Below are 72,089 nucleotides of genomic sequence, written 5' to 3'. Positions count from 1 at the left end.
GGTTGATATTGTGCCTCCAATTTCGAAAGCGCTATAAGGTTACATTTATTCCTAATGCAAATTTCAAATTGTTATATATGAGTTGTTGCTTATAATTCTATTGCGAGATGAAAGCTTCATTCTGTTTGTGGCTATTTCTCGAGTCCTAATTATGTCGGATATTACAATTCAAATAATGGTTGTGTAAGTTGGGAGTGCATCCACATTGAGACTAATGGAGCACAATTTGAATTACTTATTTGTCATGGTAAGGATAAGGGATTGTTTGTGAGAGCAATTGACATGTAAAATTGGGCTTTATATCGACTTTATTAGTTTTCGAAGATAATTTGTACTTCGTATGAATTTGACAGCTTACGATGTACTGTTTTTTCATTCTAAAAATCCAAGTTGTGAGTGCGACGGTAATTTTGAAAGCCCTATATAACTTGAGGTTGGTATACTCCCTAAACGGAATTGACGTATAGCACTTCGATCTTTTTTGGTACGTAGTGCAAGTTCCAAAAGGGTATATTTTGGTTTGTCCCACGTGGAATTCTTGAATTGCACTTTGATTTTCTTGGTTCACTGTGCAAATTCCATATGGGTATATTTTTAACAGTGCCACCATAAATAGAATTGTCAATGTGAACTTTGACTTTCGCAATAGAAAATTTTGATTTGCCCCTTCTTATTCGATCCCTTGATGAATTACTTATTTGTCTTTTGATGGTATGATGGGTCAAACGAGAAGGACTTCAGATTATAAGTTGAGTTCATATTTATTTGTTTTGAAAATGTGAGATAAGTATGGGTCATGATTTTTATTCTTTTTAAATTTTTCATGCACATGTCGAAATTGTCCCTTTAAAATGTTTCATGAAACTCTTTGTATCGATATTGGGTAACAAATGTGCCTCCAATTTTGAAAATCCTATAAATTGAGTTGATATGGTGCCTGCGATTTTAAAAGTCCTAACTTCGGTTGATATTGTGCCTCCAATTTCGAAAGCGCTATAAGGTTACATTTATTCCTAATGCAAATTTCAAATTGTTATATATGAGTTGTTGCTTATAATTCTATTGTGAGATGAAAGCTTCATTCTGTTTGTGTCTATTTCTCGAGTCCTAATTATGTCGGATATTACAATTCAAATAATGGTTGTGTAAGTTGGGAGTGCATCCACATTGAGACTAATGGAGCACAATTTGAATTACTTATTTGTCATGGTAAGGATAAGGGATTGTTTGTGAGAGCAATTGACATGTAAAATTGGGCTTTATATCGACTTTATTAGTTTTCGAAGATACTTTGTACTTCGTATGAATTTGACAGCCTACGATGTACTGTTTTTTCATTCTAAAAATCCAAGTTGTGAGTGCGACGGTAATTTTGAAAGCCCTATATAACTTGAGGTTGGTATACTCCCTAAACGGAATTGACGTATAGCACTTCGATCTTTTTTGGTACGTAGTGCAAGTTCCAAAAGGGTATATTTTGGTTTGTCCCACGTGGAATTCTTGAATTGCACTTTGATTTTCTTGGTTCACTGTGCAAATTCCATATGGGTATATTTTTAACAGTGCCACCATAAATAGAATTGTCAATGTGAACTTTGACTTTCGCAATAGAAAATTTTGATTTGCCCCTTCTTATTCGATCGCTTGATGAATTACTTATTTGTCTTTTGATGATATGATGGGCCAAACGAGAAGGACTTCAGATTATAAGTTGAGTTCATATTTATTTGTCTTGAAAATGTGAGATAAGTATGGGTCATGATTTTTATTCTTTTTCAAATTTTCATGCACATGTCGAAATTGTCCCTTTAAAATGTTTCATGAAACTCTTTGTATCGATAGTAGGTAACAAATGTGCCTCCAATTTTGAAAATCCTATAAATTGAGTTGATATGGTGCCTGCGATTTTAAAAGTCCTAACTTCGGTTGATATTGTGCCTCCAATTTCGAAAGCGCTATAAGGTTACATTTATTCCTAATGCAAATTTCAAATTGTTATATATGAGTTGTTGCTTATAATTCTATTGTGAGATGAAAGCTTCATTCTGTTTGTGGCTATTTCTCGAGTCCTAATTATGTCGGATATTACAATTCAAATAATGGTTGTGTAACTTGGGAGTGCATCCACATTGAGACTAATGGAGCACAATTTGAATTACTTATTTGTCATGGTAAGGATAAGGGATTGTTTGTGAGAGCAATTGACATGTAAAATTGGGCTTTATATCGACTTTATTAGTTTTCGAAGATACTTTGTACTTCGAATGAATTTGACAGCCTACGATGTACTGTTTTTTCATTCTAAAAATCCAAGTTGTGAGTGCGACGGTAATTTTGAAAGCCCTATATAACTTGAGGTTGGTATACTCCCTAAACGGAATTGACGTATAGCACTTCGATCTTTTTTGGTACGTAGTGCAAGTTCCAAAAGGGTATATTTTGGTTTGTCCCACGTGGAATTCTTGAATTGCACTTTGATTTTCTTGGTTCACTGTGCAAATTCCATATGGGTATATTTTTAACAGTGCCACCATAAATAGAATTGTCAATGTGAACTTTGACTTTCGCAATAGAAAATTTTGATTTGCCCCTTCTTATTCGATCCCTTGATGAATTACTTATTTGTCTTTTGATGGTATGATGCGTCAAACGAGAAGGACTTCAGATTATAAGTTGAGTTCATATTTATTTGTCTTGAAAATGTGAGATAAGTATGGGTCATGATTTTTATTCTTTTTAAATTTTTCATGCACATGTCGAAATTGTCCCTTTAAAATGTTTCATGAAACTCTTTGTATCGATATTGGGTAACAAATGTGCCTCCAATTTTGAAAATCCTATAAATTGAGTTGATATGGTGCCTGCGATTTTAAAAGTCCTAACTTCGGTTGATATTGTGCCTCCAATTTCGAAAGCGCTATAAGGTTACATTTATTCCTAATGCAAATTTCAAATTGTTATATATGAGTTGTTGCTTATAATTCTATTGCGAGATGAAAGCTTCATTCTGTTTGTGGCTATTTCTCGAGTCCTAATTATGTCGGATATTACAATTCAAATAATGGTTGTGTAAGTTGGGAGTGCATCCACATTGAGACTAATGGAGCACAATTTGAATTACTTATTTGTCATGGTAAGGATAAGGGATTGTTTGTGAGAGCAATTGACATGTAAAATTGGGCTTTATATCGACTTTATTAGTTTTCGAAGATAATTTGTACTTCGTATGAATTTGACAGCTTACGATGTACTGTTTTTTCATTCTAAAAATCCAAGTTGTGAGTGCGACGGTAATTTTGAAAGCCCTATATAACTTGAGGTTGGTATACTCCCTAAACGGAATTGACGTATAGCACTTCGATCTTTTTTGGTACGTAGTGCAAGTTCCAAAAGGGTATATTTTGGTTTGTCCCACGTGGAATTCTTGAATTGCACTTTGATTTTCTTGGTTCACTGTGCAAATTCCATATGGGTATATTTTTAACAGTGCCACCATAAATAGAATTGTCAATGTGAACTTTGACTTTCGCAATAGAAAATTTTGATTTGCCCCTTCTTATTCGATCCCTTGATGAATTACTTATTTGTCTTTTGATGATATGATGGGCCAAACGAGAAGGACTTCAGATTATAAGTTGAGTTCATATTTATTTGTCTTGAAAATGTGAGATAAGTATGGGTCATGATTTTTATTCTTTTTCAAATTTTCATGCACATGTCGAAATTGTCCCTTTAAAATGTTTCATGAAACTCTTTGTATCGATAGTAGGTAACAAATGTGCCTCCAATTTTGAAAATCCTATAAATTGAAATGATATGGTGCCTGCGATTTTAAAAGTCCTAACTTCGGTTGATATTGTGCCTCCAATTTCGAAAGCCCTATAAGGTTATTCCTAATGCAAATTTCAAATGGTTATATATGAGTTGTTGCTTATAATTCTATTGCGAGATGAAAGCTTCATTTTGTTTGTGGTTATTTCTCGAGTCCTAATTATGTCGGATATTACAATTCAAATAATGGTTGTGTAACTTGGGTGTGCATTCACATTGAGACTAATGGAGCACAATTTGAATTACTTATTTGTCATAGTAGGGATAGGGGATTGTTTGTGAGAGCAATTGACATGTAAAATTAGGCTTTATATCGACTTTAGTAGTTTTTGAAGATACTTTGTACTTCGTATGAATTTGACAGCCTACAATATACCGTTTTTTCATTCTAAAAATCCAAGTTGTGGGTGCGACGCTAATTTTGAAAGCCCTATATAACTTGAGGTTGGTTTACTTCCTAAACGGAATTAACGTATAGCACTTCGATCTTTTTTGGTACGTAGTGCAAGTTCCAAAAGGGTATATTTTGGTTTGTCCCACATGGAATTCTTGAATTGCACTTTGATTTTCTTGGTTCACTGTGCAAATTCCATATGGGTATATTTTTATCAGTGCCACCATAAATAGAATTGTCAATGTGAACTTTGACTTTCGCAATAGAAAATTTTGATTTGCCCATTCTTATTCGATCCCTTGATGAATTACTTATTTGTCTTTTGATGGTATGATGGGCCAAAGGAGAAGGACTTCGGATTATAAGTTTAGTTCATATTTATTTGTCTTGAAAATGTGAGATAAGTATGGGTCATGATTTTTATTCTTTTTAAATTTTTCATGCACATGTCGAAGTTGTCCCTTTAAAATGTTTCATGAAACTCTTTGTATCGATAGTGGGTAACAAATGTGCCTCCAATTTTGAAAATCCTATAAATTGAGTTGATATGGTGCCTGCGATTTTATAAGTCCTTTAACTTCGGTTGATATTGTGCCTTCAATTTCGAAAGCCCTATAAGGTTACATTTATTCCTAATGCAAATTTCAAATGGTTATATATGAGTTGTTGCTTATAATATTGCGACATGAAAGCTTCATTCTGTTTGTAGCTATTTCTCGAGTCCTAATGATGTCGGATATTACAATTCAAATAATGGTTGTGTAACTTGGGAGTGCATCCACATTGAGACTAATGGAGCACAATTTGAATTACTTATTTGTCATAGTAGGGATAGGGTATTGTTTGTGAGAGCAATTGACATGTAAAATTAGGCTTTATATCGACTTTAGTAGTTTTCGAAGATACTTTGTACTTCGTATGAATTTGACAGCCTACAACATACAGTTTTTTCATTCTAAAAATCCAAGTTGTGGGTGCGACGCTAATTTTGAAGGCCCTATATAACTTGAGGTTGGTGTACTCCCTAAACGGAATTGACGTATAGCACTTCGATCTTTTTTGGTACGTAGTGCAAGTTCCAAAAGGGTATATTTTGGTTTGTCCCATGTGGAATTCTTGAATTGCACTTTGATTTTGTTGGTTCACTGTGCAAATTTCATATGAGTATATTTTTAACAGTGCCACCATAAATAGAATTATCAATGTGAACTTTGACTTTCGCAATAGAAAATTTTGATTTGCCCCTTCTTATTCGATCCCTTGATGAATTACTTATTCATCTTTTGATGGTATGATGGGCCAAACGAGAAGGACTTCAGATTATAAGTTGAGTTCATATTTATTTGTCTTGAAAATGTGAGATAAGTATGGGTCATGATTTTTATTCTTTTTAAATTTTTCATGCACATGTCGAAATTGTCCCTTTAAAATGTTTCATGAAACTCTTTGTATCGATAGTGGGTAACAAATGTGCCTCCAATTTTGAAAATCCTATAAATTGAGTTGACATGGTGCCTGCAATTTTAAAAGTCCTTTAACTTCAGTTGATATTGTGCCTCCAATTTCGAAAGCCCAATAAGGTTATTCCTAATGCAAATTTCAAATGGTTATATATGAGTTGTTGCTTATAATTCTATTGCGAGATGAAAGCTTCATTCTGTTTGTGGTTATTTCTTGAGTCCTAATGATGTCGGATATTACAATTCAAATAATGGTTGTTTAACTTGGGTGTGCATCCACATTGAGACTAATAGAGCACAATTTGAATTACTTATTTGTCATGGTAAGGATAGGGGATTGTTTGAGACCAATTGACATGTAAAATTGGGCTTTATATCGACTTTATTAATTTTCGAAGATACTTTGTACTTTGTATGAATTTGACAGCCTACAATATACTGTTTTTTCATTCTAAAAATCCAAGTTGTGGTTGCGACGCTAATTTTGAAAGCCCTATATAACTTGAGGTTGGTATACTCCCTAAACGGAATTGACGTATAGCACTTCGATCTTTTTTGGTACGTAGTGCAAGTTCCAAAAGGGTATATTTTGGTTTGTCCCACGTGGAATTCTTGAATTGCACTTTGATTTTCTTGGTTCACTGTGCAAATTCCATATGGGTATATTTTTAACAGTGCCACCATAAATAGAATTGTCAATGTGAACTTTGACTTTCGCAATAGAAAATTTTGATTTGCCCCTTCTTATTCGATCCCTTGATGAATTACTTATTTGTCTTTTGATGGTATGATGCGTCAAACGAGAAGGACTTCAGATTATAAGTTGAGTTCATATTTATTTGTCTTGAAAATGTGAGATAAGTATGGGTCATGATTTTTATTCTTTTTAAATTTTTCATGCACATGTCGAAATTGTCCCTTTAAAATGTTTCATGAAACTCTTTGTATCGATATTGGGTAACAAATGTGCCTCCAATTTTGAAAATCCTATAAATTGAGTTGATATGGTGCCTGCGATTTTAAAAGTCCTAACTTCGGTTGATATTGTGCCTCCAATTTCGAAAGCGCTATAAGGTTACATTTATTCCTAATGCAAATTTCAAATTGTTATATATGAGTTGTTGCTTATAATTCTATTGCGAGATGAAAGCTTCATTCTGTTTGTGGCTATTTCTCGAGTCCTAATTATGTCGGATATTACAATTCAAATAATGGTTGTGTAAGTTGGGAGTGCATCCACATTGAGACTAATGGAGCACAATTTGAATTACTTATTTGTCATGGTAAGGATAAGGGATTGTTTGTGAGAGCAATTGACATGTAAAATTGGGCTTTATATCGACTTTATTAGTTTTCGAAGATAATTTGTACTTCGTATGAATTTGACAGCTTACGATGTACTGTTTTTTCATTCTAAAAATCCAAGTTGTGAGTGCGACGGTAATTTTGAAAGCCCTATATAACTTGAGGTTGGTATACTCCCTAAACGGAATTGACGTATAGCACTTCGATCTTTTTTGGTACGTAGTGCAAGTTCCAAAAGGGTATATTTTGGTTTGTCCCACGTGGAATTCTTGAATTGCACTTTGATTTTCTTGGTTCACTGTGCAAATTCCATATGGGTATATTTTTAACAGTGCCACCATAAATAGAATTGTCAATGTGAACTTTGACTTTCGCAATAGAAAATTTTGATTTGCCCCTTCTTATTCGATCCCTTGATGAATTACTTATTTGTCTTTTGATGGTATGATGGGTCAAACGAGAAGGACTTCAGATTATAAGTTGAGTTCATATTTATTTGTTTTGAAAATGTGAGATAAGTATGGGTCATGATTTTTATTCTTTTTCAAATTTTCATGCACATGTCGAAATTGTCCCTTTAAAATGTTTCATGAAACTCTTTGTATCGATAGTAGGTAACAAATGTGCCTCCAATTTTGAAAATCCTATAAATTGAAATGATATGGTGCCTGCGATTTTAAAAGTCCTAACTTCGGTTGATATTGTGCCTCCAATTTCGAAAGCCCTATAAGGTTATTCCTAATGCAAATTTCAAATGGTTATATATGAGTTGTTGCTTATAATTATATTGCGAGATGAAAGCTTCATTTTGTTTGTGGTTATTTCTCGAGTCCTAATTATGTCGGATATTACAATTCAAATAATGGTTGTGTAACTTGGGTGTGCATTCACATTGAGACTAATGGAGCACAATTTGAATTACTTATTTGTCATAGTAGGGATAGGAGATTGTTTGTGAGAGCAATTGACATGTAAAATTAGGCTTTATATCGACTTTAGTAGTTTTTGAAGATACTTTGTACTTCGTATGAATTTGACAGCCTACAATATACCGTTTTTTCATTCTAAAAATCCAAGTTGTGGGTGCGACGCTAATTTTGAAAGCCCTATATAACTTGAGGTTGGTTTACTTCCTAAACGGAATTAACGTATAGCACTTCGATCTTTTTTGGTACGTAGTGCAAGTTCCAAAAGGGTATATTTTGGTTTGTCCCACATGGAATTCTTGAATTGCACTTTGATTTTCTTGGTTCACTGTGCAAATTCCATATGGGTATATTTTTATCAGTGCCACCATAAATAGAATTGTCAATGTGAACTTTGACTTTCGCAATAGAAAATTTTGATTTGCCCATTCTTATTCGATCCCTTGATGAATTACTTATTTGTCTTTTGATGGTATGATGGGCCAAAGGAGAAGGACTTCAGATTATAAGTTTAGTTCATATTTATTTGTCTTGAAAATGTGAGATAAGTATGGGTCATGATTTTTATTCTTTTTAAATTTTTCATGCACATGTCGAAGTTGTCCCTTTAAAATGTTTCATGAAACTCTTTGTATCGATAGTGGGTAACAAATGTGCCTCCAATTTTGAAAATCCTATAAATTGAGTTGATATGGTGCCTGCGATTTTATAAGTCCTTTAACTTCGGTTGATATTGTGCCTTCAATTTCGAAAGCCCTATAAGGTTACATTTATTCCTAATGCAAATTTCAAATGGTTATATATGAGTTGTTGCTTATAATTCTATTGCGACATGAAAGCTTCAATCTGTTTGTAGTTATTTCTCGAGTCCTAATGATGTCGGATATTACAATTCAAATAATGGTTGTGTAACTTGGGAGTGCATCCACATTGAGACTAATGGAGCACAATTTGAATTACTTATTTGTCATAGTAGGGATAGGGTATTGTTTGTGAGAGCAATTGACATGTAAAATTAGGCTTTATATCGACTTTAGTAGTTTTCGAAGATACTTTGTACTTCGTATGAATTTGACAGCCTACAATATACCGTTTTTTCATTCTAAAAATCCAAGTTGTGGGTGCGACGCTAATTTTGAAAGCCCTATATATCTTGAGGTTGGTTTACTTCCTAAACGGAATTAACGTATAGCACTTCGATCTTTTTTGGTACGTAGTGCAAGTTCCAAAAGGGTATATTTTGGTTTGTCCCACATGGAATTCTTGAATTGCACTTTGATTTTCTTGGTTCACTGTGCAAATTCCATATGGGTATATTTTTATCAGTGCCACCATAAATAGAATTGTCAATGTGAACTTTGACTTTCGCAATAGAAAATTTTGATTTGCCCATTCTTATTCGATCCCTTGATGAATTACTTATTTGTCTTTTGATGGTATGATGGGCCAAAGGAGAAGGACTTCAGATTATAAGTTTAGTTCATATTTATTTGTCTTGAAAATGTGAGATAAGTATGGGTCATGATTTTTATTCTTTTTAAATTTTTCATGCACATGTCGAAGTTGTCCCTTTAAAATGTTTCATGAAACTCTTTGTATCGATAGTGGGTAAAAAATGTGCCTCCAATTTTGAAAATCCTATAAATTGAGTTGATATGGTGCCTGCGATTTTATAAGTCCTTTAACTTCGGTTGATATTGTGCCTTCAATTTCGAAAGCCCTATAAGGTTACATTTATTCCTAATGCAAATTTCAAATGGTTATATATGAGTTGTTGCTTATAATTCTATTGCGACATGAAAGCTTCAATCTGTTTGTAGTTATTTCTCGAGTCCTAATGATGTCGGATATTACAATTCAAATAATGGTTGTGTAACTTGGGAGTGCATCCACATTGAGACTAATGGAGCACAATTTGAATTACTTATTTGTCATAGTAGGGATAGGGTATTGTTTGTGAGAGCAATTGACATGTAAAATTAGGCTTTATATCGACTTTAGTAGTTTTCGAAGATACTTTGTACTTCGTATGAATTTGACAGCCTACAACATACAGTTTTTTCATTCTAAAAATCCAAGTTGTGGGTGCGACGCTAATTTTGAAGACCCTATATAACTTGAGGTTGGTGTACTCCCTAAACGGAATTGACGTATAGCACTTCGATCTTTTTTGGTACGTAGTGCAAGTTCCAAAAGGGTATATTTTGGTTTGTCCCACATGGAATTCTTGAATTGCACTTTGATTTTCTTGGTTCACTGTGCAAATTCCATATGGGTATATTTTTATCAGTGCCACCATAAATAGAATTGTCAATGTGAACTTTGACTTTCGCAATAGAAAATTTTGATTTGCCCATTCTTATTCGATCCCTTGATGAATTACTTATTTGTCTTTTGATGGTATGATGGGCCAAAGGAGAAGGACTTCAGATTATAAGTTTAGTTCATATTTATTTGTCTTGAAAATGTGAGATAAGTATGGGTCATGATTTTTATTCTTTTTAAATTTTTCATGCACATGTCGAAGTTGTCCCTTTAAAATGTTTCATGAAACTCTTTGTATCGATAGTGGGTAACAAATGTGCCTCCAATTTTGAAAATCCTATAAATTGAGTTGATATGGTGCCTGCGATTTTATAAGTCCTTTAACTTCGGTTGATATTGTGCCTTCAATTTCGAAAGCCCTATAAGGTTACATTTATTCCTAATGCAAATTTCAAATTGTTATATATGAGTTGTTGCTTATAATTCTATTGTGAGATGAAAGCTTCATTCTGTTTGTAGTTATTTCTCGAGTCCTAATGATGTCGGATATTACAATTCAAATAATGGTTGTGTAACTTGGGAGTGAATCCACATTGAGACTAATGGAGCACAATTTGAATTACTTATTTGTCATAGTAGGGATAGGGTATTGTTTGTGAGAGCAATTGACATGTAAAATTAGGCTTTATATCGACTTTAGTAGTTTTCGAAGATACTTTGTACTTCGTATGAATTTGACAGCCTACAACATACAGTTTTTTCATTCTAAAAATCCAAGTTGTGGGTGCGACGCTAATTTTGAAGGCCCTATATAACTTGAGGTTGGTGTACTCCCTAAACGGAATTGACGTATAGCACTTCGATCTTTTTTGGTACGTAGTGCAAGTTCCAAAAGGGTATATTTTGGTTTGTCCCATGTGGAATTCTTGAATTGCACTTTGATTTTCTTGGTTCACTGTGCAAATTCCATATGAGTATATTTTTAACAGTGCCACAATAAATAGAATTATCAATGTGAACTTTGACTTTCGCAATAGAAAATTTTGATTTGCCCATTCTTATTCGATCCCTTGATGAATTACTTATTTGTCTTTTGATGGTATGATGGGCCAAAGGAGAAGGACTTCAGATTATAAGTTTAGTTCATATTTATTTGTCTTGAAAATGTGAGATAAGTATGGGTCATGATTTTTATTCTTTTTAAATTTTTCATGCACATGTCGAAGTTGTCCCTTTAAAATGTTTCATGAAACTCTTTGTATCGATAGTGGGTAACAAATGTGCCTCCAATTTTGAAAATCCTATAAATTGAGTTGATATGGTGCCTGCGATTTTATAAGTCCTTTAACTTCGGTTGATATTGTGCCTTCAATTTCGAAAGCCCTATAAGGTTACATTTATTCCTAATGCAAATTTCAAATTGTTATATATGAGTTGTTGCTTATAATTCTATTGTGAGATGAAAGCTTCATTCTGTTTGTAGTTATTTCTCGAGTCCTAATGATGTCGGATATTACAATTCAAATAATGGTTGTGTAACTTGGGAGTGAATCCACATTGAGACTAATGGAGCACAATTTGAATTACTTATTTGTCATAGTAGGGATAGGGTATTGTTTGTGAGAGCAATTGACATGTAAAATTAGGCTTTATATCGACTTTAGTAGTTTTCGAAGATACTTTGTACTTCGTATGAATTTGACAGCCTACAACATACAGTTTTTTCATTCTAAAAATCCAAGTTGTGGGTGCGACGCTAATTTTGAAGGCCCTATATAACTTGAGGTTGGTGTACTCCCTAAACGGAATTGACGTATAGCACTTCGATCTTTTTTGGTACGTAGTGCAAGTTCCAAAAGGGTATATTTTGGTTTGTCCCATGTGGAATTCTTGAATTGCACTTTGATTTTCTTGGTTCACTGTGCAAATTCCATATGAGTATATTTTTAACAGTGCCACAATAAATAGAATTATCAATGTGAACTTTGACTTTCGCAATAGAAAATTTTGATTTGCCCATTCTTATTCGATCCCTTGATGAATTACTTATTTGTCTTTTGATGGTATGATGGGCCAAAGGAGAAGGACTTCAGATTATAAGTTTAGTTCATATTTATTTGTCTTGAAAATGTGAGATAAGTATGGGTCATGATTTTTATTCTTTTTAAATTTTTCATGCACATGTCGAAGTTGTCCCTTTAAAATGTTTCATGAAACTCTTTGTATCGATAGTGGGTAACAAATGTGCCTCCAATTTTGAAAATCCTATAAATTGAGTTGATATGGTGCCTGCGATTTTATAAGTCCTTTAACTTCGGTTGATATTGTGCCTTCAATTTCGAAAGCCCTATAAGGTTACATTTATTCCTAATGCAAATTTCAAATTGTTATATATGAGTTGTTGCTTATAATTCTATTGTGAGATGAAAGCTTCATTCTGTTTGTAGTTATTTCTCGAGTCCTAATGATGTCGGATATTACAATTCAAATAATGGTTGTGTAACTTGGGAGTGAATCCACATTGAGACTAATGGAGCACAATTTGAATTACTTATTTGTCATAGTAGGGATAGGGTATTGTTTGTGAGAGCAATTGACATGTAAAATTAGGCTTTATATCGACTTTAGTAGTTTTCGAAGATACTTTGTACTTCGTATGAATTTGACAGCCTACAACATACAGTTTTTTCATTCTAAAAATCCAAGTTGTGGGTGCGACGCTAATTTTGAAGGCCCTATATAACTTGAGGTTGGTGTACTCCCTAAACGGAATTGACGTATAGCACTTCGATCTTTTTTGGTACGTAGTGCAAGTTCCAAAAGGGTATATTTTGGTTTGTCCCATGTGGAATTCTTGAATTGCACTTTGATTTTCTTGGTTCACTGTGCAAATTCCATATGAGTATATTTTTAACAGTGCCACAATAAATAGAATTATCAATGTGAACTTTGACTTTCGCAATAGAAAATTTTGATTTGCCCATTCTTATTCGATCCCTTGATGAATTACTTATTTGTCTTTTGATGGTATGATGGGCCAAACGAGAAGGACTTCAGATTATAAGTTTAGTTCATATTTATTTGTCTTGAAAATGTGAGATAAGTATGGGTCATGATTTTTATTCTTTTTAAATTTTTCATGCACATGTCGAAGTTGTCCCTTTAAAATGTTTCATGAAACTCTTTGTATCGATAGTGGGTAACAAATGTGCCTCCAATTTTGAAAATCCTATAAATTGAGTTGATATGGTGCCTGCGATTTTATAAGTCCTTTAACTTCGGTTGATATTGTGCCTTCAATTTCGAAAGCCCTATAAGGTTACATTTATTCCTAATGCAAATTTCAAATGGTTATATATGAGTTGTTGCTTATAATATTGCGACATGAAAGCTTCATTCTGTTTGTAGCTATTTCTCGAGTCCTAATGATGTCGGATATTACAATTCAAATAATGGTTGTGTAACTTGGGAGTGCATCCACATTGAGACTAATGGAGCACAATTTGAATTACTTATTTGTCATAGTAGGGATAGGGTATTGTTTGTGAGAGCAATTGACATGTAAAATTAGGCTTTATATCGACTTTAGTAGTTTTCGAAGATACTTTGTACTTCGTATGAATTTGACAGCCTACAACATACAGTTTTTTCATTCTAAAAATCCAAGTTGTGGGTGCGACGCTAATTTTGAAGGCCCTATATAACTTGAGGTTGGTGTACTCCCTAAACGGAATTGACGTATAGCACTTCGATCTTTTTTGGTACGTAGTGCAAGTTCCAAAAGGGTATATTTTGGTTTGTCCCATGTGGAATTCTTGAATTGCACTTTGATTTTGTTGGTTCACTGTGCAAATTTCATATGAGTATATTTTTAACAGTGCCACCATAAATAGAATTATCAATGTGAACTTTGACTTTCGCAATAGAAAATTTTGATTTGCCCCTTCTTGTTCGATCCCTTGATGAATTACTTATTCATCTTTTGATGGTATGATGGGCCAAACGAGAAGGACTTCAGATTATAAGTTGAGTTCATATTTATTTGTCTTGAAAATGTGAGATAAGTATGGGTCATGATTTTTATTCTTTTTAAATTTTTCATGCACATGTCGAAATTGTCCCTTTAAAATGTTTCATGAAACTCTTTGTATCGATAGTGGGTAACAAATGTGCCTCCAATTTTGAAAATCCTATAAATTGAGTTGACATGGTGCCTGCAATTTTAAAAGTCCTTTAACTTCAGTTGATATTGTGCCTCCAATTTCGAAAGCCCTATAAGGTTATTCCTAATGCAAATTTCAAATGGTTATATATGAGTTGTTGCTTATAATTCTATTGCGAGATGAAAGCTTCATTCTGTTTGTGGTTATTTCTTGAGTCCTAATGATGTCGGATATTACAATTCAAATAATGGTTGTTTAACTTGGGTGTGCATCCACATTGAGACTAATAGAGCACAATTTGAATTACTTATTTGTCATGGTAAGGATAGGGGATTGTTTGAGACCAATTGACATGTAAAATTGGGCTTTATATCGACTTTATTAATTTTCGAAGATACTTTGTACTTTGTATGAATTTGACAGCCTACAATATACTGTTTTTTCATTCTAAAAATCCAAGTTGTGGTTGCGACGCTAATTTTGAAAGCCCTATATAACTTGAGGTTGGTATACTCCCTAAACGGAATTGACGTATAGCACTTCGATCTTTTGTGGTACGTAGTGCAAGTTACAAAAGGGTATATTTTGGTTTGTCCCACGTGGAATTCTTGAATTGCACTTTGATTTTCTTGGTTCACTGTGCAAATTCCATATGGGTATATTTTTAACAGTGCCACCATAAATAGAATTGTAAATGTGAACTTTGACTTTCACAATAGAAAATTTTGATTTGCCCCTTCTTATTCGATCCCTTGATGAATTACTTATTTGTCTTTTGATGGTATGATGGGTCAAACGAGAAGGACTTCAGATTATAAGTTGAGTTCATATTTATTTGTCTTGAAAATGTGAGATAAGTATGGGTCATGATTTTTATTCTTTTTAAATTTTTCATTCAATGTCGAAATTGTCCCTTTAAAATGTTTCATGAAACTCTTTGTATCGATAGTGGGTAACAAATGTGCCTCCAATTTTGAAAATCCTATAAATTGAGTTGATATGGTGCCTGCGATTTTAAAAGTCCTTTAACTTCAGTTGATATTGTGCCTCCAATTTCGAAAGCCTATAAGGTTACATTTATTCCTAATGCAAATTTCAAATGGTTATATATGAGTTGTTGCTTATAATTCTATTGCGAGATGAAAGCTTCATTCTGTTTGTGGTTATTTCTCGAGTCCTAATGATGTCGGATATTACAATTCAAATAATGGTTGTGTAACTTGGGTGTGCATCCACATTGAGACTAATGGAGCACAATTTGAATTACATATTTGTCATGGTAACGATAGGGGATTGTTTGTGAGAGCAATTGACATGTAAAATTGCGCATTATATCGACTTTATTAGTTTTCGAAGATACTTTGTACTTCGTATGAATTTGACAGCCTACAATATACTGTTTTTTCATTCTAAAACTCCAAGTTGTGCGTGCGACGGTAATTTTGAAAGCCCTATATAACTTGAGGTTGGTATACTCCCTAAACGGAATTGACGTATAACACTTCGATCTTTTTTGGTACGTAGTGCAAGTTCCAAAAGGGTATATTTTGGTTTGTCCCACGTGGAATTCTTGAGTTGCAGTTTGATTTTCTTGGTTCACTGTGCAAATTCCATATGGGTATATTTTTAACAGTGCCACCATAAATAGAATTGTCAGTGTGAACCTTGACTTTCGCAATAGAAAATTTTGATTTGCCCCTTCTTATTCGATCCCTTGATGAATTACTTAATTGTCTTTTGATGGTATAATGGGCCAAACGAGAAGGACTTCAAATTATAAGTTGAGTTCATATTTATTTGTTTTGAAAATGTGAGATAGGTATGGGTCATGATTTTTATTCTTTTTAAATTTTTCATTCACATGTCGAAATTGTCCCTTTAAAATGTTTCATGAAACTCTTTGTATCGATAGTGGGTAACAAATGTGCCTCAAATTTTGAAAATCCTATAAATTGAGTTGATATGGTGCCTGCGATTTTAAAAGTCTTTTAACTTCAGTTGATATTGTGCCTCCAATTTCGAAAGCCCTATAAGGTTACATTTATTCCTAATGCAAATTTCAAATGGTTATATATGAGTTGTTGCTTATAATTCTATTGCGAGATGAAAGCTTCATTCTGTTTGTGGTTATTTCTCGAGTCCTAATGATGTCGGATATTACAATTCAAATAATGGTTGCGTAACTTGGGTGTGCATCCACATTGAGACTAATGGAGCACAATTTGAATTACATATTTGTCATGGTAAGGATAGGGGATTGTTTGTGAGAGCAATTGACATGTAAAATTGGGCTTTATATCGACTTTATTAGTTTTCGAATATAGTTTGTACTTCGTATGAATTTAACAGCCTACAATATACTGTTTTTTCATTCTAAAAGTCCAAGTTGTGGGTGCGACGGTAATTTTGAAAGCCCTATATAACTTGAGGTTGGTATACTCCCTAAACGGAATTGACGTATAACACTTCGATCTTTTTTGGTACGTAGTGCAAGTTCCAAAAGGGTATATTTTGGTTTGTCCCACGTGGAATTCTTGAATTGCAGTTTGATTTTCTTGGTTCACTATGCAAATTCCATATGGGTATATTTTTAACAGCGCCACAATAAATAGAATTGTCAATGTGAACTTTGACTTTCGCAATAGAAAATTTTGATTTGCCCCTTCTTATTCGATCCCTTGATGAATTACTTATTCATCTTTTGATGGTATGATGGGCCAAACGAGAAGGACTTCAGATTATAAGTTGAGTTCATATTTATTTGTTTTGAAAATGTGAGATAGGTATGGGTCATGATTTTTATTCTTTTTAAATTTTTCATGCACATGTCGAAATTGTCCCTTTAAAATGTTTCATGAAACTCTTTGTATCGATAGTGGGTAACAAATGTGCCTCCAATTTTGAAAATCCTATAAATTGAGTTGATATGGTGCCTGCGATTTTAAAAGTCCTTTAACTTCGGTTGATATTGTGCCTCCAATTTCGAAAGCCCTATAAGGTTACATTTATTCCTAATGCAAATTTCAAATGGTTATATATGAGTTGTTGCTTATAATTCTATTGCGAGATGAAAGCTTCATTCTATTTGCGGCTATTTCTCAAGTCATACTGGTGTCGGATATTACAATTCAAATATTGGTTATGTAACTTCGGTGTGCATCCACATTGAGACTAATGGAGCACAATTTGAATTACTTATTTGTCATAGTAAGGATAAGGGATTGTTTGTGAGAGCAATTGACATGTTAAATTTGCAATAGAAAATTTTTATTTGCCCCTTATTTTTTGATCTATTGATGAATTACTTCTTTATCTTTTGATGGTTTGATGGGCCAAAGTAGAAGGATTTCAGATTATAAGTTGAGTTCATATTTATTTGTTTTGAAAATGTGAAATGAGTGTGGGTCATGATTTTTATTCTTTTTAAATTTTTCATGCACATATCAAAATTGTCCCTTTAAAATGTTTCTTGAAACTCTTTGTATTGATAGCGGGTAACAATTGCGCCTCCAATTTTGAAAATCCTATAAATATAGTTTATATATGCCTCCAGTTTTAAAAGTCCTTTAACTTAGGTTGATATTGTTCCTCCAATTTTTTAAAGTTCACTGGTGAACTCATTCTGTACACCCGACCCGTAGAATTGAGTCATAAACACGACCCGTACACTCGACCTGTAAACTCAAATCGTACCCTCGAACAATAAAGACAACCCTCAAACTCAACTTGCTAAATATGACCCCACAATCATGATCTGTAAACTCGACCTATAAACACGATTGTAAACTCGACTCAAAAATTGGACCCAAAAAAATATAACTATTAATCACGTCTCGTAAACTCGACTTGTAAACTCGATCCGTAAACTTGACCCGAAAAATGCGACTGGTAATGATGTCTCGTAAACTCGACCCGTAAACTGGATTTGTACATTGGACTCGTAAATTTTACACATAAACATGTCTTGTAAACTTAGCCTGTAAACTCGGCTGGTAAACTCATCACGAAAAATTGACCCAAAAAGTTAACTCGTAAATTTGACCCAAAAAGTTGACTCGTAAATTCGACCCACAAACTTGACCTGTAAATTCTACTCATTAACTTGACCCGTGAACTCAACTCGTAAACTAGATCTATAAATTTGACTCACAAACTCGACCTGTAAATTCGACACATAAACTTGATCCATAAATATGACTAGTATAAATATGATTCTTAAAGTTGACACGAAAAACACGACCTGTAATCACGTTATGTAAACTTAATCCGTAAACTTGACATGTAAACTAAACACGTAAACTGAACCTATAAACTAGACCCGTAAACTCAACCAATAAACACGATCATGAAACTCAGCTCGTAAACTCCACTCGTAAACTTTGCTTGAAAACTTGACCTGCAAATTTGAACTGTAAAACAAGACCAATAATCTCGACCTATAAGCTTGAACATGTAATCACGACCACCAAATTCGGCTTGTAGACTAGACCGGTAAACTCGACTCGAAAACTTGACTCGTAAACTCAATTCGTAAACACGACTCGTAAATCTAACCTGTAAATTTGACCTGGAAACTCGACCCATAAACTCGACCTCTAAGTTAAAGACGTAAACATGATCCTTAAACATGAATAATAAACTCGACTTCTTCATCGATAAACTTGTTCTGTAAATTCGACCTGTAAACTCGACTAGTAAACATGACCAAAATACTCGACCTGTAAACTCGACACGTAAACTTAACCCGTTAACTCGACGTGTAAACACGATCAACATTCTCGTCCCGTAAACTTGAGCGATAAACTCAGTCTGAAAACTCAACTCGAAAACTTGACCCCTAAACTCCGTTGGTAAACACAACTCATAAATTTGACCTGTAAACTTGGCCTGTGAACTCGACCTGTAATCTAGATCTTTAAACTTGACTCATAACCTTGACCTATAAATTCAAGATGAAAACTTGACCCGTAAATAATAATCGTAAACTCGACACTTAAACACGATCAACAAACTCGACTTGTAAACATAACCCATGAACTTGACCCATAAATTAGATTCGTAAAATTGACTTGAAAACTCGACCTACAAATAAAGACGTAAATTTGACCCTTAAACACGACCAATAAACTTGATCGATAAGCTCGTTCTATAAACTCGACCCGTATACTTCACCAGTAAATTCGACCTGTAAACTCGACCCATAAACTTGAACTATAAACTCGACCTATAAACTCGACCCATAAACTCGACCCATAAACACAACCTTCAAACTCGACCTTGAAATTCAACTAGATGAACATGACCCTCAATCACGACCCGTAAACACAACCTATGAACTTGACCGGTAAACTCATTCTGTAAACTCAACCCATAAACTTAACCAGAAAATTGGGATTGTAAATCGACCCATAAACTTGACCAACAAACTCAACCCATAAACACAACCCGTACAATTGACCTATAAATTCAACTCGTCAACTCGAATAATATACACGATCCTCAAACTTGAAATGTAAATTCGACCAAATGAACACGACTCGCCATCATAACTCGTAAACTTGACCAGTAAACTCGTTTTGCAAACTCAACTCACAAACTTGACCAGTAAATTCAAATTGTAAACTCAATCCATAAACTTGACCAACAAACTCGACCCATAAACACTTGACCTATAAATACTTGACCTACAAATTCAACTTGTAAACTCGAATAATAAACACGACCCTCAAACTCGACCCATAAATTCGACCAGATGAACACGACTTGCCATCACAACTTGTAAACTTGACCAATAAACTCGTTCTATAAACTTGACCCGTAAACTTGACCTATAAACACGAATCGTACACTAGACCCGTAAAATCGAACAATAAACACGACCCATAAACTTGAACAATAAGCACAACCTATAAGTTCTACTTGATAAATACGACCTGTAAACACAATTCGTAAACTCGACCTGTAAACACGATTCGAAAACTCGACCCGTAAACATGAGCTGTAAACTCGAGAAATAAACTTGACTCTTAAAGCTAACCAATAAACCTTACCTGTAAATTGACCCTAAAACATCGACACATAAACATGACCATAAAACTTAGCCTGTAAACTCGAGCAGTAAACTTGACCTGAAAACATGAACCAAAAACTTGACACGTAAACTCGATCCTTAAACATGACTCGTAAATTTGACGAGTAAATTTGACGCGTAAACTAGATCTGTAAACTTGACTCGTAACCTCGACCTATAAATTCAAGACATAAACTTGACCCATAAATTGGACCCATAACGTAAAAACGACCAACAAACTTGGCTTGTAAACTCGACCGGTAAACTCGACTGAAAACTTGACCCTAAACTCGCTCTGTAAACACGACTCGTACATTTGACCTGTAAACTCGTCCCGTGAACTTGAATCGTAAACTTGATCCGCAAAATTGACTCGTAAACTCGACCTGCAAATTCAAAATGTAAATTTGACCCTTAAAGACGAACAATATATTGGACCCTAAAACTCGACATGTAAAGTTCGCCAGTAAACTAGTTTTGTAAACTCGACCTATAAACTTGACCAACAAATTGGACTCGTAAACTCAATCCATAAACCTAACTAGTAAACTCGATCTGTAAATTGGACTCATAGACTCGACAAGTAAATGCGACCAACAAACTTGGTCTGTAAACTAGAACGATAGACTTGACCCAAAAACTCTACTCGAAAACTTGACTTGTAAACTCGGTCGGTAAACACGACTCCTAAATTTGACTTGTAAACTCGACTTAGTAAAACGGACTAGTAAACTCGACCGGTAAACTCGGTCCAAAAATGTGACCTAAAAACTTGACTTATAAACTCGATTTCTAAAGACGATTAGTAAATTTGACCTGGAAACTCAACCCGTAAATGTGACCTATAAACTAGACCCGTAAAATTGACTATTAAACACAACTTATAAATTAAAGATGTAAACTTAACCCTTAAACATGACCAATAAACTCGACCTTTAAACTTGACCAGTAAACTCTATCTGTACACTTGACCGATAAATTCCACATGTAAACCCGACCCATAAATTTGACCTATAAACTAGGGGTGGCAAACGGGCCAACCCGGCCCGTTTTGGCCCGGCCCGTATGTGGCCCGTCAAAAAACGGGCCGGGACGGGCTGGCCCGTCAAACAGAAACGGGCCAATAGTCACAACCCGTCCCGTATAGGACGGGCTAACGGGCCGGGCCGGGCTGGCCCGTTTAGTTTTTTTTTTTTTTAATTAGTTTTCAAATTTTTTAATTTGTTTTATTTTTTAAATTTGTTTATATATACATATAAATTATTGTTAAAGTCATATTTAATCAAATAAAATATTATTTTAACTTTTAATTGATTAGTTAATGTTTTTAATTAGATAAGTTAAAATAATTATTAAATTTACATATTAAATTATTCAATTATAACTAATAATTCAAACTTAATTTGTAGGTGTTAATGATTTAAATTACAATACTATTATATATTTATACATTTAAAATATATAATCTAAAAAATTAATCTTTTTAATTATTTTTATTTTATTTTATTTTTTTAAAACGGGCCAACGGGCCAGGATGGGCTGGCCCGTCAAGTTGACGGGCTGGACGGGACGGGCCAGAACGGGCTGACGGGTTGAAATCTTCAACCCAGCCCGTTCCTTTTAGCACGGGCTGACGGGCTGGCCCGTTGGGCCCAGCCCGTTTTGCCACCCCTACTATAAACTCGACCATTAAACTTGATCCATAAACATGATCACTAAACTCGACCTTTAAATTCAACCCCGTAAACTTGAACAATAAACACGACCCTCAAACTTGACCCACAAATTCGAACTGATGAACATGAATCGCATTCATCACCCGTAAACTTGATTGGTAAACTCGTTCTGTAAACTTGACCCCTAAAGTTGACCAGTAAATTTTAATTGTAAATTAGACCCATAAACTTGACCTACAAACTTGAACAGTAAACTCGACCTATAAACATGACCCGTAAATTAAACCCGTAAACTCCAACAATAAACATGACCCACAAACTCAACCCATAAATTTAACCTGATAACACACGACTCGCAATCACGACTTGTAAACTTGACCCTAAAACACGACCCATAAACTCTACCCCAAAATTGGACTCAAAATAGAGGACTTTCTATGTCTCGTAAACTTCACTTGTTAACTCGACCCGTAAACTTAAATTGTAAACTCAACCAATAAATTGGACCCATGGCTAGACTTGTAAACTCGACCAGTAAACAAGACCAATAAACTTGACCCGTAAATTGACTCGTAAACTTGACTCGTAATCTTAACCTATTAACTAAACTAGTGAACTCACCTCATAAATTGAACATGTTAACTCGATATATAAACACGATCAATAAACTCAACCTTTAAACTTGACTGGTAAACTCCACCCAAACTCGATCGGTAATCACATTTCGTAAACTTTACTGGTAAATTCGACCCGTAAACTCGTCCTATAAACATGACCTATAGACTCGATTAGTAAATTCAACTCGTAAACACGATCCATACACTTGACCCGCAAATTCAACACGTCAACTTGAACAATAAACATGACCTGTAAAGTCGACCCACAAATTTGACCTAATAATCATGATCTGTAATAATGACCTGTAAACTCGATCCGCAAGCACAACCCGAAAACTCGACCTGGAAATTGGACCCAAAAACTCGGCACATAAACACGACTAGTAAACTTGGCTTGCACACTCCAACGGTAAACTCAAGCCGAAAACTTGACTCCTAAACTCGGACTGTAAGAAAAACCGTTAGATTTGACCCGTAAACCTGACCAATAAACTTGATTAGTAAACTCATTATGTAAACTCGACCCTAAATTTCACCAGTAAATTCAAATTATAAACTCAACTAGTAAATTGGACCCAAAACTAGACCTATAAACTCGATCAGTAAAGATGACCAATAAACTTGACCTGTAAACTCAACCCATTAACTCGACACTTAAACATGACCAGTAAACTCGATCGATAAACTTGGTCCGAAAACTTGACTCGTAACCTCGGTCTATAAACACAATGTGTAAACTTGACTGGTAAATTGGACTCATAAAATTGACTCGTAAACTTCACCCATAAGCTTGACCCGTAAACTCAACTAGTAATCTCGACTTGTAAATTTGATACGTAAACTTGATACATAAACACGACCAGTAAACTTAGCCTGTAAACTCGAACCGTAAAGTCGGTATGAAAACTCGACCCGTAAACTTGACCGGTGAACACGATTTGTAAACTTGACTAGTAAGTTCGACCTCTAAACTTGCCTCATAAACTAGAGGTAAAAAGTTGACCAGTAAATTCAACCAGTAAACACGACCCACAAATTCAACCCGTAAACATGAACAATAAACACAACCCATAAAGTCGAACCACAAATTTGACCTGATGATCACGACCCGTAAACTCAATCCGCAAACACGACTCGAAAACTCAACCAAAATTTTGATCCATAAACTCAACACGTAAACACGACCAGTAAACTTGATTTGTAAACTAGACCACTAAACTCAACCTAAAAACTTGAAACACGACCATAAATTCCACCCATAAATTTGACCCATAAACTTGAATTGTAAACTCGAACCGTAAACAAGATACGTAAAATTTAGTCATAAACTCGACCTCTAAATTCAACACGTAAACTTGACCCATAAACATGACCAATAAACGTGACCCAAAATCACGTATCGTAAACTCGACCCGTATATTGGACCTGTAAACTCAACATGTAAACACGACCAACAAACTCGACCTATAAAATTGATCGGTAAACTCGACCCGAAAACTTGACTCATAAACTCAATCCATAAACATGACCCGTAAACTTGATATGTAACTTCGACTCGTTAATTCGACCTCTAGAATCATAAATTTGACCCGTGAACTAAACCCGTAAACTAGATCCATAAACATGACTTGTAAATTTGACACGTAAATTTAACCCATAAACATGACTAGTAAACTCGACCCATATAAACACGACCCCTAACCTCGACTCGAAAAACACGATCTGTAATCACGTCTTGTAAACTTGATCCGTAAACTCAACATGTAAACTGAACCAATAAACTAGACCCATAAACTCGACCAGTAAACACGACCATGAAACTCAGCCTGTAAACTCGGTCTGAAAACTCAACCCGCAAATTTGATCTCAAAACATTACCCTAATCACAACTCATAAACTCGACTTGTAAACCTAACCAATAAACTCAACATGTAAATTGGACCAATAAACTCGACATGTAAACACGACTAACAAACTCAACCTGAAAACTCGATCGGTAAAATCAGCCTGAAAACACTGAAAACACAATAAATAAATGAATCATACTAAAATTGAAATGATTGAACAAAATTGAACTATAGTCATCTAGTTAAAACTAATTTTTTCTGAATTATTTTTGAATTACTATATGAATTGTTTCAACGATAAGATCATGAAATTGAAGTAGTTTTCTTTTATGTACTTTGTTACTAACTAGAAAAAAGGTCGAATCTCATTGAAAAGAGGTAGCTCCGCTGTCCTCCTATTTTGAAAATCACGATGACTAGTTCATTATAAAGTTATATGCAACACAAAAAAGAAGTTTATCACCTTTGCAAAAGTGTATCGTTGTTGTACATATATTGGCTTATGACTAACATATTGATACTGTTGATGAATATATTCGAATTGGTGATAACACTGCAATGGAATACTTAAAGCAATTTATAAGCATCTATGGGGAATACTTATGTTTGGATGGAGCATTTCAATTAGGCTCAAAAATTGAATTGCTTACAATTAAACCCCCTTCATTTTCTAAATAACTTGTTTGGATAAAGGAATTAAAATACCTTATATTTCAATTTCTTGTTTGAAAAAACAATTGAATTTCTTGTGAGATAAAATTTAATTTTTACAATATTTGTTTTAAGCTTAATTATGTTTTGAGTTCATGATAAATTTGGAAATGGGCTCGACGATCCAGATGGGTCGGGCTGACTTGACTACCCAACCGAATTGGTCTGAATCGACGACCTGGACATGCCAGGCCGACCGAAAAACTCAGACAGGCTAGGTCGACCCAATGATCTAGACAAATCCCACTATGTCATCAAACCCACTCGACCCATCCGGGTCGTTGTGCTCGTTTATGTCATTGGGCCTGTCCGACTAGTTTGTGTAGTTCGGTTGGCCAAAACTGGTCGTCTAGGTCGTCGGGCCAATTGGGTTCGTCTTAGTCATTGGGCTCGTCTAGGTTGTCGGGTTGGTCGGGCCCGTATGGATCGTCAGGCCGGTTAGGCCCACCTAGGTCATCGGGTTGGTTAGACCCATCTAGGCCGTCGAGATCGTCCAACCCATCTGGGTTGTCGGATCCGTTTGTGTAATCAAGAAAAGCCGACAAATTTGTGTCGATGGGTCGACTCGACTTGGCAAGGTCATCGGGCCGGTTGGGTCTGACTAGGTCATCGGGTCGGTTAAGCTTGTCAAGTCAACGGGTCGATCAGGTCGTTGGGCTTGCCCGACACCTCTAGGTCATCAGACTCGCCCAACACCTCTAGGTCGTCTGGCCCGTCAAACTCGTGTGAGTCATCGGACCCAATGACTCATCTTAGTTGTTAGGTCAGTTTATTTTGTCTCTGTCTACGAGTCCACCCGACTAGTCTAGGTTGCCAGTCTCGTTTGGTGGTTGTCGGGCTTGACCAACCTATTAGAGATGTCAAGCACGCCCGACCTGTATGTGTCATCAGGTCACCCGGTCCGTCTGGGTCATCGGTCTCGCCCGACCCGTCTGGGTCATTAGGGCTTGCTTGACCTGTTTGTGTCGTTAGGACGGTCTGATCCGTTTGGATCGCCTCGCCAGCCCAACCTATCATGGTTGTCGGGTTTGCTGGGTTCGTTTGGGGTTAAGTCCAGAGTGTAAGGTTGAGTGACAAGAATTTCAAATTCCACCTTTTTTTAGGGTATCTAAATTTCTTCTAATTTAACTAATTGAAATACTTTAAAAAATTGCATGCATTTTAAATATTTTTTAATTTCTCTATCCAAACAAAGTATTTCATTGCAAAGAATTTCAAATACTCCAAATAAATGAATTACCCTCTTGAATTGCCTCATCCAAACACACCATAAAAGTTTCTAAATTTGTTACGGACCTAATTATTGAAAATTTTTAACTGTATCATGGACGTAATTGAAAATTTTTAAATTTATCAGGGATCAACTTTTAAAGTAATGAAATTTATTCAGGACCTAGCAAAGTTTTTAAATTTATGAGAGACCTACCTCTAAAGTTTTTCAATTTACTATGGACATACCTGTAAAGTTTTTAAATTTATCAAGGACCTACCTGCAAAGTTTTTAAATTTAATATGAACTTGCATGAAAACTTTTTAAACTTATTATGGACCTACATACAAAGTTTTTAAATTTATGAGTGACCTACTTGCAAAATTTTTAAATTTATCAGGGATCTATCTGCAAACTATTTAAATTTACCAAGGACCTACCTGCAATATTTTAAAATCTATGACGAATCTATATGTAAAGTTTTTAAATCTATTAAGAACCTACCTGCAAACTTTTCAAATCTATCGGGGATCTTCGTGTAATGTATTTAAATTTATAAAGGACCTACCTGCAAAATTTTTAAATTTATAAGGGACCTACCTACAAATTTTTTCAATTTATTAGGGACCTACCTACAAAGTTTATAAATTTATCAAGGACCTACTTGCAAAATTTTTAAATTTATAAGGGACCTACCTGCAAAGGTTTTAAATTTAACAAGAACCTACATGCAAAATTTTTAAATTTATTAAGGACCTACATGTGCAGCTTTAATATTTATCAAGGACCTACCTACAAAGTTTTTAAATTTATCAGGACCTAAATACAAAGTTTCTAAAATTATCAGCAATCTAACAACAAAGATTTTAAATTAATCAAGGATCTACCTGCAAACTAAATAAATTTATTAAGAATGTACGTGCAAAGTTTTTAAATTTACGAGGGACCTACCTCCAAAGTTTTTCGATTTATTACGGAAATTTATCAAGGATCTACTTGCAATGTTTTTAAATTTATTTGGGACCTAACTACAAATTTTTAAATTTATTAAGGACCTACCTGCAAAATTTTCAAATTTATAAAGGACCTATCTGCAAAGGATTTAAATTTATCAAGGACCTACCAACAAAGTTTTTAAATTTATGAGGGATCTACCTGCAAAGTTTTTTAATTTATCAAGAACCTACCTGCAAACTTTAAAAATTTATCAAGGATCTACTTATAAAGTATTTGAATTTATCAAGAACCTACCTACAAAGCTTTTAAATTTATGTGGGACCTGCTTGCAAATTTTTTCAATTTAGTTGGCCGTACCTACAAAGTTTTTAAATTTATTAAGAACCTACCTGCAAACTTTTAAAATATATCAAAGATCTACCTGCAAAGTATTTGAATTTATCAAGGACATACCTGCAAAGTTTTTTAATTTATGCGGGACCTACTTGCAAACTTTTTCAATTTATTTGGCCCTACCTGCAAAGTTTTTAAATTTATCAAGGACCTACCGACAAAGTCTTTAAATTTATCTGGGTTCTAAATGCAAAGTTTCTAAAATTATCAAGGATCTAACTGCAAAATTTCTAAGTTTATTAGGACCTAATTGAAAATTTTAAACTTTATCATGGACTTAATCGAAAAATTTTAAATTTGCTAGTGATTTATCTGCAAAGTATTTAAATTTATTCAAGACCTACTTGCAAAGTTTTTAAATTTATCAGGGACGTACCTGCAAATTTTCTAAATTTATCGGGGACCTACCTGCAAAGTTTTTAAATTTATCAGGGATCTACCTGCAAAGTATATAAATTGATCAGGAATATACATGCAAAGTTTTTAAATTTATGAGGGGCCTACCTGCAAAGTTTTTCAATTTATTACGGACCTATCTGCAAAGTTTTAAAATATATCAAGACCTACCAGCAAAGTTTATAAATTTATTAGGGACCTGAATGCAAAGTTTTTAAATTTATCAGGAACCTACCTAAAAAGTTTTTAAATTTATGAGGGACATACGTACAAAATTTTTAAATTTATCAGGGATCTATCTGCAAAGTATTTAAATTTATCAAGGATCTACCTGCAAAGTTTTTAAATTTTTTAGGGATCTACCTGCAAAGTTTTTAAATTCATCAGGGACGTACCTGTAAAATTTTTATATTTATCAGGGAACTACCTGCAAAGTATTTACATTTATCAAGGACCTACCTGCAAAGTTTTTAAATTTATAAGGGATCTACCTGCAAAGTTTTTCAATTTATTAACGACCTACCAACAAAGTTTTTGAATTTATTAGAGACGTTCATGCAAAGATTTTAAATTTATGAGGGACCTACCCGCAAATTTTTTTAATTTATTAGGGACCTACTCTCAAAGTTATCAATTTATCAAGTACATAACTGCAAAGTTTTTAAATGTACATAGGACATAACTGCAAAACTTTTAAACTTATCAGAGAAGCATAACTGTGAAGCTTTTAAATTTATCAAGGACCTAACTGTAAAATTTTAATTTAATCGGAAATCTAACTACAAATTTTCTAAATTCATTCAGACCTACCTGCAACATAGCTTCATCTTTTTTAAATTCTTTAGGGACCTACCTACATAGTTTTTAAATCTATCAAGGACTTACCTGCATATCTTTTAATTTATCATGAACATACCCCCAAAGCTTTTAATTTATCACAGATCTACCTACAAAGTTTTTCAACTTATTCAGGACCTACCTGCCAACTTTTTAGATTTATTAGGGACCTACATTCAACGTTTTTAAATTTATCAGGGACCTTCCTGCAAACCTTTAAAATTTATCAAGGACTAACCTACAAACTTTTTAAATTTATCAGGGACCTACCTGCAAAGTTTTTAAATTTATTTAAGACCAACCTTCAAAGTTTTTAAATTTATTATGAACCTACCTGCAAAGTTTTTAAATTTATAAAGGACCTACCTGCAAAGTTTTTAAATTTATCCAAGACCTACCTTCAAAGTTTTTAAATTTATTAAGGACCTACCTGCAAAGTTTTTAAATTTATCAAGGACATACCCGCAAACATTTTAAATTTATAAAGACCTGCATGACTTATTTTTAAATTTATCATGGAAATAAATGCAATGTTTCTAAATTTATCAAGGACCTAATTGAAAATTTTTAAATTTATAAGGGACTTACTTGGAAATTTTTTAAATTTATCACGGACCTACATGCAAGATTTTTAATTTTATCAGGGACCTACCATAAAATTATTTAAATTTATTCGGGACCTACATGCAAAGTTTTAAATTTATTAGGGACATACCTGCAAAGTTTTTAAATTTATCAGGGACATACCTGCAAAGTTTTTAAATTTATCAGGGACCTACCTACAAAATTTTTAAATTTATCAAGGATCTACATGCAAAGTATTCAACTTTACCAAGGATCGGCTTGCAAAGTTTTTAAATTGATGAGGAACCTACCTACAAATTTTTTCAATCTATTAGGGACCTACCTACAAATTTTTTAAATTTATCAAAGACCAACCTGCAAAGTTTTTAAATTTTTTAGGGACCTACTTGCAAAATTTTTAAATTTATCAGGGACTTACCTACAAAGCTTTAAAATTTATCAAGGACCTACCTACAACGTTTTTAAATTTATAAGGACCTAAATACAAAGTTTCTAAAATTATGAGGGATCTATCTACAAAGTTTTTAAATTTATCAAGTATTGACCTGCAAAGCTTTTAAATTTATGAGGGACCTACCTTCAAACTTTTAAAATTTATTAAGGATCTACCTACAAAGTATTTAAATTTATCAAGGACCTACCTGCAAACTTTTTAAATTTATGAGGACTTACCTGCAAAGTATTTATATTTATCAAAGACCTACCTGTAAAATTTTTTAATTTTATCAAGGAGTTACCTGCAAAGTTTTTTAAAATTATTAAGGACCTACCTGCAAAGTTTTCAAATTTATCAGGGACATACCTGTAAAAAATTTTAAATTTATCAAGTTTTACCTTCAAAGTATAGAAATTTATCAAGAATCTAGCTGCAAAGTTTTTAAATTTATGAGAGACCTACCTGCAAATGTTTTCAATTTATTAAGAACCTACCTGCAAAGTTTTTCAATTTATCAAGGACCTATAAAATTTTTGAATTTATTAGGGACCTACCTTCAAAGTTTTTAAATTTATCAATGACCTAAATACAAAGTTTCTGAAATTATCAGAGATCTAACTACAAAGTTTCTAAATTTATTAGGGACCTAATTGAAAATTTTAAACTTTATCATGGACGTAATTGAAAATTTTTAAATTTAGCAGGGATCTACTTGCAAATGTTTTTAAATTTATTGGGGACCTACCTGCAAATTTTTTAAATTTATTAGGGACCTACCAACAAAGTTTTTAAATTTATGAGGGATATACCTGCAAAGTTTTTAAATTTATCAAGAACCTACCTGCAAACTTTTAAAATCTATCAGGGATCTACCTGCAAAGTATTTTTAAATTTATCAAAGACCTACCTACAAAGTCTTTAACTTTATCAGTGACCTACATGCAAAGATTTTAAATTTATCAAGGACTTACCTATAAAGTTTTTAAATTTATCAGTGACCTAAATACAAAGTTTCTAAACTTATCAAGGATCTAACTGCAAAATTTCTAAATTTATTAGAACCTAATTGAAAATTTTTAAATTAGCTAGCGATCTATCTGCAAAGTATTTAAATTTATTCAGGACCTACCTGGAAAGTTTTTAAATTTATTAGGGACCTACTTGCAAAGTTTCTAAATTTATCAGGGACCTTCCTGCAAAATTTTTAAATTTATCAGGGATCAACCTGCAAAGTATATAAATTTATCAAGAATGTACCCACAAAGTTTTTAAATTTATGAGGGACTTACCTGCAAAGTCTTTTAATTTATTACGGACCTACTTGCAAAGTTTTTAAATTTATCAAGATATACCAGCAAAGTTTTTAAATTTATTAGGGACCTGCCTGAATGCAAAGTTTTTAAATTTATCAGAAACTACCTACAGAGTTGTTAAATTTATGAGGGACCTGTTTGTAAAGTATTTAAATTTATCAAGGATTTATCTGCAAAGTTTTTATATTTTTTAGGGATCTACATGCAAAATTTTTAAATTAATCAGGAACGTACCTATAAATTTTTAAATATTTTAAGGACCTACCTACAATGTTTTTAAATTTATGAGAGTCCTACCAGCAAAATTTTTAAATTAGGGAACTACCCGCAAAGTATTTACGTTTCTCAAGAACCTACCTGCAAAGTTTTTAAATTTATAAGAGACCTACCTACAAAGTTTTTCAATTTATTAGCGACCTACCAACAAAGTTTTTCAATTTATTATGGAACTTCATGCAAAGATTTTAAATTTATGAGGGACCTACCTACAAATTATTTAAATTTATCAGGGACCTACTCTCAAAGTTGTCAATTTATCAAGGACATAACTGCAAAGTTTTTTAAATGTATATAGGATATAACTGCAACATTTTTAATTTTATTAGGGACTTACGAGCAAAATATTTAAATTTATTCGGGACCTACATGCGAAGTTTTAAATTTGGTAGGGACATACCTGCAAAGTATTCAAATTTATCAAGAACCTACTTGCAAAGTTTTTAAATTTATGAGAGACCTACGTGCAATTTTTTTCAATCTATTAGGGACCTACCTGCAAAGTTTTTAAATCTATCAAGGACTTACCTACAAAGCTTTTAAATTTTTTAGGGACCTACATGCAAAATTTTTAAATTTATCAAGGACTTTCTTGCGAAGTTTTTAAATTTATCATAGACCTACCAGCAAAGTTGTAAATTTATCAGGGACCTAACTGCAAAGCTTTTAAATTTATCAAGGACCTAACAACAAAGTTTGTAAGTTTATCACGAACCTAACTACAAATTTTTTAAATTCATCTGGACCTACCTGCAACATATTTGCAATATTTTTAAATTTTTTAGGGATCTACCAACAAAATTTTTAAATTTATCATGGACTTACCTGCAAAGCTTTTAATTTATCATGGACCTACCTGCAAAGCTTTTAATTTATCATGGACTTACCAGCAAAGTTTTTTCAATTACTTTGGGACCTAGCTGCAAAGTTTTTAAGTTTATTAGGGACCTACGTGCAAAATTTTAAGTTTTTAATTTATCAAGGACCTACCTACAAAGCTTTTAAATTTTTTAGGGACCTACATGCAAAATTTTTAAATTTATCAAGGACTTTCTTGCGAAGTTTTTAAATTTATCATAGACCTACCAGCAAAGTTGTAAATTTATCAGGGACCTAACTGCAAAGCTTTTAAATTTATCAAGGACCTAACAACAAAGTTTGTGAGTTTATCACGAACCTAACTACAAATTTTTTAAATTCATCTGGACCTACCTGCAACATATTTGCAATATTTTTAAATTTTTTAGGGATCTACCAACAAAATTTTTAAATTTATCATGGACTTACCTGCAAAGCTTTTAATTTATCATGGACCTACCTGCAAAGCTTTTAATTTATCATGGACTTACCAGCAAAGTTTTTTCAATTACTTTGGGACCTAGCTGCAAAGTTTTTAAGTTTATTAGGGACCTACCTGCAAAATTTATAAATTTATCAAGGAACTACCTGTAAATTTTGTAAATTTATCAAGGACCGACCTATAAAATTTTTAAAGTTATCAGGGAACTAAATACAGGGTTTCCAAAATTATCAAGGATCTAACTTCTAAGTTTCTAAATTTATTTGAGACCTAATAAAAAATTAAATTTTAAACTTTACCACGGACGTAATTGAAAATATATAAATATATCATAACCTACCTACAAAGTGTTTTAAATTTATTAGAACCTACTTGCAAAGTTTTTAAATTTATCAATAATCTACCAACAAATTTTTTTACCGGAAAAGTATTTATATTTATCAAGGACATACCTGAAAAAGTTGGCCCTTTCGTCCTAGCCCTTTTTCCATTCCGTAAGCATTTTTATTTATTAAGGACCTAACTGCAAAGTTTTTAAATTTATCAAGAACGTACATACAATGCTTTTAAATTTAGTAGAGACTTACCTGCAAAGTTTTTACATTTATCAGGGACCTACCTACAAAGTTTTTAAATGTATGAGAACCTACATGCAAAGTTTTTAAATTTATCATGGACCTACTTGCAAAGTTTTTAAATCTATCAAGGACCTACCTACAAAGTATTTATATTTATCAAGGACCTGAATGCAAAGTTTTTAAATTTATCAGTGACCTAACTGCAAAGTTTCTAAATTTATCATGGACCTAAGTTAAAATTTTTAACTTTATCATGGATGTAATTGAAAATTTTTAAATTTATCAGGACATACCTACAAAGTGTTTTAAATTTATCCGGGACCAATTTGTAAAGTTTTAAAATTTATTAGGGACCTACCTGCAAAGTTTTTAAATTTATCAATGACCTACTCGCAAACTTTTTAAATTTACCAGACACCTACCCGCAAAGGTTTTTAAATTTATTAGGGAAATAACTGCAATATTTCTAAATTTATCAAGGGCCTATTTGAAAAATTTTAAATTTATAAGGGACTTACCTTCAAATTTTTAAGTTTATCAAGGACCTATATGCACGATTTTTAAATTTATCAAGGACCAACCTACAATTTTTTTAACTTTATTAGGGACCTACATGTAAATTTTTAAATTTATCAGGGACTAACTTACAAAGTTTTTAAATTTGTGAGGGACTAACAAAGTTTTTAAGTTTATCAAGAACCTACCAGCAAACTTTTTAAATTTATCAGGGACCTACCTGCCAAAATTTTTAAATTTATTAGGAATTTAACTTTAAAGTTTTTAAATTTGTTAGGGAAGTAAGTGAAAAATTTTTAATTTATTAGGGACCTACTTATAAATTTATCAGGGACCTACTTGCAAAGTTTTCAAATTTATCAGGGACAGTTTTTAAATTTAACACAGATCTAACTGCAAACTTTTTTACTTTATTAGTGAACTAACTGCAAAGTTTCTAAATTTATCAGGGACTTAATCAAAAAAATTTAAATTTATCGGGACCTTATTGAAAATTTTAAAATTATCAGTGACCTTATTGCAAAGTTTTTAACCTTATCACAAACCTATGTGCAATGTTTTTAAATTTATCAGAGACATAATTGAAATCTTTTTAATTATTAGGGACCTAATTAAATTTTTTTAAATTTATCAGGGACCTACCTGCAAAGTCTTTTAAATTTATCAGTTACCTACCTATATAAAGTTTTCTAAATTTGTTATCAACCTACCTACAATTACTTTAAGTTTAGCAGAGACCTGATTGAAAATTTTTTAATTTATCGTGGACCTAGCAGTAAAGTTTCTAGATTTATCAGCGACCTACCTAGAAAGTTTTTAAATGTATGTACCTGTAAAGTTTTTTTTTTAATTTATCAGGGACCTAACTGCAAAGTTTCTAAATTTATCAGTACCTAACTGCAAAGTTTCTAAATTTATCATGGACCTAATTAATTTAACTTTATCATTGAAGTAATTGAACATTTTTAAATTTATCAAGGACCTCCTTGCAAAGTTTTTAAATTTTATTCGGAACCTACCTGCAAAGTTTTTAAATTCAGTAGGAATCAACCTGCAGAAAGTTTTCAAATTCATTAGGGACCAACCTGCAAAGTTTTCAAATTTATCTGGGACCTACCTACAACATTTTTAAATTTATCAAGACCTCCCTGCAAAGTTTTTAAATTTATCAAGGTTGTACCTGCAAAGTTTTTAAATTTATTAGGGACCTACCTACAAAGCTTTTAAATTTATCATGGACCTACCTGCAAAGTTTTAAATTTATCATGGACCTACTCGCAAAGTTTTTAAATTTATCAAGACTTAGCTGCAAAGTTTTTAAATTTATCGGAAACCTACCTACAAAGTTCTTAAATATATTAGGAACCTACAGGGAAAGTTTTTAAATTTATGAGGGACCTATCTGCAAAATTTTTAAATTTATGAAGGACCTACTTGCAAGTTTTTAAATTTATCAAGGTTCTAAATACAAAGTTTTTAAATTTATCCAGATCTAACTGAAAAGTTTCTAAAAAAAATTTGAAATTTATTAACAATCTACAGTATTTAAATTTATTCAGGACCTACTTGGAAAAATTTTAAATTTATTAAAGAACTAACTGGACAGCACGAAACAAAAAATGTTAGCTGATCACTAGATCACGGTGTAATAAATAATTAATTTCACAATTCCACATTGGCCCTTATGAAAAATGGTATTGAATAGTAAATCTTACACAACTTTGCTCAGTAGCAGCTAAGAGCAGTTGCAGCAATGGCGACTCTTACACGTTGTGGCAAAGGTATTTTTGCAAGAGCAACCTCAGATTGTGAAGATGGATCGAAAACAAATTTTATTTCTTTTAATATGATTTAAAGGAAAAAAATAGAGATAAATTTAAAGGATGAATCTCAAATTTCATCTTTTCAACTATGCAGAAATTTGAAGAGATTTATATTATTTTTACTTTTATAACATTTCTTCATTATATATATTATTATCATTAGTTGTACATTATTATTATTTTATTATATATAATAATAATAATATGTATAATATAATAATATATAATATATAATTAATAATTATTATTAATGATAATAATTATTAATAATATATATATATATATATATTTATAATAATTCAAATATCATTAAAATTTAATATTTATAAGGCTTAAATAGTCATTTGGTTCTAGTTTTGGTCAATTTTTTTCACTTTGGTCTTTCTTTTGAAATTGTTTTCAATTTGGTCCTACCTTTCGTTAAATTTTTTCAATTAACTCCTTTTCCTTAACTTCGTCTAAATTGTTAACGGAACAGTGGCCAGCGTGGTCCTTTTCTATGATGTGGATTGTTGTTCAGTGACGTGTCCGTTTCCACTGTATGTATAGACCAGATGTTATAATTGAAAGTTAGGTTTGTGATTTTGAAATATGGTTGTCTTCCATCCATCTTTAATAGGAATGTTTCGTGGGACATCTTCCTCTTCTTGCAATAGCTGGGTTCACCGAACTTGTAATTCATGCCATGGTGGTTCTAGGGTTTCAAGCTCACCCCCAATTTGCGATTGCGGAGACATTACAGTGATGCGCAATCATAACCCTAATCATTAACACTAATCCCAAACAATAGTCAACAAAAATCAAACCCTAAACCAAAACCTACCTCTGTGATGATATCTCCACTTTATGTGCTGCTCCAAAAGGTGTGGGCATAGCTTCAAAATATCGTGGCAGCTAAAAGGGAGGCGCCTCAAACAGATTTTGTTACAAAAAGCAAAATATATATATATATATATATATATATATATATATATATATATATATATATATACCTTTTGCAATATTATATTCAACAGTAACTACTGTATACACAATGTTTCTCCTCAAATACATAAATCAACAAAAGATGCCAAAAACAATAAGATACATACATATTGAAGTTAATTTAAAATAAATAAAAAACAATTAAAGCTCTTTATTTCTCATGTCTAAACTATACATAACTTATTCTTCAAAACCATGTTATACACAAGAAATCTATCTTTCATGGTGTAATTTCTGAGTAGTTTCTTGTTAGAGAGCAACTATAAAGTCTAGATATGGACTCAGACATGATACGAAGATACGATTAAATTTAAAAAATATAGGACTCGGGATACGACATATATATATATATATATATATATATATATATATATATATATATATATTTCTGTTTCAAATTTTTAACTAACACATTGTCAACTAATACAAAAATAAATCTAATCTACTTATCTAATATTCAAAAAAGTAAAAAATAGTGATCATATAAGATTTTTTGCTTATTTTTATAATCATAATATAAATTTATGTGATAAGTTTACAAGTTTATTGATTTTTTAGAAAATTATTGAATTTGTGGTTATTAACATTGTGTTAGAATCATGTCAAAAATAAATAAAAAAATGTTTTTCAAATTACACATTTTATTGATGATATATTGTATGAGTATGTACGCCTACGGATGTGTTAAACTCCAGACACGCTATTAATATGTTGTGATGCATGCTTGGAACGATCGATTGCACCTTGGAACCGATCCCAAAGATGCATATCCGATCCCTCAAGCTTTGGAACAGATCTCCTCTCTTCGGTGGTGTTCCATACTAATTTTTTTATTTCAAATAAAATGATATTCAGAATTGCTTGGTAAAATTTATTCAATACTATGAAAATAATTATTTTATTTTATTAATTTTTGTAAATTATTTATTTAAAGTGTATAATTAAATAAAAAAATTTAAAAATTGATTAAAACTCATACAAATACAAATTTATACTACTTATTAAATAAGGGCAAAATGGTAATCTCTCTTTTAAATATATTAAAACATTTTTTTATCTATCATATTGATCAAATCACTCGTTAACTCTCACAAACTTTATTTATAAATTCACTCATAATCACCTCTAAATCCCTTAAAAAAAATAACACATCTTTCCCTCCAAAATTCACTCAAACCCATCATCTTCCTCTCCCTCAAACTCATCTACCCAAGTAAACAAAGCCTAAGTGAAGAATCACAATCCCACGTAAATCCCTTCCAAATCCTTATAATGCCCCATCACAAGGTACCGGCTCAAACTTTCATCTGACAAGGAACATGAACTCACATTTAGTAACCATTGCCCTCCTTGTTATGGTTTCCTAATACAATGTCCACGTGATTACACAACCTTACTTTACTGACAAATTAATCCAGTATTATAAGTATCGACAAGTATACCATGGAAAACAATATGAAGAAAAAATAATGGACAAGTATCATCGTTATTATTTATTCAACTTGCATCGAAGGAGCCAAAATTCTTGTTTCATGTATCTAAAGTAGATAAGTTTTGGGTAAATCTGTAAAAATTGGGTTAAAATGAAGTCGTATAGTGACTGATGACTTTATAGTTTTTTTTTTTAAAGTGTGAAGTATAAGGACTCCGGTTTGAATTTTATTTTTTATTTCGATTTTATTTTTTAATTTATTTTAATTTAAATATATTTTACATTTGTTTAAAATAAAGTGATTTTAAAATTTTTATTTTATTATATTTTAACGATTTTTTTATTTTACTAATTTAATATTTAAAATTAATTAATTTAATATATGATATTTTACTAATTCGCATTAACCGCGAGGCACCAACATCGACTTCAACGAGTTTGGCGTGGCCGCCACCCGGATTCCATTGCGGGTTCCTCCTTCTCCGGTATGGAATTACAAGTTTTGGTACGAACATTTCAGTCCTGCTCCACCATTCGTGAAGGGAGGCAACTCCACGTGGCATTCCTTAAAACCGGCATTCTGAATTACTCCGTCGCCGTCGCAAACCGTCTTCTTCAACTATATACTCGCTGCGGTTTTCTCCGTGATGCGTCCCACTTGTTTGACGAAATGCCTAACACAAACCCTTTCTCCTGGAACACCCTCGTCCAAGCCCACCTTAACTCAGGCCACACCCAAAGTGCCCTCCACTTGTTCAACGCCATGCCTCACAAGACCCACTTCTCATGGAACATGGTCGTTTCCTCATTCGCCAAGTCTGGACACCTCCGACTAGCGCACTCTCTTTTCAATGCCATGCCCTCAAAGAACCACCTTGTCTGGAATTCCATTATTCATAGTTATTCCAGACATGGGCATCCTGGGGAAGCACTTTTGCTCTTCAAGAGCATGAACTCTGACCCTGCACAAATAATGTACCGTGATGCTTTTGTGCTGGCCACTGTTCTCGGGGCTTGTGCTGAATTGCTGGCTCTCAACTGTGGGAAACAAGTCCATGCACGTGTTTTTGTGGATGGTCTTGGGTTGGAGCTTGACAGGGTTTTGTGCAGCTCGTTGATAAACTTGTATGGCAAGTGTGGTGATTTGGATGGTGCTGCTCGCGTTATGAGTTCCGTGAGGGAAGTGGATGAATTCTCCTTGTCAGCTTTGATAATTGGTTATGCAAATGCTGGCAGAATGAGGGAGGCGAGAAAGGTTTTTGACAGTAAGGTTGATCCGTGTGTTGTGCTGTGGAATTCGATTATTTCGGGTTACGTGTCCAACGGTGAGGAGACGGAAGCAGTGAATCTTTTCTCGGCAATGCTTAGGAATGGTGTGAGGGGAGACGTGTCTACTGTTGCTAATGTTTTGAGTGCAGGCAGTGGTTTACTCGTTGTAGAACTTGTTAGGCAAATGCATGCCTACGGTTGTAAAGCTGGGACGACTCATGATGTAGTGGTTGCTAGTGCTCTTCTTGATGCGTACTCCAAATGTCAAAGCCCTTGTGAAGCTTGTAAGTTGTTTACTGAGCTCAAAGCTTATGATACCATTTTACTTAATACTATGATCACTGTCTATTCCAATTGTGGAAGGATAGAAGATGCCAAATGGATTTTTAACACGATGCCTACTAAAACCTTAATTTCATGGAATTCAATCCTAGTTGGCTTAACCCAGAATGCGTGTCCAAGTGAAGCGTTGGATGTTTTTTGTCAGATGAATAAACTAGACTTACAAACGGACAAGTTTAGTTTTGCTAGTGTTATCAGTGCTTGTGGCAGCAAATCATCCCTTGAACTTGGTGAGCAGGTCTTCGGTAAAGCTATTACCATTGGACTCGAGTCCGACGAGATTATTTCTACCTCCCTTGTTGATTTTTATTGTAAATGTGGTTTTGTTAAGATAGGGCGTAAAGTTTTTGATGGAATGGTAAAAACTGATGAAGTCTCGTGGAACACAATGTTGATGGGGTATGCCGCAAATGGATATGGAAATGAAGCATTGACACTCTTTAGCGAAATGAGGTATTGTGGTGTCAGACCTTCTGCCATTACTTTTACCGGAGTTCTTTCAGCCTGTGATCATTGTGGTCTGGTTGAAGAAGGAAGATATCTGTTCCACACTATGAAACACAACTATTATATAGATCCAGGGATTGAACATTACTCTTGCATGGTTGATCTTTTTGCTCGAGCAGGATGCTTCGAGGAAGCAATGGATCTTATGGAACAGATGCCTTTTCAGGCTGATGCAAACATGTGGTTGTCAGTATTGAGAGGCTGCATTGCTCATGGAAACAAGATTATTGGCAAGACGGCTGCAGAGCAAATCATTCAGCTTGATCCTGAAAATGCAGGTGCTTATATACAACTGTCTAACATACTTGCATCTTCCGGGGATTGGGAAGGGTCAGCACTAGTAAGAGAACTGATGAGAGACAAGCATGTTCAGAAGATTCCTGGTTGCAGTTGGGCAGATTGCTGAATTAGAAAATCTGCTGACCTTTGTAGTTTCCAGGTGAATATTAACCAATCTTAAGAGGACATTTCTGGATAGCGATAAGCTTGGAACCACCGTTACCCTCCAAATTGTTTTGGCCTATTTTCAGCTGACTTGAAAACCGTTTCGGTTTTGTTACCAGTTGAAGTGGGTAATCTAATCCATTTTTTGGTTCCTAAACTGGGTTTCGATTCAGATGCAATTATTGCCAATTCACTTGTTGATATGTATACCAAATTTGGGTTTATTGACGATGCCTTGAATATCTTCAATGAAATGAAAATAAAAGATTTCGTATCATGGTGATGGGACTGACTTAGTGTCTTCTACGATGGACCTCTTCAAGGATTTAGTGACTAGAGAAGACATGCTTCCAGATCGAATGACACTAACTGCAGTTCTACTAGCATGCAACTATGGGTTATTGGTTGATGAAGGAATTGAAATATTTTCATTAATGGAGATTAAATTTGGAGTAAAACCAGGAGAAGAACACTATGAATGTGTTGTGGCGATATTGAGTAAAGCTGGCAAGCCCAAAGAAGCCATTGCTATCATAGAAACAATGCCATACAGAAGTACCTCTGGGCATTTGAGGTCAATTCTTTCTGCATGTTCAGTTTATGGAGACTTGCAAATTATAGAAGGAGTTGCAAAGAAAATAATAGATAGTGAAACACAAACATCCTTACCTTACTTGGTGTTGGCTCAAACATATCAAATGAGAGGTAGATGGGAGACCATGGTTCGAATGAGGAAGGCTGAGGAAAAAACCAATTACAACATTATGGTGGCAAGGATCTTTATATGCTGTTGAATTTACTGGTCTGGAAGATGGAGACTGAAGGTTATTTATAAAAATTGTATAGACCTAAAAATGTAAGAAAAATTGTAGCAGTTGGCAAGGAATATGAATGTTGACCGAAAGTGATAGTGCCAGAGGAGGGGGAAGGAGGCAGAAAATATGATTTAGCAGTTACAAAGTACAAATTAAATAAGTTATTTCTATTAGTTTTCATAAAAAAATATTTACACGATACTCATTCCTTCGTTGTTAATCGATGATGTCAGAATGCGTATAGTTTGACTATAATAAAAGAATGGTAGGAACACTGAAAAACACTTTCTTAATACATTTTCTAATGTAAATGGAAGATTGACTTGTTTTAAAATATATCAACAATAAGTGATACAATGTGGATTTTCAAAATGTTATCTCGATTTGGTATATATGGTTTTTACACCAGGCATATATTTAATGTTTAAGTGATTGAAAACTCTGGGAGGCAATATTTCTCATAACATAACTATCAATTTGCATAAACAAACTTCTCATAAGAGCACTTTAAAATAAAAGTACAGGAAAAGAAAATGAATATTTTCCACAAATTAAGATTAATTTATGTGTTAATTAATTTGTTGAATACGTCAACTTTTAAAGACAAATTTTAATTATAATTAATTCATAAATTGATTTTAATTTATAAAAATGTTATATAGTCTTTCTTTCTTATTTTTTACAGGATATTTTATAACTTTATTTAGCTTGACTTTATATATATATATATATATATATATATATATATATATATATTAACTAATTTGTTCAAAATAGTTTTATAAAATTTACCTAAGCTCATGTCAGACATAACTCTCATGACATAGGATTTTATTAAAAAGAAGAAAAATAAAATGAATAATAAAACATTGGGACATACCAAATTTATGATAAAAATATATCACACATACAGACCAAAAATACCTATAATGAAAATATTAAGAAATATACATAGATGGAAAAAAGTAGATTAATGCAACACAAGTTTAATATCAAAATTTTCAGCACATTAAACTCATTCCCAATCCATAAAAGACCTTTAAAATTTATTATAGTTTTTAAGAAACCTTACTTTGAAAGATTTAGTAATAACTTTCTTTAACCTACCTTGACCAAGTTTCTATGTAGTTTGAACTAGTTTATCATCCTCTTCGAAATTAGAATCTTTCCTCTCATCAAGTGTATTAATCCATTTAGAGGCTATTTTCAATTCCTCTAAAAAAAAAGCTTCCTTAAATGTCAAAAAATTAGGAACTGCCTCAGAACTACAATGAGGTGAATCTAAATGTTGGAAGTAACATCTCCCAAAGAAGACATACGAGCTAAGGAATCAAAATCCACTAGAACACCACCACGTTAGAAACAACTACATCTATATACATCCATGCAAATTATTTTTGCACTCCCCCAAACAAGAAAGATAAACTTCTTCAACAATCAACACGGAGACCATATCTCCCTTTATGCAAAGAGGGGTAATTGTGATAAAGGAATATCACAAACATTATTAAGAATTTATGCAAATATACATTTTTGTGCTCACATTAGTAGAAGATTTATATGAATGGAGTTTTCCCTCTTAATCTTGTAAGCAACCCCAAGGGATATGAAACCCCAAAGAAGAAGACATACTTATACCTCAAACCAACAACATTCCTCCAGTTTGCCAAATCTGAATGGTACCAAAGCCACGCTTCTGAAGCAACACAGTGCATACACTAAGACTAGGCTCCAGAAGCAGCACCACAAGTCGAACCCCTGGCCTACATTCAAGCCTTGTAACCAATTGTACAAGAGGCACTACGAAAATCACAGTCTTTTCAAACAAATGCATCACCACAAGAGGCATGTTGCTTCAAGTTTTGAAGGAGCATTTCGGGTATTAGGTTTCAACCTCACAATAATTTATGATTAATTTTATTTACCATGTGAGTTACCTTTCTATTGGTATATCTTACGTTTTTTCTTTGAGATGTAATTCGTTAGATGAAAACAAAATGAATGTTAAGAGTATGACAAATTCATCAAATAAATCCATTCAACTTGATTTTTGTTGGCTTTTGATAAACTACAAACAGAGTATCAAATACTAGATTTTACACATGATAAATGTCACCTTATCCGTGCGAATATCTTATATTTCTTCATCCTCACATACTAGATAACCATGGAAAACCAAAAGTCGTGTACTTATTCTTAGTTCTCATTGTAAGGAACAAAAAAGGAAAGCTACTCAGTCTTAAAATAGGAAAACTATAAGATTAATGAAAGCACAAATACAGAAAATATACCACATTTCCTTACTCAAGGTTCATGTTCAATCATGTAATAAAACGACCAATCATATATTTCAAAACATAAATACGCTTGATTACAAGCATAGAGGAAGCACAATGATATAAAAATATTCACCCTACAATAAGCAAATAACTAGACGAGACTAAATTCTCGTTAAGAATAAAATAATAGAGTCATATGACTTAGAATAAAGACTAAAATTGGAACGTGCAAATTTATATAATGCATTATGCATATTTATTTAAATTATATTTTTTTTATAATTAATTTTGAATTATTATATTTGGAGAGATTCATATTATCCATTCGTAATAATCATATTGAGGTGCCATTCATTTCCTATTTTGGTTTGCATCTTAATCAAGTGTACAACACCCTTTGATGCGCCTAATATCACCAAATAGAAGCACAAAAGGAGAGTTTAACCCAAGGTCAGAAGAACCTCAAGACTTAGTACTAACGTCTCCAACTAGGCTTTTTCTATGAACCATTGTAATAGTCTACATAAGAAACTTATAATTGAAATAAAGTGAATATTGTACAATTTAATTACATTAGAACACAAGTTAAACCAATATATAGTACCTGCTTCAAAAGTCAAAATTACAAGTATCCAGCCGCTCATAAGCGCTACCAAAAAGGTTTAGATAGAATCAAAGATTAACTTTCTAAAAGCTGTTAGCTGATCACTGAATTACGGTGTATAAATAATCAATTTTACATTACTCCATTGGCACTGATGAAAAAATGATATTGAATGGAAAATCTTACAGTAATTTGTTGGCCCTTATGTAAAATGACAGTCCAATCGAACCCATCGAGCACCAAAACTATACATGGTCTAAGATTTTACATAGGAATAATCTTTCCATCTAGTGATTCCAGATCTAAATGTTCTCCTTAACACATCAATCCGTTCAGTCAAGATAGACTCTTTTAGATTTTCCACTTCAGCATGTTCCTTTTCCATCAACAGCTCCAGATCGTCAAAATGTTTAACCTTGTGCAGCAACTTATCGATCTAGTTAACAAATAAGAAAATAAAAAATAGTTAACCCCTAATTGGAGACCTAAACCAGAGAAATTAGGGTGCTGACCGGAGTTGAAGATATAAAATATCATTAACTAGGAACCTGAGCTTCAATTATAGTTGCCACTAATTGTTCAATCTCTCTGACTTCCTGATCTGCCAACAATTTTGCTCGAGCAGCAGCAGCTCCAAGAGCAGTTGCAGTGGCGGCTCTTACACGCAGTGGCAACGGTATTTCTGCAAGAGCAAGCTCAGATTAAAGGTGACAAGCAGCTACTACATACAGTGTTTATCCACAAATACATAAATCAACAATAAGATACATACATGTTGCCGTTAATTTAAAATAAAATAAAAAATTAAAGCTTTCTATTTCTCATGTCCGAAGTAAACCTCAACTAAGGCATCTGCAAAGGACAAGTGATAGAGATTGAAATAAATGCTATGGTTGGGGGACCAAATTCATTCTTCAAAATCATGTTATACGCAAGAAATCAATCTTTCATGCTGTAATTTATCAACAGTTTCTCGACACGGAGCAGGAAAAACACAAAACCATGCCCATAAATGACCCCCAGTAAGAAGCAACTGGTAAAAAAAACTACCAAGTCGAAAATAACACACTTGATCTTTGAATTCTTTATTCTTAACCTTATGCTTTCGTGTCGTAGTATTTTATTATTTTTAAGCAGTCCTATACCTATTCCCTTTTTCTCAATTGTTTTATACTTCATCCTCGAGTTTTATAGATCATCTTAAGTAAGCAACTCATGCCCGAAAATGGGTTACTTATAATCAAATATGAAGTGTTTCCTATCTGGAAATAGGGAGACAATTTTACTAACGAAAAACTTGATTAGCAGAATGATTCCAAACTATGGAAAATCTCAAATAGGTCAAACTCTAAGTGAAGCATCATAATCCCACGTAAATCACGCTTCCCCTTTTGCATCGGATTCACATTCTCTGTCCCCCAACTTACTGCGGTCTGCATTTGTTTGGAGCCTTTGGAAGGAACGTAACTTGTGTGTACTTCAAGGAAAGATGTTTGACATACATACATAGAACAGTTCTGTATGTACATTAAAATGCTTTGATGGTTATAGACCAATAGCCTGGATCAGTGTATTAACATGATGTATATACAATGGGATTTCAGTCCGGGATTATGTCTCACAGTATTGTAACAAGAAGCATGCTTGAAAGGGAAGGAAGACAAGATAATTGTTTCAGACAGCTGGCAGTGTAGCATGAATGTGTATACACAGTGACTTTTTTCCTTTGCCTGTAGTTGCCGTATTTTATGGTTGTTATCGGCTCAAGTAGGAAGATTTTTTGGTTATTACTGTGTACTAGTGTCACTGTAAATAAGATATAACACCCTCTCTGAATTGTTGATCTTCCTCTTAATTTTTAGCATGCGGGTTGGTACCCCCTTGTAGCATATCCATATATTTTGATTGCTGGCAAAAGAATACTTTTTAACCAGTTTTTGGTGTCTTGGGCCCATGCAAATATACTTGCAGAGCCTTGGTTTCATGGCTTAGCCAACTGAAGAATTTAACTTCTATCAACTCAATCCCATCCAAATCCTTGTGATGCCCCATCACAAGGTACTGGTTCAAACTTTCATTTGACAAGGAACATGAACTCACCATTGAGTAATCATTGCTCTCCCTGATATGGTTTCCTACTACAATGTCCACCTGATTACACAACCTCACTTTACTGACAAATTAATCTAGTAGTATTGTAAGTACTGAGAAGTATACCATGCAAAACAGCAAAGGTTATGAAGAAAAATAATGGACAAGTATAACCATTATCATCATTATTTATACAACTTGCATCGAAGGAGCCAAAGTTCTTTCGTTTCACATATCTAGGAAAGTAGATAAGTTTTGGGGGGTGCAAATGTATGCAAAAAATGACATAAAATTAAATGGATTGTCAAAAGAATATCAAAACACCACCTTAGTGTAAAAAAAGAATACCTGATATAGAGGACCTCTCTACCTCTAAACCTTCTCCCTCAAGATCTCTGACACAGATGATAACAAGTATGAGGATCGCATAATAGCTAAATTTAATAGTAAGTTACTAGTCAGCAAAATGTCATTAATGAAAATAAACTAATAGGTTTTGGCAGACCTTGCTGAATCTTCTTCAACATCAAATATCTCCCTTGGACACAAATTCTCATCACAAAGAGCTGAAACAGCAGCATCAGCTGCAGCAGCTGTGATATGAGGGTCAACCACATTAGAGATCAGTCCCACCTAATTCAAAACATAAAATCCATGATCATACAGAAGGAGGTGCAAGCAATAACTAGTTCAAAAGCAACTTTATTTCAAAAGAATATCAAATATTAAAACCAATATGCACACGTTTTTTCATGCTTTTTATCCATAGACATTCAATATATACTAGAGATGAAACGGCCAAAAGAGGCATTTACACACTGTAAACAGGTATGATATGAGCCTTTCACAAAATCCAAAAATGTTACACATAAGATAACTCCACAGCGAGTCAACAAAAAGGGAATGCAACAGATTAGAAAATTTATAAGTTACATGTATAACAAAGGACATGAAATTCAAGACTACCTGATTCATTAGCGAACCACTGGAATCTGACAGGGGAGTAACACGCTGTCTTTTTGAAGGACTTTCCTTCGTAGCATCTCCGTTCTGCTCATTTTCATTTGTAAGCTCAGGAGGTTGATCCTTTGTTTTTGAAATTTCTTGGTAGTCAGATGAAGATGACTGAACTTGTTTTGTATTGTTCACCACGATACCATTAGCACTATTAACGTTGACATTTCTGTGGGCAGGGCCCAACATGAGCTCTCCAAAAGGCAGCTCAATGAGTTTTGAGATACAGTCAAGTTTAGTCTTGGTTTGAACACTTTGAGCAACAAGTTCCCAGTCATCCCCATGCTTCAAAACAGATTCCAAAAGGAGAAGAATTTCTCCCTCAGTCCAGACAGTGTCATGCTTGCCACTATTTTCACTTGACTCACTCAATACGAAATCCTCTGCAGACCTTTTCTCCCCATAATTCCCACTTTTGAAACAATTTGCACAAATAATGAAATTATCCTGCATGATATTAAAAAAAAATAGAATAACCAACAATGATACCAGTTTCAGAAATATAAGAAAAATCCCAGATAGAAAGCTTAATGACATGGAATTTTATAAAATTAGCTTAAGAGGCAGACAAAAGAGAGATAAACAAATCCCCCAAATTAATTAACTTCAAAACATGCTTTGCCAGCATACATTCAACAGGCCATGGGCGTGTTAAATGAAGTCAATAAACTCCATTTTCCAACAGATAAATATAATACATATTTAAGGTTGGAAATGATTTACAAGTATACGAAGCAGAAAACACTCTCCTCGATTCAGAGCATAAGAAATAAAGGTTATCATGCAGTTCTCAAAATCCCTCCCTTATTCACTCTTCTACGGTCATAAAGTTAATGTAGAAGATTTTAAACATCCAAACACGACGAACCCATTGCAAAGTACCAAATAACATTACGTGAAACAAAATGTTAGATGACCCCACTCCTTCACACAGATATGAAGAGGAAATAGAACCGAAGAACCGCACAATCTATCACTAAAAGTAATATCTTAATACATTAAAAAAAAAAAGTAATAACCTGGGTACATCGGTAATGTCCTGAACTATATTTTCCACCACAAAGCCCACAGTTCCCCTCTTTCTGTCTAATCAAATCCCCATAAATATCCGAATAGGAGGCCAGCGGCGGCAATTTGAGGGAAGCCGCGGTCGCATTTCCACCAGTCTTCGCACCGCGAGGCACCAACATCGGCTTCAACGAGTTCGGCGTGGCCGCCACCCGAATCCCATTGGGGGTTCCTTCTTCGAGGCGAACCTTGCATGGCTCCTCCTCCTCCTCCTCCTTCTCCGCGTCTGCAGCAGAGGGCGCGCCGTAGTTGATCAAACCCCAATTCTGTAGGAATAAGAACGCCTTGTGCAGAAACGTGACGTCACCAACCAGCGATTTTCTCACCTCGGTGAATGTGAGCCTCCTGGAAGGCTCTTCCCTGTACTTGTTGATGATAAAGTCTCTGTATTCTTTGTATATCTTGGGTGTTCTCGAAATCGAACTCGCATCGAAGAATTCCTTGAATGCTGTTCTCTCGGTTTCGTGAATTTCGTCCCACGCGAACCATCCTTACAAAACGACGCCGGTTAGGTGGAAACGGGGAGAGGGAAAAATTAGGGTTAGGAGAGAGAATGCTTACTTGAAGAGCTTGGGATGGTGTAGAGTTCGAGTTCGGGATCTGAATCGTCCAAGCGACCCGGGTTTGAGTTAGGATCTTTTGTGACTTCCATGACGGAGGCTCCGACTAACCCAAATACGGTGGCGTGGGCTATATTGCGCCCAGTTTCGGCGTCGTTGGGATCACTTCAGAGGCAGACACTTGTAGCAATGACCAATCGTTCACGCCGTTAGTGTCATTTTTCTAACCCGACCCGATAACCTGGTCCGATGTTTTTAGACGGATCGTACTTTTAAATAATTAAATAAATATAAAACTCAGCTTTGATGTTGTTAAAAAAAATACTTTTCTCCTAATCGGAAAAAAATATCATTTGAGATAAATTGTATTAAAACAATACAAATTGTCATTCAGTTTTGTTATTTGATTAATATTTTAAACAGAGTTAGCTTCTAAAACATGTTTTGAAATAAAAGAAAATGTAAATATGTATTGAAATAACGTATACAAATTTATACATATATAATAATAATAATAGTTTATTTCATAACTATTTTTTAAAATTTTACTGTTAGTCCATATTAATGGATTATTTAAACTACTTTGTATATTATAAAAGTCCTTTTTTTAATTATTAATTGTTTTTATTAAACATACTTCAAAGTATAATATAATTCTGAAATTATTTCAATTTTTTGTATGTTCGTAATTAGTTTCAGTTAATTAGATTTTGATGACTGAATTCCTACTTTACTCAATAATTATTGTAAGTTGAACTTTATTTAGTACAAATAAATAAATTAAGAATTAAAAGTGCACATTTGACACTACTTATTAAATATCTTATACATAAGTTTGACTGCTTTATATAAAACAACGGAATTAAAAATTACATTGCATTGCATGTAACAATTGTTGAAAAATATTACTAGTATAGAATTTAAATGTGATGTTATTGAAAACTATTTTTTTATTTAAAATGGATAAAACAAATCAATACTCAAAATATTATAAACATTTTGTAAGCTCGAATTTAAAATGTCAAAATGAGTGGTAATCAGTGTATTATAAAGGCATAGTAGAAGAACTGTACAAAAAAACCAGCAAAGAATCCAAATTCGTTGGATGGTGCAATCTTTTAAGTTTGGTTTGAAAGGCTAATTGTTAAATATATGGCTTTACACTAATCATGCTATGTTCGAATATTCAGAAGAGTTAAATTATCGCTATCTTTGCTATTGAAGTCAAACACTTCATGAAAGTTACATAAAATAAGGCATGCTAATAAAAGAAACATCAATAGAATAAAATTCATTACAAGACATTGACATTGACATGATTTAAGAAGAAAATTAAAAGTCATGTATTGTTGTAGTATGAAAATATGATTTTGTTCAAGTGGTATCAAGCCTTGCAAACATAATTACAATATTAATGTAAACAAAGCAACGTAAAGATGAATGAAATTAATGTATATGAAGCAACGAAAGATGAAAAAAATGTTAAGTAATTACATGATTATGGAACTTTATTGAAAAAACTCATTACATGTTTTGTAAAAGTCTCAAAAAAAACAAAGAAAAAGCAAGAATATATATATATATATATATATATATATATATATATATATATATATATATAATTTTGACAATTTTGATTAACTTTGTATTTTAAAATAATCTTCTATATTGCCATGACAAGTCAACAAAATAAAGAAGATGATAAAGATTTTTTACAACATTGTCAAAAGAAATTGCCTCTAATATTAAAATATTTATTAAATTAATATGAATTTTATGAATACTATTAATTATATTATTTTTTATATGTTAAATATCGATAACCTTTTTAATGAAAAAATAAATGATTAATATTATACATCGTAACAATCCTAATTTCTTTTAATATATATATATATATATATATATATATATATATATATATATATATATATATATTAAGTACTCAATAATCATAAGACCTGTGTGATATTAATAATTGGAGATGAACTAAGTCATATTACAGTTCTTGAGACTATATCACATCGTATTTCAAAATGAATTTATAAGAACTTAAAAACATAAAATAGGAACTTAATACATTTTTTTTAAACGGATTATCTACGATACTCCTATCCTAATACTCCAGCTTCTCATTCCAACTCCTGTGCTAATGTCACCCTCAACTCCTAACAATGTTCCTGTATATAAAAAGTATCCAAATTGCATTAGAAATAAAACTAGAAACATACAAGTGCAAGGGTAAGCTAACGCATAAAAAATGATGAGCAATAATAAACAAAAAAATAGTAACATATCAAATTAATTATGAATAATATCGAATTATATTTTATAAAAAATAAACCTTTGAATCATCTTATTTCGTTTCTCTATAGATTACATCACAAATACTCACTCAGTGACTATTCTTTTTAAAGACCAACATAAAAACTAATGCATTTAAAAGAATAAGCTTAATAAGAAAACAGTAATAACTTATAATAAAAATTATCAAAACAAATCATTGCTGAAAATCAAAGACCCAATCAAGGATCAAGACAAATTTGTCAGGATCATGAACAGATAGGAATTCATTAAGAACGAAAGAGACGACATAAGATTGAATATGCGCTTGCATGTAAGGAAAAACAACAAATTGCTCTTAGAGGATGATTATAATTTTCAAACTCACCATTAAGAGAGGTTGATGGAGGGTTTTAATAGAGTTATTCACGTATATCACTCCAGTAGTATTAATTTTTCAAAAAGGATAAAGTTTATTCAAAATTTTGGAAAAGAAACCAAAGTTTTTTGGGAAGGAGATCTAACTTTATAGAGAAGAAAAAATTTGTTGAAGAAAAAAAAATCTGGGGTCTCATATACATCGTAATAGAAAAAATGCTATTGAATTTTTCATTTTATATCTTATGATTAATAAATATTGTAATGATTTATTAATTTTAATGTTTAAACTTTTTATTGTTTACATTATATTTTGAAGTCGGAGACTTTGCTCATTTAATACGAATGTTATAAACCTTATAATTTTAATTTTTTTGCTTTTATAATTTTTTATATTTTTCAGAGTTTATGGACATTAAGAAAAGAACCCAACATATGAAATTAACCGGATTTAAAACTCCAAGGAAAACACTAAAATTTAATTATTGACATCATAGGGATTTCAAACTGCTAAAAGTAGAAAGAGTAATTAAAATTGTAAAGAAATAATCGATGTTTCAAAAATTGTTGGGAAATAATCGGGTTTACTCACACCATCAGAAAGTAACTCCGCTGCAAAAATCACATGTAAATTTCGCTATTCCAAGGATTATTAAAAACCATAGAGATTCTATCGAGATTTAATAAATCGGAGGTACACTTACTAGATGTTAAAACTCGTATAAACACTAAATATAACCTCAATTAAATATTATATTTTATTATAACGTACATCAACAAAAAAGTATTTAGAAAAAAAATTCCTAACAAATTTTGAAAATTGTTAGTAATGGATCACTAGAAATACAGTTTATACTAATAATTAAATACCCAAATTTAAATTATAGCTGATGATTTAAAGGAAGAAAAAAAATTATAAAATATAAATAAGATAAATAGAATAGTCTACACAAAGATATTTTATTAAACTGTTTTATGCTCGTAAAATCGTATTAATAGTAATTTAATTAGATATTTGTAATGTGTACGTTTTAAGGATTTCATTATAATTTTATTAAACAATTTCGGAAGGATGTTCAAAATGCATGTAAACACTTAAGAAGGAGAGATAATCATGAATATGATTATTATTGACACATATGAAATGTGACGTTTTATCTAATAAAAAATTTGTCATAAATAAAATATCACACGATATAATATAATAGAACAAAATACGAGAAATATATTAGAATTAATCATTATAGTCATCCAAAATATACTAAACAAACATAAGGATCATGGACATAGAACAACCACATTAAACAAATTAGGACATAACAGTTTTGCAAAAGATTATTCCGTAGAGTAATAAGAACAAAGAAAGTTCTTCAAAAGATGCTCAAAGAAGAACAATAATTAAAATGTCTATTCTAGATGGCAACATCTCCATTCTGATGATCAACAAGTGTCATATCGTCTATTCACGCCAACGTTGGCGATCATTATAGAAAGAAAAAAAGCAAGAAAACAGAACATAAAGAGAAAGGTACATTAGGTGAAAGTAAGATCTTATTTAACAAATAATTAGTCCAATTATGGATGCACAAGTTACATTTAATGCAAATCAATATATGACTATCTAATTCAATTATTCAGATACATGTATACATGTAAAGAAATAAGATTCATTGGATTGTGGTGACCTCTACTGCTCCGTATAATCATTGTCAATGAGTGTCATTTTACCACGCACAATAAATCCATGATCATCTAAGGTCATTATCCTACCTTAGACTAGGACCTCCTATTATCTCACCACATGACCATTCTACTCTATATAAGTATGAATAATCATTAAAGTGTCAGGATGTAACCTTACTTGAATCCATAAGTCACTACATACACTATATTACCACTAAAGGATTTCTACCAATGAAATCCTCAGATAATTCACATATTATCTCATGCTACACATCGAGTCTAGCCTCAAAGTACCAAATTATACATACATAGCCCAATACTTCATGCTTTTAAAGATAATTCAATAAACCACAAATTGAATCAAAGGATTAAAATTTAAAACAAATCTGCACTGTTCTATATACTATATTTCCTTTATCTATTTTTCTAAAGTAATTTCCTTGAAAACCGATACGGTGGTTTCTTCGATTAATTACTTTACGTTCTTGTAAATATATTTTAATAAATAGTCATAATAATAATTTGTTCTATTTATTTTTATGTTTATATTTATATTTATATATTTGCATTTTTATGTACTATATTTCCTTCACTTATTCTTTTAAAATAATTTTCTTAAAACCGAAATTACGGTTTTTTCCTTTAATTACTTTCAGTTATGGGAATTGTAAATATGTTTTAATACCGGGATCGATAAATCTCTTATAACACTCTGCTTGAAAGTATTTCAAGAAGCACCAAGATCTTTCAAATCCTTTTTCATCGACTTTTATCAATGGAGATTGCATCAAGTATATGCCGAAGGTTTACAAGAGAGTTTTGTACCATCTATGTCCAAAACCAAGTATTCCTCCATCCTTCTACGTCCATCTTCCTTTCGCAATTTTTTCTTTTTACTTTTATCTTTACAATGGTAAGCTCTTGTTTTTCAAAGTTAAGTTTTTTTCTTCTTCTTCTTCTTTGAACTTTAGGTTTATTCTTCTCTACAATTTTTTATGGATACATAATATGAAGGATGATGGTATGATTTTGTTATTGAAATATAATATTATATTTTTATTGATAATGCTTACAAGAAAAACTAGTTAACAACAAAATAGAGTTGGTGGGTATACATGTTATTTGTTCAGAAACTTATCCGTAACCTTCTCCACTAAAAGGACAACTTTCCACACGTGTCGTGCTATAATGAAATTTTGTAAAAAATGAACAGACACTCTCATAAAGTATTGAATGATAATATAAGAACAAGTTCTACACGTTAGAAGATAAAATCTAAATTAAATCTCAATAATTTTGTAAGAAAAAATCATTTTAAAATTAGCTTTAAGGCTACATAAACATTGGTGTGGCAAAGTCGGAGAAAATTCACACTATTTAACAATATAAAATGTGTTCCGTAACAATTAAAAATTAGAAAAATAAAAATGTGAAATGTGATGGTTTGGTCCGAAACAATAGCTGAAGATAACACCAATCTAGAATCCTACGTGGTCCCACGACAAGGATAACATCTTGAAAGGTTTTTATTATACGAACTTTTTAGGTAGCCACCTCCATGCCCATCCATGCCAATCTGACTTAAGAAAGCAATTGATGAGTGAGTGAGTACAACTTTGCCACATCACACACATCATCATCGTCTTCCACAGATTCATCTTTCTCTCTTATTTCGATCTTTTCTCCACTCATTACCACAATGGCATCGTGGTTGTTCGCAAAGTCTAGGATCTTCTTCTCGACTCCTCAACACACCAAACGCTTCTTCTTCCCACCATTTCTTAACAACTCCTCTTCTTCCTCCTTTCGATCACCAACATTTTTCTGCTTCTCGCGTCATGAATCAACCAAAGCTGATGCACAGTTGGAATTGGAGCATGATGTCACCGAGGACCACGCTAATCAGGTAAGTGCTTTCTATCAACCAAACCCTTCGTTAAACTACACTTCAATCACTACCTTTAAATCGATGGATCAACTCTTTAATTTCATTCTTAGAGAAATTTTAAGTTCCTTAACAATTCATCATTTCCTCACTTCACCTTCTGTTTTTATTTCTAAATCATTATCTCAGAGTAGCATAAATCTGCCATGTTTTAAGAGATAAAATAAAAAGTAGTTTAATGGTGGCATTTATTATTATAAATATGTAAGTATTGATTTACATACTTACTTTGAGGATTGTGTTTCCATTAAAAAATTGGAAATGTGTAGAGAGAAAGAACTAAAAAATTGAAAAGAAACAGACACAGGTATAAAAATCCGCTTGGAAAATTAAAAGGAAAATTTAAATAAGAAGTCATGATCTTTTGTCAAAGAGTTACAGTATTTTGGTTCCAAACTCAAGTTAGAAAAACGTGTGAGGTTATCAGTCTATTTAAGTTATTTGTTGGAACAGTAGGAGATTGGATTGGATTTAATCCAATCCGAAAAACACTCAATGGCGTTTAGGACCGTGTAATTATGTAATAAAAAATTAATTTATTTGGAATATTCTTTTATTTATTAATTTACTAATTTAAAATTTGAAAATTCAACAATCTATTATTCTTGACAAGGATATAATAAAATATTGATACGCTTTGATTATTAATTTAAATAATGAATAAATTCATTACATACTACCAAAGTCTTTTGTGATTAAATAATAGGAAGAGACATGTTGTTTGTTTGTGTAATCTTCTAGCAAAATTTCCTTTCTAATATAATATAACTGCATATGAGTTTCGTATAAAGTTCAGTTTATTTTTTCTTAAAAATTTTATTTGATTTGATTCCATTCTGACTCTATAGTGAAGTGTCATCATGTCATCAAGTACAGGCTTCAGTTTCACGTGCCGGGTTAATGTTTGTTTCACGTCTAAATCACCATTATTTTGGTACCTACGACAAACACGTTATTGAACTGAACCGACGGTGGAGAAAACACGTTTAGATAAAGAAAAACAAAATATATTTTTTATTTGATTAAAGGTAAAACAAACAAAATTCATTTTAAAATTTTACAAATTTAAAATTATTTTGTATTTCTTTTGTTTTATTAAACTTTAGTTTTATCTTTTTTCTATTACATTTTTATATGCTAAATCGTAATAAATTTTTTGCATCCATACAATCCTATTTATATAAATTAAAATATATAATTTAGAAAACAAACACTTTATTTTTTATTTTCTCACCTAAATATTTTATTTTATTTTTAAATACATTTCACTCAATGTTCGTGTAACTTTAAGCTAAATTACAAAATTTCTGAAGCAAACAAAATTGAGTTAACTAGTATTAGTATTTACTGTATAAAATAATAAAAGAACCTCTATGAATGAGCCTTTCAGTGGACCAATCTGTACACCACTGGGTCCTTCTGTACAACCTATAAAGCTTTTATTACATTTTATGATCTTACTTTCCTGTCAAAGTAAAATGAAATATAGAACCACATTAATTTATTAATTTTATCATTCCACTACTATTTTCGTCCTATAAATTATAAAACCGTGGATTAGGTTAGTCAAAATACAATACACGTGCTAAAATTTAAATCTATATCTTAAAGTAAATTATATAAAAAGATCACACTTATTGTTCAGGTATTATATAAATTTTAAATTTTACAATAAATCAATAATCTGAACTATTTAAAATTCATAATTTTAAATTTCACATAAATAATTAAAAAGGTAAAATGGTTCCATTGCATTCAAGTACACCTAAGTAAATAAATAGATATACCTGCATGATTCACTAGGATGAATAAGCAACTGCTATTTTATGGATTAATAAATAAAATAATCCACAAAGCCTCTTTTCTACTACCCTATCAAATGTGCGATTTCATGGACATAGAGATATTTCAATTTAATTATTAATTTTGATTTAAATCATTGTAAGATTACCTTAAATAGCAACGCACCATCTTCTAAAGAGATTAACTAGAGATAGTATAGTTGTAATACTTATCCAAAGAATATTTGTTTTTAAAATAATAAAGTAAAGACATATCAATAAGGAAATAGTATATTACTTAAAATAAAATATTCTTGATGTGAACCCACTTTCTCTTAACTATGAATATTCCCAAATTTTTGGCGTATCAGGCGATTGATTTTCCTGGAGGGAAAGTTGGATTTACTTCTGAAATGAGATTCATTTCCGAATCTGCTCACAAAAGGGTGCCCTGTTATCGTGTTCTTGATGACAATGGTGAGCTCGTTAAATACAGCAACTATGTGCAGGTATCTCAGTTCACACCACCATTCTTAATCCAGTTTAGTTTGCATTTCGCACAGTGACGGTTGAATAATGATAATTGAACAGGTTAGCAAGGAAATGGGTGTGAAGATGTATTCTCACATGGTCACTCTTCAAACTATGGACAGCATATTCTATGAAGTGCAGAGGCAAGGTAGAATTTCCTTCTATGTCACCCAAATGGGGGAAGAAGCAGTTAACATTGCATCGGCAGCTGCACTTGATCCTGATGATATCGTATTGCCTCAGTACCGAGAACCAGGTGTTCTACTATGGCGTGGTTTTACACTGCAACAATTTGTTCATCAGTGCTTAGGAAACACTTACGATTTGGGGAAAGGCAGACAAATGCCCATACATTATGGATCAAACAAGCACAATTACTTCACAGTCTCATCCCCCATTGCGTAAGATATTGTCCACAATATGTTTGAATAATTGCAATTGATTAAGTTGTACATTCATTGGTGACATGATCTCTCAACAAGTTGACATTGTTTGCCAAGGATTTCAGAACACAACTTCCTCAAGCTGTGGGGGCTGCTTATTCTCTTAAAATGGATGACAAAAGTGCATGTGCAGTTACTTTTTGTGGGGATGGTGGCACCAGTGAGGTTAGTGGTGAAGAACCATCTTAGCTACTAACAAAATGGAACACCGCGTGCTTATTGCTATTACTTGACCACATCATTAATTGCAGGGAGATTTTCATGCTGCCATGAATTTTGCAGCAGTGATGGATGCCCCTGTTGTTTTCATCTGTCGTAACAACGGATGGGCCATCAGTACACCTGTACAAGAACAGTTTCGAAGTATGTATTCATTTCATTGTTTTTCTGTCTCATTCTTTCAAACAAATACTTTACCCTTCAACCATATCTTAATGAATCTAGGAGGGGTGATGGTTTGTTGAAATTTCCAAGGGTCCTTTCTATTACATTTTTTTATATAAATTAAAATTAATTTATAGAATGTAAGCAGGTTTTAAACTTTAATACAATGAACTTTTCATTTTCCTCTTTTATATAAGTATGTATTGTGTATCCGAGTATGCTCTTTTTATTTTATCAAATATATCAAGTTGAAGTATCTGATTTGTTTCAGATGGAAACAAATGTTTTTCCCTGTGTGATTAGGTGATGGAATTGTAGTGAAAGGTAAAGCTTATGACATATGGGGTATCAGAGTAGATGGAAATGATGCTCTTGCAGTTTATAGTGCAGTTCACACTGCTAGAGAAATCGCTATAAAAGAACAGAGGCCTGTTTTAATTGAGGTATGTTGAGCTCCCTTCATGCTAAGATGATCATTGTTTGATACCTCACCCTTTTTTAGTGTCCACCAATCTCATCATAACTGCTATATAACCTTCAGGCTCTCACTTATAGAGTTGGACATCACTCTACATCTGATGATTCAACTAAGTACCGCGCAATTGATGAGATTGAATATTGGAAGATGGCAAGGAATCCTGTGAGTAGATTCAAGAGATGGGTGGAAAGGAATGGTTGGTGGAGTGACAAGGATGAATTGGAGCTTAGAAGCAGTATTAGGAAGCAGGTTATTAATTTTATTTTGCATATTGAAATTTAGTCTGATTTGCACTTGCTAACTTGTTCTGACATTTTTTGTTTCTGGATTTATGCTACTATTTTACAGCTAATGCATGCGATTCAGGTGGCAGAGAAAGCACAAAAACCTCCACTCGGGGACTTGTTCACTGATGTCTATGACCAACTGCCATCAAACCTTGAGGAGCAAGAGAGATTACTTAGGAAATCCATCGAGAAGCATCCCAAAGACTACCCTTCCGATGTTCCATTGTAGATACTGCCAATTCGAACAAGGAATTGTAATCTAAATCTCACTGTCAAAATGTAAAATAAAGGGATTGAATGTTCTTGTCTTATGGTATATGTCTTTTATTTTTCATGCTTTCTACGCTATTCACCATTCAACTTGTTCCTCAATGATCTTACCTATAAGTAACATTAGAATTAAATTGAAACCAAATACTTGAAACAAGGTAAGCTTTCAACTCAGTAAAAAGATGCACATAATATTCTCATTGAAGATAAACTTATGATTCATCAGGAAGCAGCTAAACTCGGGTTGTACATGCAAGTCATCGTGTCATTGTAGATAGTAACTAAAATGATAAATAGATCAAAACAAGAATAAACATTAAGAATCGTCCCTAGTATGAGATATGGAGGTAACACTTTGTCTTAAAATGAGGAAATCTGGTGGAGGAAGTTGGTTGCAGATGCTATACGATCTTCATATACTTTGTTATATATATTAAAGAAGATTCTTGGGCTATTTATTTATTGATATCCTTGATCTAGTTCTCATTCTCTTATTATTATTATCTAAAAATAAAAGTATAAAAATATCAGAAAATAGTAAAAAATAATAAGAAAATTATAGTAAATAGAACGAATAATATTTTATTCTAATATTATAAAATTCATTTATTAAAAAAAAAAGCTCAAACTTATAATGAGTGACTAAAAATCATAAAAAATATTGGAAACAGGTGAATAATTTAGAATATTAATTACCGTTTTTCAGAATAAAAAATAGCAGAAAAATCTAAATATGATAAATCATATATCTATTTTGAAGTCTTGAAACTGTATAACCCAATACAACTAAAGTAAATTTGTATAATGAAGTCAATTTATTATTATTGAAAGGAAATAGTTCAAAAACTAAAGATAAAAGATGTTAAAAGTGAATTCACTCTACAATAACACTATAAATATGTGTAAAAAAAACATGTATCATCAAGGTTGCATATCCAACTACTAGAACTCAAAACACGAAAGAATGAAAATTTAAGAAAATAGAAATACATCATTCTAACCTTATAGGATAACCCCAAACTTATTTCATGAAATTTTCAATAATTGTTATTTTCAACAATAAAAAAAATCTCCATGATGACAAATATGCATGTCACCTCAATTCCTAATCCAATAAATATGACAGAAATAAATCATGATTGTAATCCAAAACCTTTTATTGATTTTGAAATTTTGATGACACTTCGAAAAAAAAAAATGGATGAGGGAAGTTATTGCACACATCAGCACAATACAAATAATGCAAAAATGATTGTTCATGAAAATACATTACATGAAAAACTCTTATTATCGACTAATTTTAGTGATAAAAAAAATTATTATAATGACCAATTTAGATATAAATTTTTTTTAATAATTAAAATAGTTTCTAAATTGGTTATTTTAGTGAATTGGTTTCTAAATTGATCCATAACATAGCTAAAAAAAATTGTTTCTAAATTTATATCTAAATTGTTCACTAATGGAACAAATTTAGAGATTAATTTTTTAGTAGCTAATGTTAGTGACAAATTTAGAAATCAATTCACTGTAGCGACCAATTTAGAAACTATTTTAGTTACTAATAAATTTTAGTTTATAAATTAGTATCTAAATTAGGTGACTAATTATTTTTTATCTCTAAAATTGGTCACTAATAAGATATTTTGTTGTAGTGAGAAACTACACTTAAAATAAGAACTAAAACAAAATTTTATGAAAACTTGATAGACTTTGAAAATTTTAGATTTAGGTTTTAATAAAATTAGAATCCAATAGAAATCCGAAAAATAGTGAAAATAAATTAAAAAGTGTAAAAAAATATTATATATATTATTTGTTTTTGGTTTATCAATGCAAAATATTATCAAAATAGATAAAGTTAGTTTTATTTTTTAAATATTATTATAAATTAAAAAGGCTTATCAACACTTAATATAAACTAAAAGTATATATATTTATAGAATGGAAAAATTTACATGTACAACTCTTTTTTTTTACTCTTTTTCGACACTTAATAAAAATCAATATTTGTATTTGTTTAGTTAATTCATCTTAAATTATTTTATATTTTAAAATAAAAGTGTTATTTTATTGGTATCGGAAGAATGTTAAATAAGAAATGAGTTATTAGTAATTTGATCGCTATATTTAGTTATAGAATTTACTTTGGTCCTTTATTTATTTTTTACTTAATTGAAACTCAATATATTTTACATAAAACTAATTTAATCCTTTTCAATAATCCATATGGTTTGATACGTGAGACATTTTAGATTTAAACTATATAAAGATTTAACAAATTTATACATTTTACTTTCTTCCCCAACTCAATAAAGTCATCAACTCAATAAAGTCATCAAGTTGTTTTATATATATTTTCTCTTCCAAATCACCATTTAAAAAGGCAATTTTAACTTCCATTTGATGAACTTTTACTTTTCCTAGGTTCATTTTGAATAATTTTATTAGCATTTTCACTTGAAGAAAAACAAAACTAGAACCATCACAAATAACATTATCGGTAGAAGGCAAACCAAAATTGGAGGTATCATAAACAATTATACTCCATTTATCTTTTGAAGGAAAAACATTTTCAAAGAAAATTGCATCTCTAGATTCCATAATTGTATTATTAGAGATTTCACTCATGTAATAATTAAAAATCAAAAATCTATAAGTAGTGATATTCAAAGAGTAACTAATAAAAACACAATTAAATATTTTAATTCCTATTTTTCTCTTCTTATTAAGCGATATATTAACTTTTACAAGACACTCCCACATTTTAAAATGTTTTAAAAAATGTTCTCTTTTCTTCCATAACTCATAAGGAGTTTTATCACAACCTTTATAAGAAATTATGTTGAGAATATTGCAAGCAGAATATAAAGCTTCACCCCACATATTTTTAAACAAACTAGAACTTGTAAGCATAAAATTCATATGGAGGTGTTATTTCATGAATATTACCATGAGTTTCACAAAAAGCACACATTTATAAATACATGTATTCACCCCCCTATCAGAACGTAGAATCTTAATTTTTGTTCTAATTGATTTACTACCTCAAATTTATATATTTTGAATTTTTCAAATAAATTCATGTTTGTGGTTTATTAAATACACATAACAATATTTAGAAAAATCATCAATAAAAGTAATAAAATATATTTTATCACGGCATGTTAAAACATCATTACTATCACATACATAATTATGTATCAATTTAAGTATATTAGTTTCCTTTTTCATGCATGTATGGAAAATGTTTTCTTGGTTACTTTGATTGAACACATATTTCACATTTTTTTCTTTAAATCAATATAAGGTTTTTTCACAAACTTTTTTTTTATTAAAACCATGCTTTTTGAAGGGTTTTGGATTAGGCTCATAAGAGTTCTCAGCAAAGTAGGTTTTGAAATTAGATTGAGAATTTTGAACAAAATTTTGAGAAAAGTGATGTTTTTCCTTAATATGAATACTCACAAGCAAATCATCACAAGAGAAGTTTTTAGACTTATGTTTTAAACTTCAAGCACAATCAAACCAAGAAAGAGGCAACTCTGAAATCAAAAGAGCCACAAACATAATGTCTAGAATTTTTTTTTTTAATTTCATGTCATAAACAATATTTTCAACTCATGAATCTGATAAGAAATGGATTTATTATCAAGTATTTGAAATTTAATAATTTTTTCACAAGAATATCTAGATAAACCTTTTTTGTAGATATTTAAGTTCAAGTGCTTCCCATAACTCAATAGTAGTTTTTGTATGGCAAAATATTTTATAAATATTATTCGACAAAACACTTAATATATGTCCTTGACATAAAATATCTTTATCAAAAGCATCAATATTTCATTGAGCCAAAACCTCATCAGTTGTTGCCAACAGAAAAATGTTTCACCCATAAATTTTTCAGGCTTACTTAAGAGTGACTTAATCATATCCATGACAAACATAATATTATCTTTGATTTGTAGAAGAGAAGTATTTTTCTCTCTAAGAATGTTAGAGAATAGTAATAATAATAATAATAATAATGATAAAATAAAACAAGATAGAGAGATATGGATAAAAAGAGATTATCAAGTGAAACAATTCTTATAGTAGACAATAACAATAAAAGATAATGTAAATGAGGAAAAGATAGAAAAAGTCTAGGCTGAAACACACAAAACACTATACTTAGGGAGAAAAACGCTCTCATTGTACAAGGTAAAACACAAAAAACACAATATTATGCTCTCATCTCCCAAGATACAACAACTTATCAGATCAATCGAGTGTAGCGAATGATCTCTAAACCTTATAAATACAACATCACTCTTTTAAGAAATAGTATAGAGAAGAAAAGAATGAGACCGAATACTTTTTTAAAAACTCTAATGTTTGTTGTATGTTTTTCCCATATACTTAGGTGTAGTATTTATATGTAGAAAAGAAAGACATGAAAGTCAATTATTATCAATCTAATTTAAACAAGAATAATTTTTAAGCAATGAAATAAATAAAAAAACTGTTTGGTTAACTGTAGAATTAAAATGGTAACAATAATATTTTATTTTAACTTTTTTTTAATTATACTAACATTTCTAACAAAAAGAATCAAAATAAATCATAAGTTGAAATATAGTAATTAAATTACTAATTAAAAACAATGTAAAATTAAGTGTTCGTGGATATCCTTACAGAATATATGATGCGATAAAAAACGATGATAAAAACTAGTATACAATAGATATACAAAAAAATCCAGGTAAAAGTGTATCATTGGTCTTTTTAATTTGATTGATACTCCTTTATGTTTGTTGGTTTTCTGAGAGAAATGAATGCTGATTGCGTCAACGCTAAGAAGACAGGAATACGGAATAATAGTTTAAGCTGAGAAATTACAGATTCAAATAATAAGTGAGGAAAGTGGAGAATCTAGAATCTTGTAAAGCATGTCCAAGCAAACAGTAACCAAAAACTGTCTTCATGTTCCTCGTACTCTTCCCCATGTTGGCACTGTCCAAGGCGGCATAGCATCCTTCCATTCATCTCTCTCTCCGAATATGCTCAAGCATATTATCTTGGTATTGTCTCAACCTCCACACCCAGAGAAACATCACTGGTGGCGCTGCTTTGCACAGACAAGGCATGAGAATGCTTCTGTCTTGATTATTTGGACGATCGTTTCTTCCATTCCACTTATCACGTTATTATGTGCTTTTCTGCATCATCACATTTCGTGTCAACGTTCGAGCTTTAACATCAATCATCACAAGACGTGCAGTGCTGCTAATTTGAGTATGGAAAGCCCTCCTACTCCTTCTTACGTCGTGGTTGCATGTGATGCCACAAGGGACCGCACTGAACACGAGATCAAACTCGTTGTTGATCATGTTCGGTCCAGGGGTTCCTTTCTCTCTCATGGTGACAAGTTGCTTGTGCTTTGTGTGTTGCACAAAGTGTCTCACCCCAGTAAGTGTTAATATTGCAGATTCTTTAATCTGTTTGAGAAAGAGAAATGGATCTACCAATGCGTTGAGGATATTATCTCTTCAATCATTTGTTGATCTGCGTCATTGTTCCTTCAATTTTCTGAGTGTTCCTCCTTTTGGATTAACAGTGGGGTACCAGACGTTAGCATGTCCCGAGTCATTTTCTGGAACCAACTTTCGTACAATGGAGGAAGAAGTCAAAAAGAAAGTTGATACGTATGCTAGTGAGCTTTTATCAAGTTATGAAGATTTTGAAAGTGAAGGGGTACGTTATTTAAGTTCTAGAGACCTTCCAAAGTACTCTTAACAAATGCATGCTATAACTCTGCAATTAGAACAATCCTCCCAACTACTAATATTTTCTGTAAGTTGATGTGCAGGCTACTATTGAAATTAAAGTCACCGCAGGATTTCCAATTAAACAAGTTGTTCTGCAGGAGATTACAAACTATAATGCATCTTGGATAATACTTGACAGGTATTATTATCTCTCAGATTGTGAATAACCATTATCTCTTGCATTTGACAGATCGATGATTTCCGTTAGTTAATGGCGATATTACCCAATAAATTTGTATCCTAATGTGGCTATAGGAATATCTAGTAGTGCATAGGTTTACATTTGAAACTTTGTCAAAAACAAAAAAAGAATCATTTTACTTAGTTTTCAGCTTATTTTCTTCTGATGGCTTTCAACTTTATTGGGTGAATTCGAACAGACATCTTCGGCGCGACCTGAGATACCACCTTAACAAGTTGCCATGTAAGGTTGCATTGGTTAAAGATGACCTGTCTCTGGAAATTTGGAAATCCCATAATACACATGACACAAAGGTCACAGCATCAAAGTTTGTATTTTCTTTGTCAAAGTTTGTGTCGCTGTCAGATTGTCATTGTATTGAAGACATTGAGAACTCAATTGTCTCTTTCAAAAGCTATCCCCATTCTATACTTTCTTCTGATACCAGTGCAACGATTAGGAGCTATACGAAGCAATCAAGTGTTAACAGGTCGCGCGATTACAGCTCCGTATCAGAATTCGGATCCTCTTCTAAGCAAGAAAGATCAGGTTATCAGGAAGCCTGTTTAATTTTTTTTAAGCTGTCTTACAAGTTTTTGGAATTACGCATGTAACCTTTTCTTGCAATAGTTCTTATTTTTTTAGTTATGGACTAATAGTTCTTATTCTTGTATCTTAAGTATGATTACTTGTTTGTTTTTGTTTTATTCAATAGAAACTTATGTGATTAGTGACTAAGTTATCATTGATACAGAGTATTTCTCCAATTTGTTAATCTAGAAGATTTGAACCTAAAACCTTATTTATCATGACAGATTCCAATACCAAATGAACCAACATGTTGGTTTTGTGCATTTAAGTTCGATGTACCATTTTAAAACGCGTGCAAAAGTTGAATATAGAAGAGATCAGTGTTTTTGCTGGTTGAAATCTATTGTTAATAAATAGGAGTTTTAACTTTGATGCAGGCATAAGCACTAAAGGAGAATATAGGTATCTCACTAGTTCTCAGATTGACCAAAAGCAAAACCAGAGTGGTTTTCTGCCAAAACATTCAGATGCACCGCTTCTTTGCACTGGCTGTGGGACAAGAACTGAGTTATCTATCAAAGAGTCAATGAAGTTCAGCTACTCTGACATACAACTTGCGACAAATGATTTTTCAAAGGAGAACTTATTAGGTGAAGGTGGCTATGGTCACGTATACAAGGGCGTGCTTAAAGATGGACAGCAAATTGCGGCAAAGGTAAGGAAAGAAGAAAGCTCACAAGGATTTTCTGAATTTCATTCTGAGGTCTACGTCTTAAGTTTTGCTCGACACAAGAATATAGTGATGCTGTTGGGTTATTGTTGCAAAGAAAGGAAAAACATCCTCATTTATGAATATATTTGCAACAAGTCTCTCCATTGGCATTTATTTGGTAAGTTGCCTATAGTTTATAGTCTCAAAAATGCATTCTATACCCACTGAGGTTTAATTTTATTAGAAAATTCTTGTAGAAAATAATGCAGCAGTTCTTGAGTGGCACCAGAGGTATGCTATTGCCATTGGAATTGCAAAGGGATTGCGTTTTCTACACGAGGAATGCCGTGGTGGTCCTATTATTCATCGCGACATGCGACCAAGCAACATACTTCTCACCCACGATATTGTTCCCATGGTAAGGTACCATATAACAAGACAAGTTTCATGGATAGTGTATAAAAAGTTTTGGTTTCACAACATTTACATAACTCTGGAAGTTCCATATTTTATCAGCTAGGTGACTTTGGCCTTGCTAAATGGAAGACTGGTAATGAAACTCCTCAAACAAGGATAATGGGCACATTGGGGTGAGAATTTTTGTTCAATATTTTGTTTTCCATAACTACCTTAAATTCCAAACATAAAAACTTGTTTGTTACTGTAGATACCTTGCTCCTGAGTATGCTGAAGATGGTATTGTTTCTGAGGGAACGGATGTGTACTCTTATGGCATTATCCTGTTACAGTTGATATCAGGACGCCAGGTTGGCAATTCCAACAATCCAGAACAACAACAATCTCTCCGACAATGGGTATCTTTGATTGTTTATGTCTTCAAGCACTGAAACAAACTTTAGTTGTTTGCAATAGCAATATGAACATGAATGTGACTGACCTTGATAAATAATGTTACGTGTGGAAACATTAGGCTGAGCCAATGATAGAGAAGTTGGCCTTGCATGAACTGATTGACACTCGTCTAGCGGAATCATATGACACCTATGAACTCTACCTCATGGCTAAAGCAGCATACTTCTGTGTGCAAAGGAAGCCTGAGATGCGTCCCTCAATGGGAGAGGTAACTGATTCCACCTTATTGCTTTCACCACTTTTTATTTTTTTATTAAATATATTTTTAAATTTTTAAGTAAAATTAAAATTTGTCTATATCCAAAATTTTAATACGATACTTTTTTTTGACATTTTAAACTCATTTCAGAATTTCTGTGTGCAAATTACAATTAATGTTAACTTGTTCTTCAGGTTGTGCGACTTCTGGAGGGAGAAAGTAGCCACTTCCACTCGTTGGAAGATCAATTTGTACCTAATTTTAACGGCTAAGTTTCGTCTCTGCATACTCTGTGTGTAGTAACTTTATTTTCTTTTTCTTTTTGTGTACTTAGCAGAAAGTTTGGTTTGGTTTCTCCAATTTTATGTGCTTCGGAGACTATTTAGTGTGTAGAAAAGGATGGTACTGCGTCAGTTTAATGTCCTTTATGTTATTGATTGAGAATGGTTTAATTTCGTCTCATAATTTTATAATCAATAATTTAGTTAAATAACTTAATTTAATATTATTTAGTATGGTAAAAGAAGAAATGACGCGTAAGAGTAACTTTTTTTCATCATAATAATCGATAGAGAACACTTTTGGATGTGGAAGTGTCAACGCTCTTACTGTATACCAAGAGAGTTTTCTTTACTCCATGGATGGGTCACTTGAAAAACGTAAGTGCTGAACATATTAACCTCTACAGAGTACAATTTATGGAGAGAGACAAAAAATACTTTGACTTCTATACGACACATATTTAAAGAGACAAAATATTTTGCGTGATTATATTTCAGATCACATATTTTGTTCGCATTCGATTCTTGACCCAAGTTTGTAAGAATATCTTGTAATCACACGGGAGTTAAAATTTGTTGCTAGTGTGGTTAAAAAAAAATAAAACTTCATTTGAATATGCTGTAAAATATTTGGTTCAATTGCGTCAATTTATGGAAATTTTTCTTTTTGGATATGACTTTCGAAATTTTTATTTGGAAGATAACTTTTGGGATGATAGAGGTTAAGGAGAGGAGATTAAATTTACTTAATCGGTTTTATATCTTTACGGTAAACATCTTTACTATAATAGTAATTCAAAGTACATCTAAGCTTATGTGCCATCAGAATACTTTTTTTTTTTTAAAGAATATTCGAGAGATACAAATCAATGAGACGTGAGTTTAACCCACACATAAGAGATAAGGAATTGACACAATTTTCAATTCAAAATCTTAAAAGAATGGATTTATGGATCTTCATTCTTATATAGTGTTCAACTTTCTCAATGAGACATGAGTCCAACCCACACATAAGGAATAAGAGATTGACATCACCTTGAACCTCAAACCTTAAAACAATTAATTTATGGGTCTTCATCCATACATGAAAGGATGACAACGGGACGAGACGGGTGCGAGTTTTATTATCCCATCCTCATCCCCGCAATAAAAATTCATCCTCATCCTTATCTCTGCAACAAAAATTCATCTTCATCTTTATTCCCAAACTTAGCAGGTATATAATTTTTATCTCATCCGCATCTCCACCAAAGTAACATATATACTCGTATAACGATACCCATATATATTTTTATTACTGTTCCAAATATCAATTAAATCATTTTTATGAAAAAAATAAAAATCACACCAAAGGAAGCATGATGCTATCAAAATATTTAATATTAAAAGAATATATTTTTTCGTCATGAAGTTAAATAATATAATTATATAAATCTTAAATTAAAGTATCAAATAACAAATAGAGAAAATTCAAATAATTATAAAAATACTAATAAGTTACACATAACTAAACTTTTATAATAATAAAAATATTTATTAATTTTACAAACAGTCAATAGTTTCACTTGCATTCAATTTACCTATAGATTGATAAAGAAAAAAAAAGATATGATATAATAATTCAAATTGAAAAATTTAGTTACTAGAATATAATATACATTTATCATCATATTCATTTTCACTCATGAGAATATTTTTTTTTCTTTTAATTTTTTAATACCTACAAGCATCAAATATAAAATATTAAATGATAATTCATAAAAATTACTAACAATAAATATTAATAAATTTGAGTAACTTACCTAGATGATTGGAGTTTTATATCCAAATTCTTGTACACATCAAAGTCTCTATAATAATATGATGAACTTGACTACGCGAGAATGATAATATATATATATATATATATATATATATATATATATATATATATATTCTCATACCCACTTGAAAATATCGAATATTACTCATATCTATCTTCGTATCTAGTCAATGTGGGATTTTTTGTCAAAACAGGGACAAATTTGGATAATACCCATTGAAACAGGATTATTTGTCATCTCTACTAACATGATGCTCAACTTTCTCAAATTTACTTAATGTAGGACTTAGGCTCACACTTGTATTTCTAACATAAATTCCATATCGACAAGATAAAATTTACAGTATATAAGTGAATGCAATTCACACTTTACAAACCGATTTTATAAATTTGAGTTAGCATTAGAATCCAACTTTTGATAATCAACATCTAAATTTGTGTTTTGGGCTAAACATCCTTAGTTGGGTACCACCCATGCAATAGCTTGGAATGGAATAACTAGTAGGCTTTTGAAGAGTATTGGCATAGTGGAAGGATCAAGCAAGTGTGAAAAATTCAAAAGTAACAAACATTTGGGAATAATTGTGGATTCCATTATCAACATTGATGCAATTGCTTTCACGGAACATCGTCTATTAGGATTGGTGGAGGGAGATAGTACTGTAGAAAGTTGAATCAAGTACACCCAAACACCAAGCCCAATTATGATTCTCCTCATGATCCCCCAACAAGGGGACAAAAAATAAACATTGCTGTGACATCCGTGTGTATAAACCCAACTTCTCATTAGCTAGCGTGTTTTGAAACGAATTTCATCAATGAACAAAAAGTTTATGCTTTTGTATAAGTAGTTAAGATAAGTATTAAATAATTTGAAGGCGAGTTTATTTTGAGTTCAGTTGACATTCAAAGACGCATATAATTTGCATCAATTGTAAGTAACAAGAATGAACTTAGTTTCGAATAATGAATAAACTTAAGTAACAAACCTAAAAGTGGAGTAAGTGGCTACTACCATGCTCTCGTGCCAAATTAGTTTTCTTCAAGACAATTTTTGATCCCACCTTATCTTATTTCAGATTTTTTTTTTTATTTTGACATAATCTTATTTAAGAATGAATAGTGCTTTGCTTTTGACATGATATTTAAACCGGTTTGCAATTGATTTTACTACTTCAAATGAAAAAGTGTTTTCATATGAATTTAATTTTCATTAAGAATATATACGTAAACAATAATAGGATACTGGTTTATTTATAGCTAATAATTAGGACGTAATTTACTAGAAAAAGGGAAATTGATGAGAATGAAATGGTGTTACGATGATTCCAAAAGGCATGTGCATTGTACATAAGAGACTGATGAACAGCATCCTTAAAAAAATAGAGGGAACAGGAGTGAGCACAAATAGAAGAGGAATAATTAGTGTTTTGTGAATTGCTCCACGTATCAAAATCCGGTGGCAGATTATGAGGATAGCGACGCACTTCTGGTTTATGCCGTGAACCATTTGAAGTCTCTCTTACTTTTTCCTTCTCCTTCATTCTTCATTTCCACCCTTGAAAACGACATCATCATCAACAAAAACCAAAACCCCAATTATCTCCTTTTGCTTAATCAATTATTCCATGAATACTATTTAAACAATATAGCAGCGCTACATTAGAAATAAGTCTTGGGTTCTTGCGGAGGAAATTGTCTATGGAACACTGGAATCCTAATAAAAAGTGCCTCCAGCAATAATATCTTATCCCTTTGCAGTGTAATTCTTTGTATACCAGTGCAGGAAAATTCTACTTGCTCTGTTGGGTTCCGACCATGAAATTACTAGCTACGCTAATGATGGAAAGTGTTCCAGGAAATGAGGAGCAAGCCTGTAACAACAACGTAGAGGATACACGAGAGGCATAGGGTTAGCTAAGA

The 72,089-nt window shown here is 32.3% G+C and overlaps 4 protein-coding genes across 4 annotated transcripts; 3 read left to right on the top strand and 1 right to left on the bottom strand.

The window, feature by feature from the left end:
* Window positions 1-38,724: 38,724 nt before the first annotated feature.
* Window positions 38,725-40,839, top strand: LOC114162851 (putative pentatricopeptide repeat-containing protein At1g77010, mitochondrial). The gene has a single exon (XM_028046832.1). It carries the CDS (start codon window positions 38,789-38,791, stop codon window positions 40,823-40,825), a length of 2,037 nt encoding a protein of 678 aa, XP_027902633.1. The 5' UTR covers window positions 38,725-38,788; the 3' UTR covers window positions 40,826-40,839.
* A 3,635-nt stretch (window positions 40,840-44,474) lies between these two features.
* LOC114164083 (SWI/SNF complex subunit SWI3A) lies at window positions 44,475-49,526 on the bottom strand. Its single transcript, XM_028048590.1, has 7 exons — window positions 49,296-49,526; window positions 48,686-49,224; window positions 47,619-48,113; window positions 47,158-47,285; window positions 47,001-47,047; window positions 45,110-45,243; window positions 44,475-44,997 (listed from the first exon to the last, which is right to left on the bottom strand). The coding sequence occupies exons 1-7, from the start codon at window positions 49,384-49,386 to the stop codon at window positions 44,818-44,820; spliced, it is 1,614 nt and encodes a 537-aa protein (XP_027904391.1). The 5' UTR covers window positions 49,387-49,526; the 3' UTR covers window positions 44,475-44,817.
* Window positions 49,527-55,183: 5,657 nt separating this feature from the next.
* LOC114164677 (2-oxoisovalerate dehydrogenase subunit alpha 1, mitochondrial-like) lies at window positions 55,184-59,819 on the top strand. Its single transcript, XM_028049417.1, has 8 exons — window positions 55,184-55,544; window positions 57,736-57,873; window positions 57,956-58,296; window positions 58,404-58,503; window positions 58,590-58,701; window positions 59,026-59,165; window positions 59,264-59,449; window positions 59,549-59,819. The coding sequence occupies exons 1-8, from the start codon at window positions 55,338-55,340 to the stop codon at window positions 59,714-59,716; spliced, it is 1,392 nt and encodes a 463-aa protein (XP_027905218.1). The 5' UTR covers window positions 55,184-55,337; the 3' UTR covers window positions 59,717-59,819.
* A 4,869-nt stretch (window positions 59,820-64,688) lies between these two features.
* On the top strand, window positions 64,689-68,507 carry LOC114163670 (probable receptor-like protein kinase At2g42960). The gene is made up of 10 exons (XM_028047966.1): window positions 64,689-65,208; window positions 65,357-65,493; window positions 65,609-65,706; window positions 65,948-66,297; window positions 66,717-67,169; window positions 67,249-67,409; window positions 67,508-67,581; window positions 67,659-67,806; window positions 67,923-68,072; window positions 68,258-68,507. The coding sequence occupies exons 1-10, from the start codon at window positions 64,689-64,691 to the stop codon at window positions 68,333-68,335; spliced, it is 2,169 nt and encodes a 722-aa protein (XP_027903767.1). The 3' UTR covers window positions 68,336-68,507.
* The last annotated feature ends 3,582 nt before the right edge of the window (window positions 68,508-72,089 follow it).

This window comes from Vigna unguiculata, chromosome 9 (genome assembly GCF_004118075.2).
Source record: "Vigna unguiculata cultivar IT97K-499-35 chromosome 9, ASM411807v1, whole genome shotgun sequence".
In the NCBI taxonomy this organism is placed as follows: Eukaryota; Viridiplantae; Streptophyta; class Magnoliopsida; order Fabales; family Fabaceae; genus Vigna; species Vigna unguiculata.
This window is presented reverse-complemented; position numbering and strand designations above follow the sequence as displayed.

Excerpts from the sequence above, each read along its gene's own strand:
- LOC114164677 (XM_028049417.1), top strand. The coding sequence starts at position 55,338 with ATGGCATCGTGGTTGTTCGCAAAGTCTAGGATCTTCTTCTCGACTCCT. Across the intron at positions 59,166-59,263 it reads AGAGGCCTGTTTTAATTGAG|GCTCTCACTTATAGAGTTGG; the intron begins GTATGTTGAGCT and ends TATAACCTTCAG. Across the intron at positions 59,450-59,548 it reads GAAGCAGTATTAGGAAGCAG|CTAATGCATGCGATTCAGGT; the intron begins GTTATTAATTTT and ends ACTATTTTACAG.
- LOC114164083 (XM_028048590.1), bottom strand. The coding sequence starts at position 49,386 with ATGGAAGTCACAAAAGATCCTAACTCAAACCCGGGTCGCTTGGACGAT. Across the intron at positions 45,244-47,000 it reads AGAGAGGTCCTCTATATCAG|AAATACCGTTGCCACTGCGT; the intron begins GTATTCTTTTTT and ends TTGCTCTTGCAG. Across the intron at positions 44,998-45,109 it reads CAACTATAATTGAAGCTCAG|ATCGATAAGTTGCTGCACAA; the intron begins GTTCCTAGTTAA and ends TTTGTTAACTAG.
- LOC114162851 (XM_028046832.1), top strand. The coding sequence starts at position 38,789 with ATGGAATTACAAGTTTTGGTACGAACATTTCAGTCCTGCTCCACCATT.
- LOC114163670 (XM_028047966.1), top strand. The coding sequence starts at position 64,689 with ATGTCCAAGCAAACAGTAACCAAAAACTGTCTTCATGTTCCTCGTACT. Across the intron at positions 67,170-67,248 it reads TCTCCATTGGCATTTATTTG|AAAATAATGCAGCAGTTCTT; the intron begins GTAAGTTGCCTA and ends AAATTCTTGTAG. Across the intron at positions 68,073-68,257 it reads TGCGTCCCTCAATGGGAGAG|GTTGTGCGACTTCTGGAGGG; the intron begins GTAACTGATTCC and ends CTTGTTCTTCAG.